Below are 59,008 nucleotides of genomic sequence, written 5' to 3' on the forward strand. Positions count from 1 at the left end.
ACATGGTCAAATCCTGTTATAAAGCATAATCGACCATCCCACTTAGACTGATAGATCAATATTGTCCAAGCAAGTGAATTTAAAATTGAATGATCAATCAACCCACATGATTGATCGATCATACATAACCTTGCCAGCCAAGGGCATAAAGTATGATTGATCATGGAAAGTTCATTGATCGATCATACTTGTAAGGCATTGCCAAAGGCAATTCTGATTGATCAATCATACCTTGGCAATGATTGATCAACTTAAAAATGTCACACCCAACAAGAAGATTTTGATCAATCATACTATTAGAAGATGGGCTTAAGCCCACACGTCCAAGAGGTGTCATCTTGGTAAATAAGAAAATTTCTCATAAAGATGGCAGGAAGATGTACTTACATGTCGATTTTTGTTTCTTTTTTTGTAAAGATTGTAGCCTTAATGGCATTGTAGCCATTGTAACATACACTCTAAAAACTATAATAGAGGCCCTTGGCTAAGAGGTAGAGCATTAAGCCTTCTCCTCTCTTCTCAAATTCGTCCAAGCTCTCCTCTCCCTTCTCTTGGTAGCTGAGCTCTAAACCCTCTCTCCTTTCTTTCTTGTTTCCTTCTTCCTCTTCTTCTTCTCTCCTTCCTTTGTTTGAGATCAATGTGATTGGGTCCTAAAATCTACGTGGTATTAGAGCATAGGATTTAGAATTCCCACATTGAAGTGATTCTTAAGTGCTTTTGAAGGTCTCATTCAAGTTACTCTTGAAGGAAGAAACTCAACCATGAAAGATAAGTGATTTCTGGTTATTTTTTCATGCTATGTACCTAGACTTTAATCTATATTACATCAAGAAAAAATTGGCTTTCATATGAGAAGTTGTGAAAGCTAATCCTTGGTGTTTATAGGATTATAACCTTCATTTTCTTCTAATCAAATATTACAAGTTTGATCAAGATCGGTTGCTTACAAGTTCTATAAAGATTTATTGATTATAAAATTAGTGTTTATATGATTGAAGAATAACATGAGAATTGCATGAGATTTAGCTTGACCTCTCATTATTAAAGACCAGTATTTTAGTTGATTTTTTGGATTAAATCAAGTTGCTTTATGGTTTATGATACTCAAATTCTCTGTGAAGAAATTGTTTGTGGGATTTTGTCGAGCTCAAAGACCAATTTGTTTTTGGTGATTTATGAATATTTGGAAGTTTCTAATCCCTTCTCCGATCCTTTAAGACTTATGAGCAATTCCATTGCCTAAAGGATTTTTGGAAATGAGTAACAAAAATGTGTTTTTTTACGTGATAAGAGGACACTCTTGTAAAGGATAATTAAGCCACGATTTTGGTTAAGATTCAGCCACGAGTTCTTGAGGTTTTTTTGAATTGGAATTGAATGAGGGGATAATTGATTCACTTAATCTGATGACCTAAGTAATGTGGGAGTAATTCATCTCACTTCATGTTGGACTAACCCCCCCTAATACCCAATGATGAGTTGAAGTTGAATCAATTCATTTAAGATGAATTGAATTCTTTACTTCATTTTAAGTTCATTGTGGACTAACCCACCCCCCCCCTTATGCATGATTTTTTGCTTCTTTGAAGCTAATTTGGTGGATAGGGATTTACCTTTATTTGAAAGTGGCTTGTTGGATGAGAAATTTGTTCAAATTTGATTAAGTGGATTATTTTCTTTCAAATTTGAATTATGGCTGTTTTCGGCAAGCATGAGCCTTCCAAGATTCTAACTTTCAGTTTTGAATTCAAGCTTGGATTGTTTTTTAATTCATAAAGGTTTTTCATTAACTAAAACTTGGATTGTAAGGAAAGTTACCTCACTCGAGTTACCCTTTCTTTTGGACAACATATCATTGATTTAATTGTTTCTCAAGCTTGACAAAGTGACCTTACTTCAGTCCAAATAAGTTCTTCAATATTGGATTATAGCAATTGTGCCAAGTTTAATTGAATTTTCAGTTTGATTCCTCATCATATCCCCTCCTTGTTTGTGCTTTGCTAATCTTATGTTTTAAGATGACTGAAGGAAATACTAGTAATAGTAACATACTCAAAATTACTACTATTCACTCTTTGGGTATTAACAAACGATTTTGGGTAAGTAAAACTGAATTTAAATTCACTTTCACTTTCCCTCTTTTTGCACCAACATACCCTTAGTATACAGATAAGGATGGACCTTTCCTCCCCCCCTTCCTTTCTCTTAGCAATGGACATCGGGTCACGTTAAGTGGAAAACCCGATTCGACTCGACCTAAATGACCCAACCCAATCCAACCTACCCCAACTTGACCAACCTAATCGAAAGACCTGGGTTTGGGTTTTCTTCCTCACCCTGTAGGGTGGAGACATGGCTGAAGAAAAAACACACTTGGGTTTAGGGTGGGGATAGGGGAAAGGTTTTACCAAACTTGACCCGACCTCATCCCAACTCTACCTAATTAACTAATTTATTATTTTAAAATTATAAATATTTTAAAATATAAAAATAGAACTTCTTTAATTGTTGTGGGAAATTTTAATTTTTTATTTATAGTATAGTTTCATTTTTATATAGATTATTATTTAAACTTTGATTATATATATATATGGTAGATTATGGGCCAAAGGGGGGAAGAGTAAGGATATGGGACAGGGTTGTGGGGGCGAAGAATAGGTTTGGGGTCAAGTTTTAGGGTTAAGGTTCAAGGTTAGGTTCAAGTTTTAAAAAATCCAAAAGACCTAACCTATACCCACTCTTACCTCCTCTTCCGTTTTCAAAGAGAATAAAGATACCCTTCATTCTTTTTACAACTAGGGGAGGGAGAAAAAGATGCCCATTTTCTTCCTCTCTAATAATTTTATTTGCTTTCTATTAGAACAAAAAATGTAAGCAATAATTACACATAATTTTGGATCAACTCTCAACATACTTTTCGATAAATATTAATTTAACCTAATAATATAGCAGGAAGTACTATAGGATTGGGATACTCAAAAATCCAATTATGCTTCAATTTCAAATGCATTAACAATTAGCCACTTGGGCCTTTCCCTTAGTTGCTGGTAGGGGTGGCATTGAGTCGAGCAAAGGTCAAACTTACATATGTTCTAGCTTGGCTTGATTTGAATATTTGGAACTCAAACTCATCCTTGAGCCTAAACTTGGAATTGATATCGACTCCAAAATTTTTAATCGAGTTTGAACTCAAACTTCAACCTACATTTAAAACTACAAAAATAAAAATTATAAATAAATTAAGAGAATATTGTGATGAACTTAGTATCATTGAATTGTAAGTTATCACATAGGAGTTCAATACTTTTCAATGGTGCATATACTAATGTATACTAATCAATTTAATAGACCTAAAAGAAAGAACAAACACCTTTATTAATAGTATTTTTCCATTGGTAAATAATAATATTAAATGTTGGGAGACCCAAAAGGGCCGAACGATCGATCGTCTTTGAGGTTTGAGATAAATAAGATCAACTATCAACCAACTGAAGAGGGACTGACGAGAACAATTAGAGTAAAAGGTATTTTTATAAAAAAAATTATGCTAACAAGTTGAACTTAAAAAATCTCAATCTTAACTTATTATACTTAATGAGCCTTATTTCAAGTTGAACTTGAATCACTTTTAAGTAAAAACTAAACTGAGTCACCCAGATGGCCCGGTGTCGGTGTAGTTAGTGGTACAAACTCAAGGTACGAATACGCGTGAGAAAGAAAAGTTACGAGGGCTGCTCTCGAACCGAAACGTTGCATTAGCTCACATTCCGACCGGTTCTTCACGGCATGCTGAACCAAGAAACGGGAACGTGGAAATTTAAGAGGAAGGAAGTGAACTGGACCCTACTTCAATGGCGGAAAACTTGAAAAAAGTAGACCCCACTTTCAACCCGGACGACCGGAAAGCAGCAGGGAGCGGAACCTGACCTGCCAAAAATCAAGCCCTCCTCCTCACATCTGTTGCCCCCTCAGAAACCTCTCCTCCGGCGACTCCCAAGGGGGTCTCTCTCCAAATTTTTTATTTCCCCCCTTTTTCTCTGCTTGCTGCCTTCATTGATCGATCAGGGACCAATTGAAAATGTCGGAGACGCCAGGGTCGGAGGCGGAGGGGCCGGAAGGTGTCCGCATGACGTGGAATGTTTGGCCCAGATCCAAAGTGGAGGCTAGCAAGTGTGTCATCCCAATTGCGGCCGCCGTCTCTCTGATCCGCCACTCTCCGGAGCTGACCGTCCTTCCTTATCCGGCCCTGCGTTGCAAGACTTGCGTTGCCGTTCTCAACCCCTATGCCCGGGTCGACTTTACTGTCAAAATATGGATCTGCCCGTTCTGTTTCCAGCGGAATCCTTTCCCGCAGCACTACGCAGCCATCTCCGAAACCAACGTCCCTGCAGAGCTTTGGCCACAATTTACCACCATTGAATACGCTATCCCCGTCGCCGATGCTGCCCCCCCGCCTGTCTTCCTTTTTGTCCTTGATCTCTGTGTTATACAGGAGGAATTAGAGTTCGTCAAATCGGCGCTCAAGCAGGCCGTGGATCTGTTGCCGGAGAAAGCCCTTGTTGGGTTCATCTCTTTTGGCACCCAGGTACATGTCCACGAGCTTGGCTTCTCTGATCTCTCTAAGGTTTATGTCTTCCGTGGGAGCAAGGAGTTGACGAAGGAGCAGATTTTGGATCAATTGGGATTGTCTGTGGGACAGAGAGGCCCTGTCAAAGCCATGCCGGGTGCTGTTGCCATGACCCACCACGGAATCGTGAATCGGTTTTTGTTGCCGGCTTCAGATTGCGAATATGCACGTACTTCGGTAGGGCTGTTTGTTAAATTATAAATTCGTACAATTTGGTATGTTTAGTGTCTGTTCATTTTTCTAACAAGTTTTGATATTGGTATTTTTTTCTCCAGTTATTGGATGAGTTACAGACAGATCAATGGCCCGTCCGACCTGAAAACAGGTCTTTGAGGTGCACCGGGGTTGCTTTAAGTGTTGCCGCGGGTTTGTTAGGTGCATGTGTTCCCGGAACTGGGGCTCGAATTATAGCTTTAGTGGGGGGACCATGCACAGAGGGTCCAGGCACGGTAAGAGAACTTTATTGCTTTCTTTGCTGTTCATACTTTCTAGTTGATACTATATCTTTAATCGGAGTCCATTTTTTGTTACATGTCGATTTGGATGATGGTTATTCTTGACATTTTGGACTTTTCTTTTGATTGATTTTGGTTTTATAGATTTATTTTATTTTCTAAGATTCAGGTTGCATATTAAAAATTTGAATCCTTATTCTTGTCTGATTAGGTTGTCTAATTGTACTTTGGTTGTGTTACTTATTACCGGCGGTCATATGCATTTCATATCATATGGTCTAGACGTAGATGTTAACTGTTCAATGTAGCCCTTGGAAATTTTTTCATGTATAACAGAAAGGTTAGCTAAAACTTTACTTGGGCACCTAGGGAATAGACCTGGTTTCCTTGCATTTAGCATTTGATTTGCAAACAATGAAGGTAACTTGCTTAGTGGAAGCTATGTTGATGTGTTGATATAAATGCAAGTTCGGGGTTACCTCCATCTTTCTGACTTCAATTTTGTCTCTTCCTTTTCCTTTTGTTGCCACTTTTCACAGCTCTAGTCTTTCTCTTCTGGTAATTAGATTTTTAGAACTGGAATATTGGTTGGTTTTGTTTGAAAGTTTCGTTTGTAGTTTTTTGTTTTTCTCTGGTCTAAGAATGTCTACAACGTGAGCTGGGAAATCCTGGATTGGTTTTCCAAGTAGATATTTGTTTTTCTTGGGTGAGGCATGTATGAAGAAGTGTATTTGTGTTGTTTGATCTGCTCATGTCTTATTTTCTTTGGCTCTATTCTGTCCAACTTTCTTGAAATTGGATTATATCCAACACTCTTTTACCTCTTTGTAGTTTCTGTACTGATTCTCGAATTTCAGATAAGAAGAAATACAAAAGCAGTTTGTGCTGGTTGTTGTTGAAGTCATTTGGTTTGTAAGCACTGTTAAAGCTGTTATGGGGTTTTTGCAACTATTAAAATTTTGCTTACCTAATGCTTGTTGATTTCTGCATTAGAGGCTTTTATTTATTTATTTTTGATATAAATTAATAGAATGACATGTCTTGAGGTTTAAAGATATTGTGAATGCTGAACATTTCTCTTGTCTGCAGATTGTGTCAAAAGATTTGTCTGAGCCTGCTCGCTCTCATAAAGATCTTGACAAGGATGCAGCACCGCATTTCAACAAAGCTGTTAAATTTTATGAAAATCTAGCCAAGCAATTAGTTGGTCAGGGTCATGTCTTAGATCTGTTTGCTTCTGCACTTGATCAGGTTTCCATTAGTCCTGTTAATTTATTGATTAATTTTCAGATCTTTTACAATTTTCATTTTCTTATAATAGATGCTGTTATATTTCATTAAACTCTTAGCTTATTTTTTCAAAAAGGAAGGTTTTTTGATTTTATGCCTATCCATGGCTTTGGGGATTTGAGCTCAATGCTGAATGTGATCCACGGACATGTGGTAAGTCAAATCAAAATTTCCATGAGTAAATACATGGGAAAGTGTAATCTGTGTAATGTAAAATATTTTGTGTTTCGAAGAAACATGGTTGTGAGTTATTTAGCTGTTTGTGGTTCTTTTTGTATCTCTGTTATGTCCTGCATTTAGCAATATATGGACAGAGAAAATGTTTCCTTTTTTAAGAGCAAGATATTTCATTAAGTTGTACCTTTTGCAAGTTCTCTTCTCAAATATATGTGTGTGGAGCCATACACTTAATGCTCTTACCAAGTACTGTAAAACTGAAAAAAATAGCACTTTTTCATGATGATCTGTAGCTTGATATTTTTATGATTTCTTTTATGAGTTTGTAATGAGAAATGTGCAAAGGAAGGAGTAGGAAGTAGTTTGGCGTGAGATAGGATGGAGAAGGAAGAGTGATTTGGTAGAAAAAAACTGGAGAGGCTTTTCAAGAGAGCCTTTTCTGGAGTGCCTAACATACACAGTAAGAAATACAAGACACAGAGTTAAACAAGGGTCTACCTTCTGAGGCCCCTTCTCCTTCTTTCCACATGTCTCTCTCTCTATATATATGTTGTAGAAAAGTAAAAAGTGGATTCCACTGTCCCTTCAAGTTCTTTCTCAAAGCAAATCTTCTCCCCTACTCTTTATAGCATATGCCGAAAATACTACCTCCCCTTCTCAAAGATCTAGTTATAGAAAACAGCTCGTTCACCCAAAAACAGATGTCTTCTCCCCTTCCTTTAACCTAACTTCACTAATGCCCTTTATCCTATGCGGAGGTCCCTTGATCAAAACTCCTTCTTTAAACCCTAACATTTTTAGCACTCTACCACCGTTTGGAGAACCTTTGTCCAGAACAGTTAATTCCCCATTAGGGGTTTCCAAGTGTGGGGCCATGGGTTAAAAAAAAGGACCAGTAAGGAAGGGACAATGGAACAAAAAATGATTAATTTTATCATCCTATCTGTTGCAGAGCTTACTAGTGGTACTGAGCGTGATCCTTTCTACTGAGTTGTTCAGCATTGAAGATTTTACCTTTTATAGTGCATTAAATGAACTGCATACCTCTCGAGGGTGCAAGGGTGTTCCAAGCAATTACCACTGCATGCAGACCGATTAGTTGTGACCACTTTGGTAAGCATACTGGGAGACAACAAGTGAGGGATCAAATAAGCTCCTTTTCCAAATAGAGGAGTTGCTTCCCAGGCCCCCTGGCATACAAGCCATCAAGAGAAGGTGACTTGCTCCAAATTCAGAGAGCGTTCTTCTCAACCTAGTTCTTAAGTCACAAGAAAGAAACTGAACTTTGGACTGAAATTTTGGGAATTGCAAATCAATCTGACATATAATGGGATTGGAAGCTGATAATGCAATTTTCATAGCCAGAATATTAGGCCAAAATTTTGCTTGATTTCCTCTAACATGAATTTTATACCTTTAATAATACTGGTTTTTGTATTACAGATTGATTTCCAGAGGCTGGCCACAATATTTTAGAACCATTTTGTTCACAATGCTGTTTAAAAACTTTATCCTGATTCCAGGGCTACCGTTATCATTTGGCATGTAAATCTCTTCCTTCTTTATCAGATGCTATATGAAATTGGAGGATCCCTTCCACAGAAACCTTCTTTCTATGACTCAATGTGACCAGAACACCAACTAGGTATAGCAATAAAGAGATAAAAAGTTTTGGTATGCTTGCTATTGTAGAGGGTCTATATAAAAACAGGGGGAGGCCAAGATAAGTGGGAAGGTGACAAGGTTTGCAGCCAAGGATAGGGGTGAGAAACAAGTACAAAGCTCTCTCTCTTTCTATATCTCTTGTGGATATTGCTGCACGTTCAATTCACTCCTTATGCTGGTTGGGTTTGTGAGGTGCACTGCATGGGTACTTATGGGATTGTTGTTTATTTAGGAGCTTTGAGATCCATTGAGCTGATATAATATCGTTTTTTGTTTCTGTTATTTTTCTAATAAAAATGGTGTCAGCAACCATTTCCTTGAAAAAGTGTTATAGAATGAAAGGACTAAAATGTTGCCATACTATTTGAACTCATGTTTTATCTTCTATTCTGCAATAATGATAGGTTGGAGTTGCTGAGATGAAAGTGTGTGTTGAGAGGACTGGTGGCCTTGTTGTCCTGGCTGAAAGTTTTGGACATCCCGTGTTCAAAGACTCTTTCAGGCGTATATTTGAGGACAGTGAACAGTCACTTGGCCTGTCATTCAAGTGAGTTATTGCTTTTCTCTTCCTTTCCTTCATCTCTCTGGTATGTAAATTTCAAATGTACTGTGGTATTATGTGTCTAATTTTGACATGAGAATGGAGAATGTCCTTTTCTCTTTGATTCCATAATATGAGCAAAGCCTATGTTGTTTAAGTTCTGTAGCATCTTTGTGCAATGGGCAGCTCAAATCTGCTGGTTGGCAGTACAACCTTCTTTAATTACATATATAAAACAACTTATTATTATTAACCCTATGTAATTACATATAGAAAACAACTCGTTATTGTTAACCCTCTGGTTAGCCTCACGATGTTGAAAATATAAACTTTGTTACCTTTTTTAAAAGCATATATACCTTTGTTACTTTGTATATGAAAGTATTTCTTGTATTCAATTAAAAAATTATTCCCTGCTGTGCGTTATATTGGACTGCAGAGAATCCTCATTGGTCAAGTGCTGCTTTTGAGACTGTTTTCTTCTTCTCTTTCTCCTTGACCTTCTGTTTCTTTTTCAGTCTCTCCCCACATGTTTCTTAATGTTCCTTGAAATTCAAGTCCATGTCTTTAACTTCTGTTGTTACTTCAGAACATATGATGATGGAAACATCAAAACAAAAATTCCATTTTTTTTTTTTTTTTTGAAATGAAGCTGAACTTCGGAGTTCTGATGGGATCCGGTGCATTAGTGCTGGTATGATCGCACCCAAAAATTCCATATTTATGAAGACTCAGTGCTGGGAGTTGCTGTTTTTTTATGTGATTTTTGAAGATTTCTTGTCCTCACACGCTCTGCTGCCCTTGGTATACTTCAACACTTAGAAGTGTTACTGTTGATAGTTGCTATCATTTGGTAATATTCAGAAGTTTCTTGTCCTCAACCACTGTGGTTCCCTTAGCATAGTTGATTCCTTGGAGTCTAAGCTTAGACCATTGCTACAGGACTTGATAGGATTTTTATGGAGAGTGTTTTTTTTTGTCTCCTTGAAGTTGGAGGGGAGGCCATTTTCATTATTAGCTGGTGCCAGAACAGTCTTGTCCTGCCATGGGGTTTATTATATATTCTTTTGCCTTGCTTTTGGGGTTTTAATTTCTTTTTAAGTCACATCATTACTGCCACACCCTATGTTCTGCCAATTATGTTAGGGACGCTCTTGGCAAAGGGGTTAGCACAGAGAGTCCAATTCTATTGATTTTATGTTTCTTGTAAAATGGGCTCATGGCTTCTGGTTTTGTCTTCTGCATCTATATTATTTGCCTGTTCTTATCTTCTTCACTGATCTAATCTAGTTACAACCTCGCCATTTAGTCTGTTATATGCAGTCCAATCTGGACTTATCCAGCCTGTCTTGCCTGACTTGCCTCACCGGGCAAGCGTATTCAGGGAGGTTTAAGAAATGATCAGCTTTTTTAGTTCTGTGCAATTCTCCAACTCTTTGGTTCCTTTGAATACAGTTTAATTGGCTGAAAGGCTGGATGTTTTACGTACGTCACTACAAATTTTATTCTAGTTAAGCAGAAGTTAAGTGGAACTCTTTGGTTTGAACAATTTTCTGATTATTTCTCCTGCACTTGAAAAAAATAATAATATTTTTCCTTTTGATTTGATCATGTAATGCTATATTCAAGTTTTCCTTCTCTGTTTCAGTGCTACGCTGGATATCTTTTGCTCGAAGGATATTAAAATTCAAGGAATAATTGGACCTTGCACATCCTTGGAGAAGGTGTGTTCCGTTAAAACTGGTGCATTTATCTTCCTCATTTGTTTACAGGGCCATGCTTTATTTATTTTTTTATTTTTTGAAAAAGATGTATTTATATTAACAAGAGAAAGGGCCATGCTTCATTGCGTTCATGTGAATTGAAGATTCTGATGCTATTATGTTGCTACTGATTCTGAGAAGTTTTGCAGAAAGGGCCTGCTTGTGCTGATACTGTTATTGGGCAAGGGAACACAACTTCCTGGAAGATGTGTGGTCTTGACAAGAGTACCTGTTTGACAGTTTTCTTTGATATTGCACCCAGTGACCGGTCGGCCTCACCTGCAATTCCAAGCCAGCAGTTGTATCTACAGTTTGTGACGAGGTTAATGGCAGATGCTATATACCCTTTTTCATTTCATATATCCTTGATCTTTTTGTTTTTGTGGGATTCACTATGTTTGCACGGACTGAATTTTTTAAAATTATTTTGCAGTTATCAGAACCCTGAAGGCCATATGAGGCTCCGTGTTACAACAATTACTAGAAGATGGGCAGATAGTTCTGCCAGTAACGAGGTAAGATGATTTACATTCTCAACAATGATGTTGCTTAGAACAGGAGCACCCCGCCCCCCTCCCTAGTTTTTACTCTTTCTAGTTTCTCCTTTCAATAAATTCACTCTCCATAAAAAAAAAAGAAAAAAGAAAGAAACAATGTTGTTGCTTAGTATAATACTTGTTAACATGGTGGTTGGTTAGTATGGTTCTGTTGATAGCCCAATGACGCAAATGTGATAGAGTTGATGAGCATTTAGAATTGTACTGCTTGGGTCCTGGAGCTATGACATGATTGACCCACATAGTTGGTGAATCCACAGGCCAAGCAGGGAGCCTCCTTTCAATCCCTTGTTGTTAGGGTTTTGCTCCCCTGCGTTTGTTTCTCGTTGTTTTCTCTCTTAATAAAATCAACTTTCATAAAAGAAAAAGGTTGGTGAATCCACAATATGCATTACTTTTTTTTATTAGAAATGTTGATGCTATTATCTTTTGTAAGTCATTTGGATCAATCATTTGTGCAAAGTTGAAGAAATCTGGTAAGAGGAATAGAGGAAATGGCAACAAGTATTAGGAGATGAGTTTGGCCCAAATTTTCTTTTATTAGGGAGTTAAGTGAGTTACGATGAAATAGATGAAAATGACTCTCTCCCTTATGACGTGAATGGACCGACGTATTTATGTATAATAAAAGCTAGAACTCTACCCCATTAACTCGTATTATGACTCTTAAGGGAGAGAGGGACAATTACATAGATATAGAATGTCTAAAGTACAGCTTAGGGGCAATAATTGCTATTAATTTGAAAGTTTTTGATTAAAATGTATCCATTTAATCATGCCATCTTAGCGAAATCGTATGGATTACTATTGGGGAAGATAAGAACAGATTAACACCTACTTCCTCATAGTGCATCTTTCAACAAATCACCCATGGAAAGAGAAAACATAATGATGAATCTTTTTTCACTTCCAACCAGTTATAAAATAGAAAATTTTCAGAATCCTTGAGAAGATAACTGAGTTCGTCCACCCTAAACATTCCTTACCACACCTGTAAACAAACATAAAAAATGGACCATAGACACACCTAAACATTCTGAACATGATAGTACTTTCACTAAAAGATACAAATCATGTAAAATAACCAAACTGCCCCTTATACTACATTTTAACAAAGTGTTTACTGAAAAAAAGTGAGAGCACTTTTAAAAAAAATCATTTTCGAAAAAAGAGTGAGAGAAACCTAAGAAGAAAAGAGTGAATTTGTGATTTTGTTTTTCTGAAAATAACTGTTGCAATTGTTTCTAGGGGAACTTGAGCAATGGCTCCGTGGTCTCGTGTGTGTGTGTGGGTGTGTGTGTGTGTGGGGGGGGGGGGGGAGGGGGGGGGGGGGGGGTTGGTATAATCCTTTGTAATGAATTAAAAAAAATTCTATCTAGGTTTAAGTCTTATTAGGCACGCGGGATTCGGGTATAATCCTTTGTAATGAATTAAAACAAATTCTATCTAGGTTTAAGTCTTCTTAGGCACGCGGGATTCGGGTATAATCCTTTGTAATGAATTAAAAAAAATTCTATCTAGGTTAGTCACCAATGGATATGCAAAAAAAAAAAAAAAGTGTAGGCAATGTTACTGGTTCTCAAGGTTGCCTCTTGGTTTGAAGGTTGGAAGTACAAATTTAATGTTTTGGGATGTTTTACTATACACCAACTTTAGTTGGTTTTGCTGGTACTTCTCTTTTTGCATAGAAGAAGTTAATCTAGTAATAATTTTCACTGCTTAGGGAGAAATCGAGTGGCCTCGCAATCTTTAAGGTTAGTGACCTGCAATTTGCTAGCTTCATGTGGTAGTAGAGATTGTGGTATTGTAATCTTTTAGGTCATTAGTGACTAGCAATTTGCTAGCTTCATGTGGGAGTAGAGATCACCAATTTTGATGAATAATCAAACAGAAACAGGGTGTCTATATCTGCGGCAACATTGAGACTTTTATAAATTTTCATGTGCTAAATTTCAAATTTTCAAAATTCTATTGTCAAGTATGCAAACGGAGATCTCCTCTTCTCTTTTGCGGGCCCCCTTGGAAACTCAGATTCCACAACAGCTGAACTTTCTGGACTACTAAACGGAATTAAATTTTTTTCAAATCGACTCTCGGGTCCACTTTGCATAGAAGGCGACTCAAAGGTGGTCATCAACTGGTGTGAAAAATTCATCTAGCCCCCGTGGCGTCACTAGGATATGTAATCGGAAATATTTAATTTAATTTCTCATTTGAATTGTAATTGGAAGCATATTTCTCGCTCTGCCAATAACTTGGCAGACACCCAGGCTAAGGCGGGCATTTTACTCCAACACCTTGTTGTGGAAGAAGGCCCTCCGACCTAGGTTTGTTTGTACTTGCTCTTCTCTTTTATAGTCTATTTACACATTTTTTCAAAAAAAAAAAGTATGTGTATTATATTTTTTCATGGTTTTGAGAATATGTTCTTTGCATATTATTAAAAAAAAAGAATATGTTCTTTGCATATTATTCAAAAAAAAAAAAGAATATGTTCTTTGCTTGGTGAACTGCAAATTCTATTGTAACTTATACCTCATGTTAAAATCTTTTGGATCTCCTTATGGATGCTTATGGTTTCATTTTACTATTAATTCCATTGGATTTAATTTATATGGTTAGACTTAAACAAGTGGAAAAAAATGGTAGAAAATAAATACACTTCTGGAATGTCAAAGAAAAACGAAGCACAGTGCTGGTGCGGCACCTCAGTTTTCTCCACAATTGTGTTGGAGGATAGTCTTGATTTGAGGTATTACTGCATTTGCAGGAATTAGTAGAAGGATTTGACCAGGAAACTGCTGCTGTTGTAATAGCTAGACTAACTTCTCTGAAGATGGAGATGGAGGTATGTCTGTCTAATTCTGCCTCTTTTCCTTTTAAGTTGGTATCATGTTAGATATCAAAGTTACTTTATTTGGTCATACTGCTTCCGGTCCTGTCAACTATATGGCATTTGTTTTGTATTTGTCTGACACTGACAAATAATTTTCGTTGGATATTCTGTAATTGACAGGGAGGCATGTTGTTAAAGGGAAAATAGTCGTTGTTTATTCTGATTTTACGATCTTTGTGAAACAACTATATATCCTGCAAAGTGACATCATTGCCTCAATGTATGAATGGTGAATGGCAATAAATTGAAGGATTTGGTTCCAAAATTTTACTTATGGTCATGCTCATTTATGTCATTCAAAATATAATAGATATGATTCCCATGTTGAAATTTTGTCATTCTTAAGGAAAATTTCATCCTTGTCTTTTCTTTATTTTTAGTTTTTACCTTCAATGTATTTCTTATTTTCTTAGTTTCCTTTTTTTGATCCTCTAATTACACACACACACACACACACACACACATGAAAATGGTGAGAATTTTGTTAAGAAGGGAGTACAAGAAGAAAACTGAACAAAAAAGGTCTGCAACAAAGTCCAGACAAAAAGCAAAATGCAATGAATAAGCCCATTAATGTTAGAGAGAAAAACGTGAAGGAAGGTACATGGAGAGTTGAAGAAAAGAAAGGATTATCTGAGATGCTAGTCTTGACCTCTCTATTGCTATTTATAATCTTTCATTAGATCTTAGTTACAACTTGCTTCTCAAGATCCTTGTTTAAGTGATATAAAATATAAGAATTTGACAAAGTATTCCCAAAATTAAATTCCCCATTTTCTCTTTGTCTGTAACACTTCTTTTCCTTTTACATAATATCCTCCAACAAGCCCAAATCAAGAAGCAAACATCCCACTGTAGGATGTGGGAGGGAGACCTTACTTCGAGCTAGAGAATCTTCCCTACAATTTGCACTCTGCACCACGTGAGACCATGACACTATTCTAGAATGACAAATCTCAAATTTAATTATAAAATGGAATTAACATCAAGGTGGGTTTATCCTATTAAAACCAACTTATGATTTAAATATGGATTTTTTTTTCTTTTTCCTTTTACCAGGAGGAGTTTGATGCAACAAGATGGCTAGATCGAGCCTTGATTCGTCTGTGTTCCAAGTTTGGTGATTATAGAAAAGATGATCCAGCATCCTTTACATTAAACCCAAACCTCTCCATATTCCCACAATTTATATTCAATTTGCGGCGGTCACAGTTTGTACAGGTAATTGGGAATGTATAAGATTCCTTTTTTTGTATAATAATGGTGGAAAAACCTAATTGGGACTGTTCTTGCTGCAGGTTTTTAACAACAGCCCTGATGAGACTGCTTATTTCCGTATGCTGTTGAACCGTGAAACCATCTCGAATTCTGTTGTAATGATACAGCCATCATTACTTTCATTTTCTTTTAGTTTGCCGCCAGCACCAGCATTGTTGGATGTGGCTTCCATTGCAGCAGATCGCACTCTTCTGCTTGATGCATTTTTTAGTGTTGTTATTTTTCATGGTATGACAATTGCACAATGGCGCAACATGGGTTATCAGAATCTGCCTGAGCATCAGGTAATATAATAATTTTACATAAATTATGCCATTGCTTCTGAACCCTCTATGTTTGTTATGTTGGTAGAATTAGTTGCTTGTTATGGATTTTAAAATTAAAATTAAATCATTGGTAGGAAAATGTTCATGCAACCTGGTTTCTCGTAGGATTTGCACCTATACGTGTCTTGTTGACGGTATTTTTCATTTGTCTGAATTAGTCTTTGCAAATTGTTTGGGGTGTTATTTCTAGTTGATCTTGATGTTGTTTTCCTAGTAAAGACTATGTTTTTAGTGAACCCAATTTGTAAATGCATATTCTAGTGAAATTTGTCTTTGAAAATTTTAACTGTTATGTCAGTGTATCAATGTTTACCTACATATTCGAGTAAATATCCTTATTGACATTACTTCTGGTGCTCATATTTGGTGGATAGAATTTACTCTTTGTTCTGGCATACCTAAAAGAATGAATCTCATTCTTCTTGTTTAGGACATATGTTTATCTAGTTGGCAACTGCTTCTTTTCTAGAAAAATAATGTTTCTTTTAGTTTCGTTAGGTCATGTTGCTTACTTGATTGACCATAGTTTGTAAGTCCTTGGTTGCATAAAAATATGTTGTGTCTACAATACGCAGAAACATTTGGTCTTATGCAATACTATCTCAGGTAAGAGTAGCCAATACCATTATTACAAACATTGCAGTTGATAATTCAAATAGGTGATTGCCTTGCAAACCTCTGTCAGTGGATGCAGTTGGAACTATTTTCGAGACTTATATTGCATTGCCTTTACATTTTAGTTCCACCATGGGAGAAGCTTGTGGCATGTTCTGAGCTTGAGCTGTGAAATTCAGAAGAGGAAATTATTTTGCTCATAAATATGACTCTAGAAGCATGAAATGTGTGGAGTTGCTTTCCATAAAAACTGAAATGTGTTGAGTGAAATGATTTTAATGTAATGCCTGACTATTGAGAGCTGCAAGCCCTAAACTAGGGTTAGGGTGACACACATAAAGGTATTGAAAAGAAAGAAGACAAAACAGATATGGAAAGTTGTCTATTTAAAGAAATATTTTACTTGACCCCAACACCCCTATTTTTTAAACTTAGTTGATGGATAGGATACTTAAGGCCTACTAGCTAGGCCCCATCTACTAACAAATATAAAAGCCCCAAAACAAATTAAATAGCCTACTAAAGAAATACACTTGTCTGTAGTTAGTTCCTCCTTTGGGTTTCTCTCAAGGAAAAAAAGTTTTTTGTTATGGGTCTAAAGCCATTTTTTTTTTTTTTTTTTGAAAATATGGGTCTAAAGCCATTTTAAGGTTTCTTAGATTTTTGAGTCTTTCTTTTTAGTGGATGAATCAATCAATTGCTCTTATTCTTGATTATCACCATTTGCATGGATTAAGGAGGTTCTGATTGACATAAGTTTTGAAACTAGGGTTTAAATTAGTATTAAGACTATCGGGTGTTTCCATTCGCCCAAACTGGAGGTTGATCGCTCATATGGCAAGCCCTTGCATGACTCCGCTTATGGCCATTTGGGATCCTCCCCTTTGCGACTACATTAAACTCAATTTTGATGGTAGTGCTATTGGTTGTCTTGGGCCGGCTGGAGCAGGTGTTATTTTCAGAGGCAACAATGGAGACCCTATTCTTTCTTATGCTGGGCCGGTGGGCATTGCCGATTCAAATACTGCTGAAGTAAGTGTTCTTCTATCCAGCTCCCGAATCTTCAAGGAACGTCTCCATGGCAAGCTAATTATTGAAGGAGACTCAAAGACTGTCATCAATTGGTGTTCAAAATATAGCTCCCCCCCTTGGCGCTACTGGCCTATCACCGATTGTATTGCTGACATTGTGTCTTCTATTCATTGTAATTGGAATTTCATTCCTAGATCAACCAACTTTTTGGTTGATAAATTGGCTAAATTCGGAACTTCCCAGCAATCTCTCATTGTTTGGGAAGGCTTCCCCCCTTTGTAAATTGCTCTCTTGAGCTTCTGTCTTACCCACCACTGCTTCAGCTTAACACCAATCGTGACTTATCTGTCTCTGACGCTTGGCGGAATGGCTCATGAAATCTTTGCCTTAGATGCGGCCTTACTGATGAGGAAGCCATTTCTGTTTGTGGCTTGATTGATAGTCTCGGTAGTGTTATGGTTCGCCCTCAGATGGCTGACGAATGATTTGGCTCCCTGATGATAGCGGCGATTCTTGATCTCCTCAGCCTACCGTTATCTTATGGGATGGACCCGGCCTCCCACCCCACATCCGACTACTCTTGCCTGGCGCCTCTCAGCCCCACCCAAGGTGAAGTTTTTCCTTTGGAGTGCCTGCCACAACTAGATCTTTACTACAAACAACCTTATTAGGCGTGAAAACACCACTCCTGATCCTCTTTGCCCCTTCTGCGGGATGGTGGCTGAAACTGTGAATCACCTCCTCCTCCATTGTGATTTCACTTAGAAGGTTTGGACCTACATGATTGACAACATGGGACTCAGCTTCTGCATCCCGCTTGACTTGAGCACCATGTGTCGTTTCTCTTCTGGAACTCGCTTGCCCAACCTGGGCAAGCTTTTGCTGGCTGCCTGCATTGCTTTCGTTCCTTGGTGCCTCTGGAAGGAAAGGAACTCCAGATGGTTTGACTGTACTTTTCGCTTCGCTGTTGAGGTTTCCTTCACAGCCACTGGGCTCATATCTACCTGGATCCACATCCGGAAAGAGTTTACTTGCCTCTCTTGTGTCCTGATCTGTACCAATTGGAAGATTATTGCTCAGATATCTGTTCCTACTGCCCCTTGCTGAGTTGCTGTTTGGAAGCCTCCTCCCTCTGGATATTATAAGCTAAACTTTGATGGTTGCTCCTTTGGGAACCCGGGTTTGGTGGGGTGATTTTTGATCCAGGGGTCACTGCCATCCTCTCTTACTCTAGCCCTCTCGGAATTGCTGACTTGACCACTGCTGAGCTCTCTGGTCTCCTTCATGGCTTGCAGATTTTTCGGAACTGCTTCAGTGGTCCCTTTATTGTGGAGGGAGACTCCAAAATTGTCATTGGATGGTGTTCCACCTCATCTTTCCTCCCATGGCATCATTGACAGATTTTTCTTGATATTTTGGACATTGTATCCACCACTTCTTATACTTGGTCTCATGTAGTTACATCAACCAATTTGGTTGTTGATTTGTGTACTAAATTACCCCCCCCCCCCCCAATCTCTTGTTGTTTGGGGAGGTCTTCCTTGATGTATCTTCTCTTTCTTTGAAATAAAATTATCAACATTTCAAAAAAAAAAGTATGTCATCATTGTTTATTAATTTGAAAGAATCTTCAATTGTTAAACATGGTACACTTGCTTATGGGTTCATGTCTTCTATTTAGGGAGTGGGCAATATTGCACCTACTCCATTCATGTCACTTAAATCTGTGTTGTTTGTTCCAAAATTTCTTCTTGATTTGTTGTCGGTTAGTCAATTTACTAAGACTATGAATTGTTCAATGACCTTATATTCGTCTCATTATGTGTTTCAGGATTTCACCATGAGGATGATGATTGGTTCCGCTCATTAATTAGGACTATATCATCTGGAAGGCTCTCCACAATTGTCTTTACCTGTCGTTCATGCTATAGTTTTACCCTTCTAGTGGCATTTACGATTAGGCTATCATTCTCCAACGAAGTTGGTCCAACTATTTTCTACTTTTCCTTCAAATCTGTCGTTTACATGTGAATCGTGTCAACCAGGCAAGCATCATCAAATTACATATCCTTTGAGTAAAAAAAAAAGTAGTAGTTTGTTTGAGATTGTTTTTTTTTTATGAAGGATGATTTTATTAAAAGAAACGGAGAAAAAAGGGGGGCTAACCCCTAACAACAAGAGATTGCAAGGAAGCTCCCTGCTTTGGCCAAACGATCGGCCACAGAATTTGTTGATCTTGGGATGTGAGACCAAAAACAATCAAACAGATTAACAATTTCTATTATTTCAAAAAAGGTGTCCCAATGACGCCACGGGGCGCTGAGGAATGTTTGCACCAGCAAGTCACCACCTTTGAGTCTCCCTCGATGTGAATGGGCCTAGCACAGTGTTCGCGGAAAACACGAAGCCCATTAAGAAGACTGTGTAGCTCAACCGTTGTAGAATCCACAATACCGAGAGGACCAACAAAAGAAACGATCTGGTTCCCAAAAGAATCATGAACCACTCTGCCAAGACCAGCTAGACTAGGGTTGTCGAGGGAGGAGCCATCAAAGTTTAATTTAAGGGCTCCAACAGGCGGTGGGGTCCACTTAGAAACAATTGGGGATTTAGAATTTGTATGGAACTGGGCAAGACAACCCCAATTGTTCTTGGTGGAAGATCCCGAGAAGGGGGAGAAAGCTTTATGAGAGTGAAGCCATGTAGTAATAGTACCTGAGATGGTTTCAATGATTCTTTCTTGGGAATTGAACTTGGCATTGAATCTCCTTTGATTGCGCTCTAGCCAGAGCCTCCAAGGAATGAAAGCTGAGCAAGCCGAGATCATTATTCTCCCAAGACCGGGGACGAAAGTCCTTGATAGCATCCGACAGGCTGCGGGAAGATCCGCAGGAAAGCAGAACTGTAACCCAATGTGGCTGATAATACGTCCAAATCTCCCGTGAGAAAGGGCATGAAAGGAGCAGGTGGCTGACAATTTCCTCAACTACATGACAAAATGGCAAATGGGGTCAACCCCAAGTTGGCCATTTTTTTTGAGATTGTCAGCAGAGAGAATTTTGTTGAGGCAAGCACTCCACATGAAGAACTTTATTTTTGGGGGGGCGATGAGGCGCTAGGTGAACTCTACCGCATGTCTAGAACTATGAGAGAGCCATCCATGTATAGCAAGATTGGTGGAGGACACCGATCAACTCTGCTAGCTTGTATCTTGGTCGACAGAATTGGTTCCAAAAGGCGACTCACATCCAGAGATTCTACGTCCGATAGACCCCATTGAGGGTGAATGTTTCATCCCCCATTACTGTCGACTTCAGCAACTGAGCTCCTCCTCAGTCTGGAAATTTGGAAGAGGTTCGGAAAAGAGTTCTGAAGAGGCATTTATCTTGACCACCAATCTGTCCAAAATTTAATTGATTGGCCATTACCCACAAAACCGGATTGACGAAGAGAAAATCGGGATAAGGAGGTAGAGAGATCTCTAGAAAGGGGGTAAACGCTTTCTATTTCCCCCCTCAATCCACCAGTTCGAGGAGAAGTCGAGCTTTGCTTGCACCATATCTTTCCAACGGTTTGGAATGGATGAGTTAAATATCTAAATCCATTTAAGGAGCAGGGCACGATTCATATCTTTGGTGAGACGAATCCCGAGGCCACCAAGAGATTTTGGAAGGCATACCTCCTCCCAACTGACCAAATGGTATTTGAAATCAGAGTTGAATCCCCTCCATAGAAAACGATTCTTCATCTTATCCAGCTATCGACATACAGAGGCAAGGTACGATAGAAAAGATAAATAGTAGTTTGGAATTCCTGCAATACATTTTTTCGGTTTGTTTGAGATTGTTCATTCTAATGTATGGTGAATTTTTCCTGTTTCTAGTGTCTTTGGATATAAGTATTTTGTTTCTTTCATTGATGACTTTAGTCTTACTACTTGGTTGTATCTCCTATTGGAGAGATAAAAAAGTATTTGATGTATTTAAAAATATATATAATGAAAACAAAACCCACTTTGATGCATCTCTTCGTATTTTTGGTACTAATAATGGATTGGAATTTGTGAATAAACAATGTCTTTTGTCAGAACCGTGACATAGTTCACCAGTTTTCATGTGTCTTCACTCTACAACAAAATGGAGTAGCTAAACGTAAAAATGGTTGTCTTCTAAAAGTTGTACGCACCTTGCTTATTTATATGCATGTTCCTAAGTCATATTGGGGTAATGCATTGGTTACTGCATGTTTTCAATAGGATGCCTTCTTTGGTCCTTAGAGTTCCAAAGATTGACTCCATCAGCTACTTTGTTTCCTCTATCCCCTTGCATTTTTAGTGTGTTTGTTTTGCCCATGTGTTTAATTCTTCTATGGGTAAATTGTCCCCTTGTGCAATCAAGTGTGTTTTTCTGGTGTACTCTCGGACACACAAGGGATACAAATATTTTTGCTCATCAACTAGAAAAATATTTGTATCCGTTGACGTGACATTTTTTGAAAATGTTCTTTTCTTCTATACCTTTGATATGGAGTGTCCTTCGTCCTTCTCAGATTTAAGTATATTTGATCCTACTCCTATATATTTGATATTGAGTTTCCTCCTTCTGATCCTACTACTGAAAAGCCCTTGTATCAACGACGACAAACTACTCAACAACGAGCCAAGTTTCCTTCTCTCTCACTTGATCTAGAACTCTCTTCGCCTATAGATCCTGAGGTAATTGATTTACATCTTCCTATTGCTATTCGTGAGAGTGTATATCCTCTCAACATCCATTGTCCAGTTATGTGTCTTTTGATTTGTTATCTACTTGGTAGAAACAGTTTGCTCTAACTTTGTCTTCTTGTACCATTCCTTCTTCTGTGTAGGATGCTCTCTTTTCTCCTCAATAGAAGCATGCTATGGATGTTGAGATGGAGACATTACATGATAGAGGTACATGGAGTTTATGTGATGTCTCTTCCGGCGCTATCGTTATGTGCTGTTGTTGGGTACACATTGCTAAATATAGAGTGGATGGTTCTATGGAAAAATACAAAGCTCATTTGGTTGCCAAAGGGTATATTCAGACCTACGATATTGATGTTTTTGAGACGTTTTCATCGGTCGCCAGGTTGACTTCTATCCATATTCTTGTTTCTGTCGTAGTTAACTAGGGTTGGCCCCTAATCCAATTAGACATTAAAATACTTTCTTATATGGCGACTTAGAAGAAGTGGTTTATATGAAGCAACCTACTGGGTATGCTGCTCAGGGGAAGACTCGAAAAGTGTGCAAGCTAAAGAAGGCAATTTATGGATTTAAACAGAGTCCTAGGGCATGGGTTAAGAAGTTCAACCACGTAATAATGTTTTTGGGTTCTTTCTGAGTCACTATGATTACTCTCTTTTTGTTTTGAAGCAATTGTTTGGAATTGTAGTACTACAGGTTTATATTGATGATTTTGTTTTGTCAAGGGGTGATATGAAAGGCATTGAGGATGTAAAGGAACACCTTGCTAAACATTTTTAGACCAAAGATTTGGGTTCCTTAAAATACTTCTTTGGAATAGAAGTTGTTAGAAGCAAGACATGAATTGTGTTAACATAGAGGAAGTATGTTATAGATATGCAATATGAGTATAGTTTTTTAGGCGCAAAACCTATAGAGACACCCATGGAAGTTTTTTTTTGATAATTTTTTTTTTTGGGATAAAATACACCCATGGAAGTTGACAATGATCTTCATGATGAAAGTAGTGATGAGTTCAAGGACAAACCAATGTATTGATGATTAGTTGAAAAACTTGTTTATGCTATAGTCACTTTGATATATCCTTTTCTATAAGTGTGGTAAGCCAATTCATGGAACATCCAACACAAGGTACATTAGACGCTGCTAAGAGGATATTGAGGTATTTTAAAGGGTCACTTCGAAAAGGGTTTTTTGAACCTCACAATCATGTGAAGATGGAAGCTTTTTTAGTTGCAGACTATGTTGGCTGTAAACTTGATAAAAAATCCACTATTGGCTATTGTGTGTTTGTACGGGAAAATTTACTGATTTGGAAGAGTAAAAAACAAATCTGGTGGCTTGTTTTAGTGCAGAAGTCGAGTATAGAGTTATAACTTATACTATAAGTGAGTTTTTTTCGTTTAAAAAAATAAGTGAGCTTTTTTTTTTTGTTGAGAAAAAGGTGTGAATATATTGCAAAGAAAAGAGAGAGAATACAATACCTAGCTAGAAAGGTTTTCCTCCACAACAAGCTGTTGGAGGGAAACACTCTTTTTAGCTTGAATCTCGACTAAATTATTAGCCGATCTTGGAACGTGATTCCACTTACATTGAATTTGAGAAATTAAAGTACAAACATCTTCAAATAACTCCCAATGACGCGAAGGAGGTTTGGAAGGCTTCGTGCACCAACTGATAATAACTTTTGAATCACCTTCAACAAAGAGGACTCCCTCTAGCTTTTGCTTGAAAAGTTTCAGCTCGTTGTACAACCCATATAACTCAGCACTTGTTGAGTCTGATATCCCAATTGGACCCGCATATGAGAATAGAAGATTTCCATTTTCATCATGAATTACTCCCTTCAACAAAGAGGACTCCCTCTAGCTTTTGCTTGAAAAGTTTCAGCTCGTTGTACAACCCATATAACTCAGCACTTGTTGAGTTTGATATCCCAATTGGACCCGCATATGAGAATAGAAGATTTCCATTTTCATCATGAATTACTCCACCATATCCAGTTGGACCTGGACATCCTAACGCACTTCCATCGAAGTTTAATTTGAAGTGACCAGCTGGAGGTCTAGACATTTACCATTTCAGGAGTTTTAGCCGGAGAAGACATTTTTGCAATAATTCGCTAGCTTCCGCGCAAGTTTGATCCTTGTAAGTTGCAAAATTCCTTTCGTAAGAAAACCCAAGAGGATACTTGCCCAATGATTCTGTCACATAGAATTTTCCATGGAAGAGATTTTTGATTAAATTTTTTGTTGTTTCTCTCTTTCCATAAATTTCAGACCATGTACCCAACACAACAAGATATTAATATTTTCCCCAATTTTGGATGACGAGCGCTTATTGTAGTGAAAATTGTGTCGTGTAGGTATTGCGATGGGCAATATTGTAATCCTATTTTGTTCATCAGTTTGGTCCAGACTAAATGGGCATATTCGCAATGCAATAGGGTGTGATCAGCAGTTTCAGGAGATAAATTACAGAATGGGCACAATGGGTTAGGAACACTATTTCCACGTCGTAATAAAGTGTCCGAGGTTAAGATTTTCTTACGGCAAACGGTCCAAATGAAAAACCTTGCGCGAGGAGGAATATGTAAAGACCATGGAAAGGCAGCTAGATGCGCTGATTGATGTATTTGTGGGGAGATCATGTGGTGATAGGCGAAAGCAGTAGAGAACATACCTTGCCTGCACGGTGTCCAGATTACTGTGTCGGATGAGTTTTTTATCTTTACTGAAGAAAGCTTATTGACCTGATCTGCTGCTTCCAAAGCTTCGGAAACGCTCGCCTGAGATTTAAGTTCCAATCACCCGAGGTCAACCGTTGCTCAGAAACCATCGCATCCTGAGTTCTTGACAGTTGATAAATGCATCCATGGTTATCCTTGAGGAAGCTTGAACCAACCCACTAGTCAGTCCAGAACTTAGTTTCACTTCCAGAACCAATAAAGCATTTGACCGCATATTTAAAAATAGGAAGGAATTGGGCGATTTTCTTCCATACAGGGGATAACTTGTTAAGTCTCCCGCCGTCAATCCACCACCTAGTGTCTTTCCCAGATTTAGCTTCTACCATTTTCCGCCGTAACAGATTGGGTTGCATATTATATTTCCATATCCACTTCAATAGTAAGGCCTTGTTTGTTGTAGCAATATCCCGAATCCCAAGACCCCCCATAATGATCAGTTTACAAACATCATCCCATTTTACAAGACAATACTTTCTTTCCCCATTTGGCCCATCCCATAAAAATCTCCTTTTTAGGAGCTCTATTCTATTTCGAACAGAGGCAGGACAATGGTATAACGACAGAAAATAAGTCAAGAGTTAAACTAGCGGGTTACTGAACCTTTGACCATGTATTATGTTAACCAGGTAGTTAGTTTTAGTGCATGCAATCCAGTGTTTCATGAGAGGACCAAACATATAGAAGTTGATTGTCATTTCATTCGAGATGCAATAATGTGGAAGGAAGTTGTTACCCTGTCTATTCAATCTTGTGATCAAGTTGGTGATGTTTTTATTAAACCCTTGAGTCGATGTGAATTTAGGGTATTTTGTAACAAATTGGGCTTCTAGACATATATGCTCCTGATAAATAATAAGGAAATATTGGGAGTTTTGGAGAGAGAATGAGGGAGAGAGGAAAGAGGGCTTGAGAGAAACTACTCTGGATGGGGGTCAAGCATGACCTTATTCACTCAAGTGTTAGACAGTTACAAAAACTTGACCCCACTTCTTATTCACTCAAGTGTTAGACAGTTACAAAAACTATCCCTATTTAGTTTCATTGTACATAAACCCTTGTATCTCCCAATAGACTTACCAAAATTATATGAAATTTGTACTACAAAGAAATTTAAACATGCTGAACAATATAATATCTTATCCAGAAATTACAGCTAAGGTAAAATGACCAAAATGTCCTTTTGTTGATTTTCTAACACTCCCCCTCAAGTTGGAGCATATATATCCATGAGACACAACTTACCATAAAAAAATCAAATTCACGTCTTCCAAAAAAGAGATTTAGTAAATATATCTACCACTTGATCACTGGATCTAACATATGGAGTGACGATTTCCTTCTTCATCTCAACATCCCGAATAAAGTGACAATCCACTTCAATGTGCTTAATTCTTTCATGAAACACCGGATTTTTAACAATAAATATGGTTGTCTGGTTATTACAGTACATGATCAAAGGTTCTTCTTTTCGTAGGTTAAACACCTGACCACAGATATGGCCCACTTCAATTCACTGACCGTATGAGCCATAGCTCTATACTTAACTTCAACACTTGACTTGACTACTACATTTTGCTTTTTACTTTTCTAGCTAACAAGATTACCTCCTAGGAATACACAGTAGCCTGTGGTAGATTTACTATCAAGTTTTCACCCTGCATAATCAGCATCAAAGAAAACTTCTATTTTCAGGTGATTTTGAGATTTAAAGAACATTCCTTTACCAGGTGAGCCTTTCAAGTACCTCAATATTCTCTTTGTGGCCTCCAGATGAACCTCTTGTGGGCATTCCATAAACTGGCTAACAACACTTAGGATAAATGATCTTTTAAAAAAAAAAAACACTTAGGACAAATGAGATGTTGGGATGTGATACTGTAGCATAGATGAGCTTACCAACTAAGCGACGATAAACTGTCTTGTCCATAAGTTCTTCATTTAGTTCATTATGGTGATCATGCCCAACTTCCATAAGAGTTTCTCTTGGTTTAGCACCCAACAAGCCATGTTCTTGTAGTATGTCTGTGACATACTTTCTTTGAGTTAGTACCAAAGTAGCTTTGCTTTTGGCCACTTCAATACCTAGAAAATACTTCCAAGTTTCCTAGATCTTTTGTTTGAAAATGTTTGACCAAATGCATTTTAACCTCCTCAATGCCTTTCTACCAGACAAGATAGTATCATCAACATATATAAGCAAGATCACAATTCTAGTCTGTCGCTTCACGATGAAAAGAGAATGGTGACAATGCCTTCGAGAGAAGCCAATAGACATAACTTTTTGACTGAATTTTTCAAACCATGCCTTAGGACTTTGTTTTAGACTATATATAGCCTTCTTGAACTTGCATACTTTACTGATCTCCCCCTGAGCAACTTACCCAGGAGGTTGCTCTATATACATCTCTTAATGTAGGTCTCCATACAAGAAGGCATTTTTTTATGTCTAACTGGGATAATGACCATCCTTGATTTACAACCACAAAAATTAAAATTCGTACAGTGGACAATCTAACAATTAAGGAAAAAATTTCAAACACGTCAACACCATATGTTTGTGTGTACCCCTTTGTAACCAACCTTGCCTTGTACCTCTCTATGGAGTCATTTGTTTTGAACTTAACCGTGTACACCCAACGACATCCGACCACTGTAGCACAAGACGACAAATTACATAGAACCCATGTGCCTCTATCTAGAAGTACATCCATTTTAACATCCATGGATTTCTTCCACTGAGGAGATAATAGAGCATCCTAAATTGGAGTAGTGCAAGAGAACTGAGAGAATAAAGTGTTTTTAATGATCAGAAAAGGAATCAAAAGAAACAAAGTGAGACAATGGATACCTTGTACCTTTACAGACACATTTTCGGAGAACAATAGAAAGGTGCAAGTCACTTACCTCAGGATTAGCCGGCAAGGAGGATTCAGGAGCCGAAGTGAGAGGAGGATCTGAGATCTTATGTGTAGGCATGCGTGGTCTCTGATATACTTGTAACGGTTTTCCTGTAGTAGCAGCAGAAGGAGGGATAAGAACATCCTCAACCACAATAGGTACAACAGTATCTGAAGTTGCAAGTCTTGGAGGTTCATTTGTAGAGACTGACGAGTAGAATGGAGTGTTCTGTAAGAATGTGACATCAACGGATATAAATGTCTTTCTAGTAGAGGGACAAAAGCTTTTATACCCCTTTTGAGTACGAGAATATCCTAAGAAATACACTTTACTGTATAGGGAGACAATCTATCCTTAGAAGGACCAAAAACATGTGCAAGCCACACATTTAAATACTCGAGGAGACAAGGAAAACAAGGTGTCAAATGGCATCAATACCTGTAAAGGGATTTTCCTCCCAGAAAAGAGGAAGACATTCTGTTTATGATAAAGCAGGCAGTAGTAAGAACCGTGTCTCCCTAATAAGATTTTGGAATATTCTTGTAAAACATCATAGTGCGTGCCACTTCCAACAGATGACGGTTCTTATGCTCAGTCACTCCATTCTGTTTTGGAGTAAAAACACATGAGGACTGATGTACAATCCTTTGACACTTACAAAATATCAAACTTTTGGTTCATAAATTCCAAACCATTGGTGATGCGAAGTATGCGAAGAGAAGTATCAAATTGTCTTTATTTCATTAAAGAAAAGTTGAAACATATCAAATACTTTAGATTTCTCCAGTAGGAGATATACCCAAGTACATCGACTAAAGTCATCAATGAAAGACCAAAAATATTTAAAAACCAAAAATACTATAGTACAAGGACCCTAAACATCAGAATGCATGATGTCAAATAAACGACTGCTTCTAGATTGGCTGAGAGGAAAATGTGTCCAGTGATGATTGCCCAATTGATTTGACTCGGACTAAAATGAAATGCTAGAAGGAAATGCAGGAAAAAGCTGAACTAATTTTGTAGGGGAGGGATGACCTAACCTTAGATGCTACTGTAAAGGTGTGTCGTAGAATGTAATGCCTGTAATGAGTGCCATGGGTGGCTCTCTGAGTATTACAATCCATCTCTCTCACATGCAGAACCATTCGTCCCCCTCGTCACGAGATCCTAGAAAACACAATAAGAAGGATGAAAAATGATGCAAAAGTTCATAGACTTGGTTAGTTGACTAATAGACAGTAAGTTTAAATGAAATTTGGGAACAAACAATATAGACTGGGGTGACAAAAAAGATGACGGAACTAATGTACCCATTCCTTGAATTGATGATATGGATCCATTAGCTAAGGTGACATGCTTAATCGTAGGAGACACTTGTAGCTCAAAGAAAAATAAAGACATATTTGACATGTGAATATTGGCACTTGAGTCAAGAATCCAGTTAGAGGAAGGACGCACATGTAGAGTTGTCGTTCCTGAGCTAGCCAAGGCAGTTGTAGGAGTAGAAGTCTGAGCCACGAATGTCGAAGTAGAAGCAGTAGTCAACTATGCCATACACCGAACTAGTTGTTGCATCTCATATAATGTTGTAGGTACAATGCGCACTGTGGGCCCAGTATGCTCTGCAGTCTCATGAATAAGAAAATCCACTCCTGTAGGTTTGTCAAATTAGGCCCAACACTTGTTAGAAAAATGGTTGGTATGTCCACAATGGGTATATTTCTTGTCTTGCCTATTATCACCACGACCTAGACCTCTTCCTCTGCCTTCATTGTCTCTTTCTCTGCCCTTTTTTCCACAACCTTTACCTTTAAAAACTTGTGTGGATCCAAAAGTATTCAATGCAGACATAGGTACACCTGTAATATCTTTGCCCCCCTGTGATACAATGACAAATTCTACACATAAAACTCTGCTATATGTAGTAGAGAGAGACTGAACATCCTTGGAAGCTAGAAGTTGTGCTCGGACAACATCAAATTCTGGTCCTAATCCATCCAGAAATTTGGCAATGTGTATCTGTCCATGCAGCTTTTTAGTTTCCCTCTCATCAGTTGTGAAGGGATGAAAAGCATAAATCTCCTGCAGTATGCCAATTAACTCACTGTAATACTTTGTGACAAATTATTGACATCATTTGAGGCTGAACATTTTTGCATATAACTCATATACCTTCGAGAGATTACTCTCTTGAGCATAAATGGACTAAGGAGACCCACATCTCCTTGGCTGTGTCGCAGGTTATAATTTGATTCCTGATTTTGGAATCAATACTATTCAATAGCCAAGTCATCACTTAACTATCCTCAGCTTCCCAGTCATCATTCAGTGGGATTGGAGGATTATCTCTAATAAACTTAGTATTTTTCTTAGCTTTCAGGAATATCCGAACAACTTTTGTACAAGCAAGATGTTATGGTCCTGGGTTAAGTACTTGGCTGTCCACTACCTACTAGGCCGGTCTTTTGGGTAGTATTAGCTAGGTGCTTAACATTTGGTATCAAAGCCACTACTTACGTTGCGAGTTCGAATCCCGGAGGGGCAACCTAGCGGTGTCACTAGAGTGGACCACCATGGACGTAGGCTCGTAAGAGCTTGAAGGCAAGCTCTTTCTCCAAGGGGTGTGTGATGTTATGGTCTTCGGTTAAGTACTTGGTTTTCCACTATCTACCATGCCGGTCTTTGGGGTAATATTTGCTAGGTGCTTAACACAAGATAATTCTGACCAATTAATCTTTCAAAATTAATTATAATTGTTCCTTTCCCACAGAATTATTAGATTCTCTGGAGGGAGTAATAACTTCACCATATTCTGCCATATCCATCACTAAACAATCACAATCAACCAAATAAAGCTTCAATCACAAGATAGGTGCACAGGGTAGGTGGGCCCCACTTCTTAAAAAAATAGGGTTTGCAGGTATACTTGCACAAAACACTCAATTTTTTTTCCAAAAAACAACTAGAATATATGATTTAAATCAACAACTATTCTAGATATAATGTTCAAGTGTGAAAATTCAAAATGCAGATCTTTTAACTTGAAGTTTTTTATTTTAACTACCAGCCTTTTGATGATGTGTGTTACAGTGAAAAATGATATATTCTTTTGTGATACTATTATTTTTCTTATTTTTTTAAGGTTATTTTCTTGGTTTTATAATATATTTTTGTTCTTTGTTGGTCCTTCAGTTGCATATTATGCCAAGGTTAGGCTTTGTATCCAATTGCTTTCTGTGACTGGGAAGTATTATTAGCTTCAGAGCAATAGAGAATAAATGTTGTCAGCATTTCAGCTAGAAACAGTGTCAATCCCGGCTGTAGCTAATGAGCATGCTCTGAAATCATGCATTTCTTCAGATAAGAAAGCGTTATTCTCAGAAGAAGTACAGTTTCTAATTGCAAGTTATCATCTCTATTAATTTCTGAACTCCTGATTTATTTCTCTGACTATATTAGAGAAAAATTATTTTCCATTGTCCTAAGGAAGTTTGTCTTTGGAACTGTGTAGTTATATGTTTGAAATTACCTCGACCATCATTAGTTGATTTCTACCTTGCATAGCATTTTGAGCTGGTTTTCTTGTGCTACTTGTTACTGAAATACTGTGGGAAAAGAAGCAAATAAATAAAAACCCTGATTTATTACAGAGATCCTTTTTTGTTTTTTTGCTTATTTTATCACTTATTTACCTTTTCGTAGGCATTCAAACAATTGTTGCAAGCTCCTCATGATGAGGCTCAGATGATAATCAGCTCCCGATTTCCTGTCCCTAGATTGGTGGTTTGTGATCAGTATGGCTCCCAGGTTTGTAATATTTTATCAACCCTTACCTTGGACTGCCGTTTTAGTGTTCTATATTATTTTGTTGGCTTGGAAGATCTTCTTTTGTGCAGATCTAAGTGTGGATTATGAAAATCTAGAAAATAGTCTACCACTCAAAATTATTGTAGAGCATATCAACATCAATCGTTGATGACACAAATGCTTTTTGCTTAGAATTTTTATCTTCTTGTAGAGTTACAAAAGATAGTTTACATCTAAAATTATCCATTTGTAGAGTCACAAAAGAGGGCCTACATGTGAGAAAGAGTGTTAAGGAATAGTTTCACATGGATTAGTGAGTACAAAGATCTTTAGTTTATAGTTAGGAAAAAAATTTCTTAAGTTGGTTAGTCATTTTGGGATGAACTTAGACTTAAAATAATAATTTAAAGTGTAAATGGTTGAATCAACTCTCCATTGTCGGTGCAGACACTTCCTCTTACAAAAACAAGTTGCATGATGTAGAGTATTTTTTTTCCTCTGATTATTTGTCTTAACAACGTGCAGGCGAGATTTCTGTTGGCAAAATTAAATCCATCAGCTACATACAATTCTGCTCACGAGGTAACACCGGGCTCAGATGTGATCTTCACAGATGACGTGAGTCTCCAAGTTTTCTTTGAACATCTCCTAAGGCTGGCTGTTCAGTCTTAGTATCTGTCTGGGATGAGTTTTTTCTCTTGGCCTCTCATGGGTTTTTGTTGTGAGTGAGGCTTCCCCATTTCTCTCTCTTTTTAGTTCTTTAACATATTTTAAATAAGTAGCGTGTATATCATTCTTTATGTTACCGAGAAGGGATATAAAGGCTCTCTCCTCACGACACTATAATAGAAAAGGCAACCCAAGCTAGGTTCTCAACCCACCTCAAGGTTCTCAACTCTCTATATTTGTCTTTGCTTATGAGAATAAATAGACTTCATATTGAATTAAAATATCATTCTAATTCAATAAAACTTCCCTCTTTCTTTCTGTTCGTGGATTAGGTTCCTAGACAGAAAACGGAAAATGGGTCTTTTGGCTGACGAAAAGAGCTTGACGATCCAAACCGCAGGTTGTGGTAGTTCACTGCAAATCTGATCCGACGGCTTAAACCAAGCCGCGCTTCCCTCTCGAACCCGAGACTTGAGATCTCACCGTCCGCCTTACCTTCTCCGCACAAGATTTCCACGTTGTCGATACCCACCCTCCCCGCGCTTCTTCTCACGAGCTATTGAAACTTGTACTATCACTTATTCGAATCAACGGTGGGGATCGCTTCGCCTAGTGAGTGTCGCACGGTGTTTAACGACGGTGCTGACTTGTCCCTTTCACGAGGCGAGGCGTTTCTGGAATCTGGAGACTGGATAGGGAAGAATAATTACGGCGCTAAATTTTATTTTGACCTGCTTCTCTGTTTTTGTTTTTGTTTTTGTTTTGTGTGACGTGGAAAGAAGCACTATACTGAGCCGAGAATTCGCGCGGTCCGTCCCGGGCTTTTCCGATCAGGGAGAGGGAGGTGGCGGCAAAATCCGCCGAGACTGGCCACTGAGCCTGGCGCGCTACCATGATGCTGTCGCTGCAGAGCGATGCGCAGCAACAGCAGCTGCATCATCATCATCATCATCAGTTTTTCGCTTCGACCGGTTGTGCTGGAGGATTTTCTAGGGTTGCTTTTAATGCGCCGGATCGTGATGATGCGTTCCTTTTGCAGTCGGATCTCAAGCCCGCTCAGGCGGCTGATTCACGTGAAGTTTTTTTTTTGGTTATTTGACAATTTGTTGAATTGTCTGTATGTATTTTTTTTTCTTGTTATACTTCATTCTTGTGTTGAGAGATATTTAATTGATTTTTTTCAACTGGAAACTGATGTGATGTCCAAAATTATAGTTGCTGAAGAATAGGTTTTTCTTTTTTGGGTCTGTTCTATTTTTCTCTTTTTTTGAGTTCAGCCACTCGGTTAAAAATCACTGTCTACATGTCGAAATGTATTTTTGGCGATGCGATTTGCTTGAGAAATTTGAATTTCTGGTCAAACTGTTTTAATATAAAAGTAACTAATGAGCCTCTGGATTTCATTTTTTTGAAAAGAGAACCTCTGTGAATATATTGTATTTTTTTATTGGTGTGTGTGTGTGTTTGTTGCTATCGCTCCTTTATTCATGAACTTGGTGAGTGTCTGAAATGGAACGAAGTTTTTACGAAGCCGTCCTGTTATGTTGAAGACAATTCCCGAAGTTTTGCCAATCTTTAGCAGTCTCTATTCTTCCAAAATTTTGGGACATGATTTTTTAGTTGTATCTTTATCCTGCGTCTTTTATGAACCCAGCTTGGAAAGCTTGTGACCTTTTGGGTCTTTGCGAATGGTTTTGCATCCGATTTTGCTTTACAAATTCTTACTGTACGGCTCCAGTTTAAATTATTTGGGCAAATGTTGGACACCGGGCTTCTTGCTCCTTGAAAGTTGAGATAATGAGCGATATTGGTTAATGTAAACTTGCTTGTTGCTTCTTGAAAGTTGAAATAATCTTTAAGTGATATTGATTTCTGATTTTATACCGTTGGGCTTTGAATGCTAGATGTATACTCACTTCTCTTCCAAATTGGTTTAAACTCTCTTGGCTAATTATGAAGTTTGTCTTCATTGGCTCTTATGTCCATCCTTCTCCATGTTAATTGTAGTTTTTTTTTTTTTTTAAATCAGATCTTAAAATCAAGCCTTCCTTGCTCTTTTTGAAGTCTGTTGTAGCAAATTGCTCGTCTGTTTTAAGTTATTTTTCTCCCTCATGCAGGAGCTGTAACCTTGGTTGTGAACGTTGAATATTCAGTCATATCTCATTATGGCCTTTAAGCATTTAGTTATTTAGCAATTTGGTGCTTTTTTTATATGTTTCTTTATGACCTGTTTTTCATTGATTCAGTTGATGAGGATGCACTGTTGACTCTTGCTCATAAAAAGTACAAATCTGGGCATTATAAGCAAGCTTTGGAGCACAGCAATGCTGTTTATGAGAAAAACCCTCGTCGAACTGATAATCTTCTCCTTCTTGGCGCTATCCACTATCAGGTGAATTTATCTATATTTCATGTCACCAGAATGGGTGCTTAGTTTGCTCTGTCTTCTAACTGTAATATGAATAGTTTCTTCCTTAGCTTCATAAATCGAGAATGTGCTTTAATTTGCACTATACTTCTCCTATAGTTACATGATTTTGATATGTGCATCACAAAGAATGAAGATGCTCTTCAACTTGAGCCACATTTTGCAGAGTGCTATGGAAACATGGCAAACGCTTGGAAGGTAAATCATGTCCAGTATCAGTTTCTGGTTACAGAAAAATTTTAAGTTGCTGTTGAATGAATATTAACTGAAATTGCTTCTTGATATATCTTTGAACAGGAGAAAGGCAACATTGATCTTGCTATTCGCTATTATTTGATTGCTATTGAGGTTTGTATTATTGCCTTTGATGTTTCTTGACTGGAAGTTCCAAGAATGTTCTCATAGGAACCAAACACTCTCTATGTCTCTGTCATTCTCTTTCTCTATATATACATATACTTAGACGCACACATATCTGTATCTTGTAGTAGTGTTTGGTCTATTAAAAGCAAGTTGGCGTGTCTGTTATCGGAGACCAATAAATTATTTTATTGTTCGGCTGAAATTGGTATACCATTTTGTACCCTTTTTTACCTGGAGATTTTATTGACTGCCGATTACCCTTATATATTTATATGTGTGTGTGTGTGTGTGTGTGTGTACATGCGGCTGATCCAATACAAAAAGATTGGACGGCTGAGATAGCGTTTCACATGTTTTGCACTCTCTCTCTCTCTCTCTCTCTTTATATATATATATATATATATATATATTCTGATGGGGCTGAAGCAGTGAACTTTAGACTGTGATTAAAGTTTGGCTGTTGACTTCGTAGTTGAAGCGAGCCAACAATGAAGATATGAAGAAAACACATTAGCTTAGTCTGTTTGGTGGTGTTATAAAAAATGAAAGCTGTTTGATGGTTTTCATAAGACATTGATTCTATGGAATCCATTGTGAACACAGCCTTTGAGCACGAAGAGACAAAAGAATGAATTGCGAACAAAAAGTCAGATTTGATATCAGGTTGGAAGGTGAATTGGACACCAATGATTCTCATGTATGGTAGTTTCAAATTGAAAAAAAATAAAAAATTGGAGGATTCAAGTTAAGGTGACCACATCAGTTGGAAAGATTATCCAGTAAGTCGTAAAGTATAGGTTCACTACTTGTTCATACTTTTTTTTTAATAAATAAAGAAATAAAGACACAAATTGTAGGTTATGAGCTGCTGATGAAAACTCTTCTGCGACTAAGAACTTTTTTTTCTTTGTTGCTTGTGACTGTTTTCTGACTGTGAAGCGCTGAATATACTTTTGACTGATGGTGACCAATATATTCTTACTGGGAAAGCACATAATATTTTTGAGGCATGCTGCCATGTTTACATGGCATTGAGACTTTGAAATTTTTTTTATCTAGGAAGCATATCTATATCCAGTTTTGTCTGGAGATGTTTGGTTGTCTTTTTGCATATCTATAATCTGTTCATGTATTTACTATTCTGGTAGTACCTATGGTGCACTTTGATGCTAGAAATCTGACACAGCTGACCTATGTTGGAATCGACAAACACCTTGTTTTGGGATGAATAATCAATGTTTGAGATAGTTTGATACGGTTATTACTGAAGGATAAAATTTACAGTGTGCAACATAGGCAGCTGTAGGAGGTCTAGCCAGTGGAATTGTATTCGAGCTAAGATATTTGTCAAATGGTGATACCTTGTCTAATTTTTTTTTTTTTTTTTTCAAATGTTTGTGCCCATTATCAATGTCTAGGAAGCATTTTTTGGGGTTCTTCTCAAGGAAGCTCTTCTTGATGTGTGGGAGCAACGTAGAAAATCTCATAGCTGTTGTTAGTGGATGTTGTTCTAATAGTTGGTTATCAGAATTCAGCTCATATGTTAGACTTCAGCTCCTTAATATTGGATGGGCAAACAAGAGTCCCATAAAATAGTGGATTTCTTGTTTTTTGGTATATTTGCTATCCTCCTTCTCAAGAAAAAAAAAAGAAAAAAAAGAAAAGAAAAGAAAAAGAGAAAGGAGGACTGGCTATTCTGGTTATAAAGCAGATGCCCTTATGATGCTTTCCACTTTTTTCAAGTATTTCAGTATTAAATTTTGATGGAGTTTTGTTATGTATTGGTGACACAAAACTGCAACTTGTCACAAAAATAATATTTACTTAAAAGAAGTTCTGAAAGCAACTCTGGATTCTTATTTTAGCCATATTCTTTTCTGTTCAACGGTTTTTTTTTTTTTTTTTTTTTGTTACCTTGATGCCCTCATGTTTGATGGACCACTTTGTATTCTTTGTTTCCTAAAGCAAATCCTTATAATTTTTGTTTCCTTTTTTAAAATTTTTTTTGGGTATTCTATTTATTCTTTGCTCCCAAATCTGCATCTTTAATTTTAGACATGTTGTTCTTGTGCAATTATTTTGTATTTGATTTTTCTGGCTTATAATTATTTTATAATAGCGTTTATTTTCTTTTAGTTTATTTTAAGATAGGTTCATTTTTTGGCGGGTGGCTATGCTTATGATGTTCAAGATAAGAATTTGGTTATATTTTAGGGGCAGTTTTCTGTAGCTTCTCATAGTAATGTGATTATAAATCTTTGTGCATGGCAGTTACTTCTTGTCCTAGTTTACCTCTCATTTGTTTTCATTTTAAGGCAACTATACTTCTATGATTCTGTGAGTTTTATAGTAATGTATTGGACATGAATTGCTTGGGAAGCTTCTTTTTCCTGGTTATAATTTATCTCTTCTAGGTTTCAGTTTCTGTATGATTTGGGGTCCTTTCTTGTTGAGTTCGCCAGTCAAATTTTTAAATATTGGTTGCTGAGTAGTGGCCTATCTGCATTTATATTTTTTTCTGGACTTTCTCACAATTTTATATGGTTTTTGCTATTTCAAAAATGAATGGCTCAGGTTATTGAACTTTGCATCCTCTACCTATTGTGATTTGCAGCTTCGCCCCAACTTTTGTGATGCATGGTCAAATTTAGCTAGTGCTTACATGAGAAAAGGAAGGCTTAATGAAGCAGCCCAGTGTTGTCGTCAAGCACTGGCATTAAATCCACGATTGGTGAATCTTAGTTTTATATTATTTTTGTTATTCTATTATTCTGGCTTGTTTCACTTTTTGGAAATTATTTGTTATTATTTGATCGGCAGGTGGATGCCCATAGCAACCTCGGAAATCTGATGAAAGCACAGGGGCTAGTGCAAGAGGTAAATGTCATATTGAAGTCTAGCAATAGTTATCATATTTCTTCAAAAAAAAATAAAAAATTATCATATTTCTATGTGAAAGTTGAAAACTGTACTTGAGACCAGACATTATGTGTGGGTTCTCAAATTTTGAATGCTGCCATCTTTTAATTCTATGGTTAATACTTTTTTTGAAGTGTTTTAAATTTGTCCAGTAGCCGTTCATTCTTATGTGGTTAATACGGATATTGTTAACTGTCTGAAGAAATATGATATCAATAATGTATTGCAATAATGATAATTCTTGTCTTGGATTAGTGAATGGAAGGATACATACTGATTGGGGTAGGTGATATTTGCTCACAGTTGCAATAAGCTGTTCTTCCTTTTAATGTTATTTTGTCTTATGTGGGGTTCTATAATGGTGCTCTTTGCTTCTGGTATCTGTAACAGGCATATGACTGCTATGTTGAGGCTTTAAGGATACAACCATCTTTTGCAATCGCTTGGTCCAATTTAGCCGGCCTTTTCATGGAGACAGGGGATCTCAACAGAGCCTTAGCCTACTACAAGGTAAGCCATTTATGACTTTGATCATGTAGTTTTGTTTTTATGCACAACTTTTGAAATGAGACCATTACTTTATTGCTTTCTTTTCAAATGAAAAAAATCCTTTCTTCTATATATAAATTCATTATTTTCTTCAGTGCTGATGGTTGTATGCATCCATGCAGCTTATGTGCAATTGATTGTTTGACCTAACATATGCGTAATGAGCCAAGTGTTGACTGCTAGTGGTTATACCTATACATACAGCTGATGTTGAAATAGATTGTTTAACCTATACATGTGATGGGGCCCATACCAGTTGCTGAGATTTTATTGCAGGAGCTATCTATTGCTTTTTTTTTCTGGTATTTGTTTATATTTTTTTTTTTTTCAGGAAGCAGTAAAACTCAAACCAACATTTGCTGATGCCTACCTGAATCTGGGAAATGTCTACAAGGTAAGAAGTCATCATGATGTATTCTGCGTATAGGGTCAGGATAGCAGCCAAATGCCAGGGACTTGTTTCTGGAGAAAAAACAGATGTTACTTTTGCCCTTTTCCAGGCCTTGGGAATGCCTCAAGAGGCAATCTTGTGCTACCAGCGAGCTCTTCAGGCCCGACCAGATTATTCTATGGCATATGGTGAGTGGGACTAGATTTTTAATTAATATGCATGTAGGTTGCCATTTGTGTGGTTTGAATATTAACACGTGACTTTCTGGTGCAGGCAATTTAGCCAGTGTCTATTATGAGCAAGGCCAACTGGACATGGCTATTATCCATTACAAGCAAGCAATTGCTTGTGATTCAGCATTCTTGGAGGCATACAACAATCTGGTTTGTTCTATCTTATTTTCATTACCTTGAGCAACCTGTAAAAATTAGGGTTTTTTCTCTTTGGTGGCAAAATCTTGTTTGTACTAATATAATTTGTTGCAACTGTTTTCCAATGAAAAGGGAAATGCCTTGAAAGATGCTGGTAGAGTGGAGGAAGCAATCAATTGCTACCGGGTTGGTTTCTAATTCTTTCCATACTTCCTTGTTTTTTAATTGAAGTAAATGGTTTTCAGGTACTTCTTTTTTGTGTCCTTTTCTTTATATGGGATCCTGATCTTCTTTTTGTCAATGGATGAAGTCCTGCCTAGCATTCCAGCCTAACCACCCCGAGGCTCTTACTAACCTCGGGAATATATACATGGAAAGGTAGCTTAGCGATGTCCTTTGGAGATTATAGTTTTTTATAGATCCTTTTGCATTTGGAATTATCTTACTAGTTTGAACTGCATCTAACTTCTAAGATCTCTATTCTGTTCCTGAAGGAACTTGATTAGTGCTGCTGCCACATATTATAAGGCAACACTGGCTGTAACATCCGGATTGTCTGCTCCTTTCAGCAATTTAGCTATTATATATAAACAACAGGTAGTGGCAGTCATACATTTCCTTGGTTTAATTTCATTTGCAGCTATCTTATCCTCAGTTTGTGACTGTGAGAAATAGAGTCTTTTTTGGTCTCTGTTATTCACCATTTTCACAAGATGTTGAGATATTCATCCTTTTGAAAAAGCTTTGTCAAGCTGACATATTTCAGAAATTGACACACAAACATTCACACTCTCTTTTTCTCTTCTCTTCTCTCCCTTTCCCTCTCTCTCTCATGCTTTTTCTTGTTCCCTTGTTCGTGGCCTGGAAAATTAAAGAAATTGTGGAGAGAGAGAGAGAGAGACTATGAGGAGCTCAAAAGGAGGGATATGCAAATGGAAGTATAAATGCAAACAAAGAGAAATAAATTTGTGGGGTGCACACATTTATTAGGAATATTAGTAACTTCAGACTGATACTAACATCAAATATAATTGATGTTGGTATCTGGTTGCCTACATTTTCTTTGGGTTTTGTATTAGGTCCATGAGAAAGAATATCTCTATTCTGTATTATTGGACTAAATCTGCCTTTACATGTTACTTGTCACTGACAGGGAAATTATGCAGAAGCAATATCTTGCTATAATGAAGTACTTCGCATTGATCCTTTGGCAGCTGATGGACTTGTTAACAGGGGCAATACATTTAAGGAAATTGGCAGGGTTAATGAAGCAATTCAGGACTATTTACGAGCTGTTGCCATCAGACCTACTATGGCTGAAGCTCATGCAAACCTGGCTTCAGCATACAAGGACAGGTCTAGATTTCTGTTTTTTGTATTGCATTACATATTATAAATTTGCAAACTGTCATATTCCTTGCTTTCAGAAACATTGTGTTTATCTAGCAATCTCCAGTGTCTTATTTCCAAAATTGTGCTTCTGGTGATGGTTAGTATGGTTCTTTCATATGTTATGCAATTTGAAGGAATTTCAATAGAAGATATTCCTGATGAAGAAATATCGTGGACATTCCGTGTCTGTAAAGCAAAGTCTTTGGTTGAATTTATTTCTAGAGATTAGAATTGCTACTAGCTGTGATATGATTGTGACATTTTTCTTTGAGCACTAAAATTAACTAATTATCTTTTTTCACCTGCTATTCCTTCACATTAAGAGTTTTGTAGCCCTTGCCTCATGTCTTCAAGTTTGTCTCTTGTTGTTGTTCTACTTCTTTTACAAAATTGGTTAAGCTCTTCTTCTTGAATACAAAATTTATCGTTATTTAAAAAAATAGTCTTGAAATGTATTTGAACTCCCATTTAAACTCCTGATTAAGTTAAGTTAAAAAATAACTCCTGATTAAATTTACTTCTATTGTTGAAATTCTTTGGGTGGGTAAAATTTGCAGTGGACTTGTTGAAGTAGCAATAAAGAGTTATACCCAAGCATTGTTACTGCGTCCTGACTTTCCAGAGGCCACTTGTAACCTGCTACACACTTTACAGGTAAAACCTTACATTTGCATGTTGATACAACCTAGGACTGTTTCCAGCAGCTTCCTCTGAGATAGATAGGTGTGTCATGTCATTCTTTCTTTACAAGAAGCATAAATTGGGATGTCCTTTAGTTGAAATGTATGTTTGGCATTTTATGTCTCTTTGTTTCAAGAAGCATAAATTGAGATGTCCCTCTGTTGCTATGTTATAAATTCTTTGTAAAAGGACTTGTATTTAGAAAAATACTATCCCTTTCATGTAAGGGCATTGCTACCTGTAGTAGTGGTCTTTTGTGGTTCCTTTTGATTAAATTTTACTGTTCTAGTTCATTGATACCAGCTGTGCCTTTTCATTGTCTTGTTGATCTATTTTCAGAAATTGAAGATTTGTTTGCTTTGTGACCTGAAAATGAGGTGCTGTTTCTAAAAGTTGTCTGTCTTTTTTGTTGCTGCACGCATCCACCTCTTTCTCTGGATGACCAACTATCAAATTGATGTGTTGTTGACCAAATAAAACAGGAAGGTGACGAGTTGGTGAAAGAGCAAGCAGCCATAGTGAAACACCTCAATTCCTATTGTTAGTTTGTGTTCAGGTTCCCATGGTTGCCCTTAATATATACCTTGAATCCCTGGCCTAATGCCATACTACGACTATGTTTGTTCTTTTCCCCATTTAATTGGTGAATCTATCGTTTTCTTATTTTAGTAAGAAATGAATAGGTTTTATATAGCAATTTTGCAAATGCTGGTTCTTCGATAGTTTGTGGTGCATGTGGAAGGTAAAAATTAATGTAAAGATATTCCTGAAAAGCTATTGTGCTTCATTAAGAGCTAAATAACTGGGGTTAGCACATTTTCTCATGTTCTATATGATGCTTGGATTAACCTGGTCAAACCTGTTTGTTCACCGTCCATAAATATAGGTTTCATCTGTGTCTGCTCTTTGTTATTGCTGTTTATGCAGTGTGTCTGCAATTGGGATGATCGTGAAAGCAAATTTTCTGAAGTTGAAGGCATTATAAGGAGGCAAATAAAGGTATATACTATTTTGTGAGTGGCTGAAGATTCTTCTTTGTGTTACTAATTGATCTTACCTGGTGGAGGTTATATACTCTTAAGAGTAATTTTGCTTCATTCTCAGATGTCAGTTCTTCCAAGTGTTCAGCCATTCCATGCTATTGCTTACCCACTTGATCCCCTGTTAGCTTTGGAAATCAGGTAAAATATTTTGAATATCAGTCTCAACATTGATATTGTCAGTTTTACAAAACAGCTTTTAATTCCTTTTATCTTTCATTACAGTCGAAAGTATGCAGCACACTGTTCTCTTATAGCTTCTCGTTATAGTCTTCCTCCATTCAGTCACCCCCCTTGCTTTCCTGTTAAAAGTGACAAAGGAAGTGGAAGACTGAGAGTGGGGTAAGATTAACATTTGATGTTGGCAGAGCTATTGTTTCTACCAGGTATTATTATCTGACATCTTGTGGATTTCTCTCCAGATATGTGAGCAGTGACTTTGGTAATCACCCGCTTTCCCATCTCATGGGTTCTGTGTTTGGCTTGCACAACAGAGAAAATGTTGAGGTTTGTGAAGATCCTAATTTTCAGTTACATTTACAATCCCATCTTGCACAGCTTGTTTCTAGACCTGGTATTGTAGTTCAAGGAGTTGTCAATATGACATGCAGGTTTTTTGTGATGCACTAAGCCAAAATGATGGTATTGAGTGGTGGCAGTGAATCCAGTCTGAAGCAGAGCATTTTATAGATATCTTCCTTGTCTTCTGACCTGATTGCTGCAACATGACATGTTATGCAGGTTTTTTGTTATGCACTAAGCCAAAATGATGGTACTGAGTGGCGGCAACGAATCCAGTCTGAAGCAGAGCATTTTATAGATGTGTCTTCCATGTCTTCTGACCTGATTGCTCGGATGATTAATGAGGATAGGATACAGATACTGGTCAACCTCAATGGATACACCAAGGTTTTCTCTATATGCCTCACTTTAATTTAAGCTCTGATCTTTGTGGAATAAGCTTATGCATGTTTCTTGTAATGACAGGCCTTCTGCAATTTCATGGTGACCTTAATTAAGAAGAAATTTCCCTTTTTTGGTTTCTGAATGATTCTTTTTTCATTATGAACTCTAAGATCAAATTCTGTATATAGAATGCAAATTCTGTAACTGTTCTGGCTGTTATCTTGCAATTGTTCAGTATGAAGGCTAGGGAGTGGTAGTATTATATTTTGACATTGAGATTCGTTGATTTTTTTTTTCTCTGTGGTTGTATTCTTCTTTACTAATGGTTTTGGATTACATTCTATAGGGTGCTAGGAATGAAATATTTGCAATGCAGCCAGCACCTATTCAGGTGTCATATATGGGGTTTCCAGGGACCACGGGTGCCACTTATATTGACTATCTGATTACTGATGAGGTATGGGATCAGTTGCTGAAGATTTTGTTTTCTAGTTCCAGTTCTTGACTTTACAAACTGAATTTCTGTTTAAATTGCAGTTTGTTTCACCCCTCAGGCTCGCACATATTTACTCGGAGAAGCTTGTGCATCTCCCTCATTGTTATTTTGTGAATGACTATAAACAGGTAAGCACTTGATCTGAGGTTTGTAAAAGTCACGTATCTTTGAGCAGCAAAACTGAATGCTTGTGTATCTGTGTTTTCCTAGAAAAATCGTGATGTTTTAGAACCAGTCTTTCGACACAAGCGTTCTGATTATGGATTGCCAGAGGATAAATTTATATTTGCCTGCTTTAATCAGCTTTACAAAATGGACCCTGAGATCTTCAACACTTGGTAACACTATTTGGATTGCTTGGGTGGTAAATGTATTTATGTTTTATATTTCTTCTTGCCCTGGGTTAAATTTGTGTATTGTTGTTTAATTGTTGTTTCAGGTGCAATATTCTGATGCGTGTACCTAATAGTGCTCTTTGGCTTCTGAAGTTTCCTGCTGCAGGGGAGATGAGGTTGCGTGCATGTAAGTTTATCGAACCTGTGTAGGTTCTTTGTGCGTCTCTGTTGTATTTATACAATTTTCTAGGACTGGTTGGTTGTTTCAGATTTGCTCAAAAACAAAAACCTTACGGTTATTTTGGCCGGACTGTACTGGTTCAGAATCAGCCTGCATTCAGCTGAATCAAAGAGTTAAATAGCTATGTTTTGCAAAATTTTGACCACGAGTTCAAGTGGTTGTGTGTCTATTCATATTCTTCACTTTTGTCTCTTTCAGATGCTGCTGCTCAAGGGGTGCACTCAGATCAGATTATTTTTACCGATGTAGCTGCAAAAAATGAACATATCAGAAGAAGTGCTTTAGCTGATCTGTTTCTTGACACGTAAGTAAATTATTTGTTATCCAAATGGCACCTCAATCTCATCAAAATATGATATTTGGAAACATCTGCTGATTCTTTTCTTTGCTTAACTATTGTATTTGTTGTTCAGGCCTCTGTGCAATGCACATACTACCGGAACAGATGTGCTTTGGGCTGGGTTGCCTATGGTGACCTTGCCACTAGAGAAGATGGCAACAAGAGTTGCTGGTTCTTTGTGTCTGGCCACCGGATTTGGAGAGGAAATGATTGTCAATAGGTAATTTCTGATCGTGGACGCTTCTTATAATCAATTGTATTATAGGCAGTGGGACTAGTGTAAGCTTGTGTATCAGATGGGTGTTTTTGATTATTGTGGTGGATGTGTAAAAAATTTTAAAAATACAAGAACTTTAAAAATCAATGATAAAATATTACAAATATGTTTGAGATGGAACCAATTACTCAGGTTATAATTTGGTTAGACCAGAACCAGGCTTGTTTATGAATATTATGAATATGTTCATCTCCCCGAATTGGTGGCTAGTGTGGGATTTATAATTTTGTATTTTTACCTTGCCTGCATTTAATTTTGATTCTTTATTGTGGTGTACTTCTTTTGTTGGAAACTAATCCTAATTTACTTTATGGTTTTGTACTTGATAGCATGAAAGAGTATGAAGATAAGGCTGTTGAACTGGCTGAAAATCGTCCCAAACTCCAGGCACTTACTAACAAGGTTAAGGCAGCTCGGCTGACATGCCCATTATTCGACGCAACACGTTGGGTAAGTTATCGTGGGAGAACATCGTATCTCTTAGGGTGTAATCATCTCGTCTTTTATGGACTAATGTTTTCTGTGCAGGTAAAAAATTTGGAAAGAGGATATTTCAAGATGTGGAATCTGTGTTGTTCTGGTGCACAACCCCAGCATTTTAAAGTGGCTGAAAATGATTTAGAGTTTCCATACGACTGCTAGATTTTTGGTGAGAAAACAGGAGTTGTAGATAGATTAAAGAGCTGTATGTGTCAACTTAGTACACAGGGGGGCTGAAAATTGGTTTTCCGGGTACGGTGCCTGAGACAACCATTATTCAGTAGTGTTGGGGCCCCCGAGTCACACCGAGTTGGAGACCCCCCCCCCCCACCCACCCACCCACCAAATTCTGATGTTTTATATCATTCTTTCTGACCCGCTTTTCGTTGGAGTGCACATGTGGCACAGCAGGTTTCTTTTTCCAATGAGTTCACTGGTTTTATGGGGAGCTTCATATACAGGCAAAATTTCCAGTGTGAGACGACTATTGTCTTGCTTTGATATATTGATGTGTCTTCGGTAGTAAAAGAAAATCTTCATGAAGAGCGATGTAGATGTGTTCCTTACGAAAATGAATTTTACCCGATTAAAGTTTTCGTCTTAAACGTCCATATGATGTGGAATAGAAATGCTTACACATTTAATAATTTTTGTAAGTTTACCCATCTTCCTGTTTTCTGTCTAATAAACTAAACAGTTAGCCAATACAATCTAACAATTTAATCTGTTAGGTACGGAAAGTTACCGCCTACAAGAAAGGATGAAATTATTTTGATGTTTACCTTGCCTATTCTTGACCATTTTTCACTGGATTTGAACGCGGAATGCGGAATGTGGTGTGTCTAGTTTTGATATTATGACAACGGTTAACAAAGATACCTAAGAGACCGATCTGTTAGGTGTAAAAAGTTATCACTTATAAGAGTAGACGAAAGTATTTTGATATCCACCTTACCCATTCTCTATTGCCTCTCACGGGATTCGAATGTGGGACGTGGCGTGCCAATTTTGATACCATGACAGTAGTTAGTTAATACAACTTATAGTTAGTTAATACAACTTAATAGACTAATATGTTAGGTGCGAAAAATTATTGCCTACAAGAGTGGACAAAACCACTGATAACAATAATATATGTTTTATACTTGGTTACCTGATTACTTGGTGATCAGTGGTGGCGTTTTTAAAATTTATACACATTCCATGACTTTCAATTGTAAACTGGGTCAAAGGGTTTCTTCTCCTACCTCTTTAGGTCTAGAAACTTCTTATCTCCTTATTCTCGTGTTAATTAGAAAAGAAACTTGTTGCCCATTTCTATGGTGAAAGAATTTTTTTTTTTTTTTTATATCTGTTTTTGCCATGCTCTTTCCTTTACAAGGTTGTAGAAAACAGTAACAATGGAGTTTTCTACCTTCTCAAATTCATATCTCTCTGGGATTGTATGTGACCTTTCTTCTTCTCCAAAGTTTTCCTTCTCTCAATTAGATTTTATTTTCCCTAAAAAAAAAATTCTTTCTTCTCCAAAGTTTTCCTTCTCTAACTTAGATTTTATGCTCCCTAAAAAAAATTTCTTCTTCTCCAAAGTTTTCCTTCTCTCACTTAGATTTTATGTTCCCTAAAAAAAATTTCTTTTCTCTCTCTTCATATTTTCTCCCTTGTTTTCTTGGCATCTCTAAATTTATTGAAGATGCTACAATTAGAGGCTTTCTCTTTAGATAAGTGTTAGAATCTAGAGTTTCAAGCTTTAAAAGGTTCAAGTAGGAGAGAAGAAGGAGAAGAGAAAACAAAGGAAAAAGAGGAAGAAGGAGAAGAGTATGGAGTTCATGAGTTTGGGAGAGGAGCAAGAATGGTTGTTGGGGAGAAGAGAGGAGAAAGAATCCCATGACAAGGTCCTCAACCAAGGTGGGTGAGAGAGGAGACGGAAGGAAGAGGAAGAAAGAAAAAGAGAGGTAAAGGCAAGAGATGGCTATAGAGATAGAGAGTAGGGGTGGCATCGAACTGAGCCGAGCTTGAGCTCGAGCTCAAGCCTAATAATTTTAACCGAGTTTGAGCCGAGCTCGAGCATCAACATTCATTTAAAATTTTTCAAAAAATATAAGTCTTGAGTTCGCACTCCAACGTACATTTAAAACTTTTCAAAAAATACATGTCAAATAAATTGTATAAAATTATACATATATTTACATAAAATTGGGAATGACCTCTACTTAAAATTAGGCATAAGGGTGACATCAAATCTAGCTGAGTCTGAACCTTGATCAAGTCAACCTTGATTTAAATATTTTGAATTTGAGCTCGACTGAACCTAGCTTCAAACCTAAAATTGTAATCGAACTCGAGCCTAATAATTTTAACCGAGTTTGAGCCTGAGCTCTAGCTGAGCTCGAGTTTAACCTACATTTAATACTCTATATAAAATATATGTCAAATAAATTATATATAAAATTATGCATACATTTAAAAAAAGAATGATAGGGGAGGTTCAGGATTGAATTTCAATAATAGATTAGAACGCACCAATATTAATATTTTTTTACTCCAAATGTGTCTAGCTTACTTTGTAATTTTTGAATTTGGCCATAAATTTACTATGGCATCGTTAGTGCCCATAGTTGAAAATTTATATTCTAAGAAAAACTAGAAATGTTTTTCCTGTGATACATATTTCCAAAAAAACCTTTAAATAAAATCTTATTACTATTAGGGACTTATTGGAAAATTACAAGCAATATTATAAAATTTTCTTAGAAAAGTTAAATGGACCTCTTATTGCCTCTTCTAAGGAAATAAATAAAAATTAATAATCAATCTAATATATTACTATACTTCTCGATAAATTTTTAATCAAATAAAATGTCAAACACAAAATTGCTATAACAATTGCCTCATGCTAAAAGTATTACAGCATCAACTGTCAAATACTTATTCAAAAAATTTCTTTATGGTTTTCTAGCCCATCTTGGTAGGAAAATCTTACTTAGAAAATTATATGATTTTTTTAATAAAAATTTTCAATTAGAAAAATATTTACAAAAACCATGAGACACTAATAGTCCATAGAACCAGTAGCGCCAAGACGAGGAACAAAGCCGAGGGAACCAGCAGCGCCGGCAAGGAACTTTCGTCGGGGATAACGGTTGTGACAACGAAAACAAAAGCAACGGCAGACGAGGGGGAAGAAATCGAGCGTCGGCAACAAAATTAGTGGCGATGAAAAGGCAAAAGGCGGCGACAGAGGCGGCCACAGTAGTGGCCGGAGGGGCTCGACGGTGACAAGGGGAGGAAGAATTTTTCCCCCTTTGCTCTTCGCTCCCTCTTCGCTCGGCACTCCAGTCCAGACTCCCCCAAATCTTGCACCGACTCGTTAAATGAACGAGCCGGCTCGCAGGCTTTTGAGCTAAACCACGATTCAATCGAGCTGGACTCGTTATTTTAAACAAGCCAATCCTGGATCTCGAACTCAGCTCAAGATTCGGTTATAACGAATCGAGCCGAGCTTGAGCCGGCTTGGTTCAAAGCCACCCCTAATAGAGAGAGAGAGAGAGAGAGAGAGAGAGAGAGAGAGAGAGAGAGAGAGAGAGAGAGAGAGAGAGAGAGAGAGAGAGAGAGAGAGAGAGAGAGAGAGAGAGAGAGAGAAGAGACTTAATGATCTACCCCACGCCTTGAGCCTCCATTTATAGCTGTGTAAGAAGGTTCATAGTGACTAAAATTCCCTTAGGGCTACAAGCTTTGAAAAAAAAAAATATAAATAGACATGCATCATATTCCTTAATTACACCGTTGTGTTATCCTTATGAGAAGATCTTTTAATACCTCCATTGCCTTCTCTTTGACATGGGAGATGTATTTACATTGATGCTTCTTCGAGATGTCTTCCAACACTCCCCCTCTAGCTGGGGGAGAGAAGACATTGTAGATACCAAGTTTGCCATATATAATGGTTAAAATCTTGAAAATGACTGGTTTCATAAAAAATGTCTACCACCTTGTGGTGAAACATGTCTGAGAGATAAGATACCAGGTTGAAATTTCTCTCATATAAAGTGGTAGTTTACCTCAATATATTATATCCTCTCGTGGAAGACCATATTTGAAGTGATATGAATAGCTACTTGGTTGTTGCAATATAATTCTATATAAGCTCTTTTATAGAAACCTAATTTAGTAAGAAGGGATCTGATCCATAACAATTCACTGACTGTATGGGCCATAACTTTGTACTCTGCTTTTGTACTAGATCTCGCAACAACATTTTATTTTTTGCTTCTCCATGTAACCAGTTTACCTCCAACTATATGATATATCAAGTGATCCAACCGAATCTGCATCGAAAAAAACCTTCTATGTTGAAGTGCCCATGATTCTTGTAGAGAAGTCTTTTCCTTGGATCCCCTTTTAAATATTTCAGTATCCTCTCCAAGGCTTGCCAATGGGTAAGTTGTGGTTTGTGCATTTACTGACTCACCATACTTACAACATATGATATATCTGGTCTAGTCACCATGAGGTAAATAAGCTTTCTCATAAGCCTCTAATATTTACCCATATCAACATCTTATCCATAGCTTGCACATAGCTTTGTATTGGCATCTATAGGAGTGTCCATTGGTCAACTCCCCATCATCCCTGTGTCCTCAAGTAGATCCAAAATACACTTATTTCAAGATAATACAATCCCTTGTTTTGACTAAAATACCTCAATACCTAGAAAATATTTTAGAAGTCCAAGATCCTTTATTTTAAATTTTTTCATATATACTCTTTCACTTCTTTTATGTTGCTTGCATCACTGTCAGTTAAGATGGTGTCATCCACATAAACTGCTAGTAATATTTTTCCCTTTAAGGTATTTTTTACAAAGACAAAATGATCTACGGAGCACAGACTGAATTCAAACCGCAACATTGCTTGGTTAAATTTGTCAAACCAAGCCCTAGGAGACTGTTTAAGCCTATATAAAAACTTCCTCAATCTGCATACCGACTCCCCCACAACTACAAAACCTAGTGGTTGATATATATCTTCTTTAATGTCACCATTCAAAAAGACATTTTTTACATCCAATTGATATATCGGCCAAGAAGAATTAGCAATAAGAGATAATAGATATGTACCGAGTTTAATTTAGTCACTGGGGAAAATGTTTCCTCATAATCCACTCCATAACACCGAGTGTACCATATTGCAACAAATTAGGCTTTGAGGCGAGTAACTGAATCATCCAGATAATGCTTGATACTGAAAACTCATTTACAACCCACATATTTCTTGCCATGAGGTAGAAAAACTTGTTGGAAGATGGGTCCAAGCCCACACGACCAAGGAAGGCCCATATATCCAAGAGTGTTGGAAGATGGGCCCAAGCCCATAAGACCAAGGAAGACATACATCCAAGAGATATAGAAGATGGGCTTAAGGCCTATAGATCAAGGAGAAGACCCACATGCCCATACAATGATGGTAATATGGTAAATAAAAAGTCATCTCATAGAGATAACATTAATGTAATTAGGTTAAAGTTCCAGGGTTAAAACCCTAAACCCTAAGTTCAGGGGTATTATTATAATAATATAGTTTGATTAATCTATAAATTGAGCTTCAGGAGAAGGGTTAGGATCATCAAGTCCATAACATCTTCTTCCTTTGGTTTTCTCCCAATGAGTCCTTTTTTTTCTCCATGAGCTAAATCCATAAAGTCCTAAAAATCAACAAGGTATCAGAGCATTGATTTTCGAGACTCACATCTATGGTTTTTCAGGATTAAAAAAATCCCTATTTTTTCCTTTGTTCGTATTGTTGTTTAGTTGTTTTTTTTTTGTCATACAATAGTTAGTTTTCTTGGTTCTAATTGAAACCATGTCTAAAGTCAATTTACGACTGATTTGAGCCTTCGAACCACCATCTAACTGCCCATCATCATCGCATCTTCATGCTGCTGATTTATTGTCTTCTCTGTTGCTACCTTGCTGTTATGTTGAGGTTGTGTTTCTATCGAGGTTCTGTTTCTATCGAGGTTCTGTTTTTTGTCGAAGATGACATAGTTGTTGCCTGAGAAGAAGACTCTGCTATTTAATCTCGAAAGTTCTTGGTATGTCATTTGTCGTCGATCTCTGATATCTCTCCCGTGAATAACTGCTGTGTTGCAGTTTCTGGAGACTCGACAATCACTCAGTTACTCGATATCCCGCGTGGTATTCGACTGGGAAGTTGTCATCCAAAGTTGATGACTCGGCTACTCCGCTGCTGTTTTTCTAGTGACATTTCTTATTCAGGAAAGTTGTTCTTCTCGGGATCCAGTGAACTATATTATTCTGGAAGTTAGTTCTGGGGAAGATATCTATTGGAATATTTGTTTGTATCGACTAGGCCAGTCCTTGTATAAGATCCGTGCGGTTGCTTTCCTAACAGGTTTGAGCCTTTTAGCGCACTAGTTTCAACAATATCCATTATTATCCAGCACTGCTCTCTACCTGCGGACGTTTCGTCGTCATTCCGCACTATTTAAGAAATCCTTATCTGTTGGAGCTTGTTGTCATCTTGCCGCTTGATACAGACTCCTATAGCCTCGTCGGCATCTTCCCTATTTTTGGAAGTTTATCTTTCGAAAACAGCAATACCGAATAGAGCATGTCGGCCATAGAAATAGATTTTGGAAATTTCCTATTTGGAAAGCTTTTCTTTTCCGTCTTCAAGAACTCTACACTGATTTATTGCTGCTTGACTTCTGGAATGTTGATCTTGAACTTTCTGTTGCTTTTCCGGAAACTTCTCTAAATACATCTTTGGTTTTCTGCTGAAAGTATAGAATTCATATCTTCCAAAGAGCTTTGGTTTTCCACTCTGTCCTCGTCGAGAGAAAGAAGAAGGCACAATTGCCTTATTGATGTTTCCTAAGTTAGGAAACTTATTAAATCCGGGTCTGAGGTTTTGTTTCTGCTCGGCCAGATATTGCTGGCTGACAGAAGTTCTCTCTTCCGCAGGTTGGCTCTGTTCGAAAGTGCGGGGAAACGATGAATAAATTCCTTTGCCAACTTTGGTGATGCAGCAATTATATTCTGTCGAGCGACCCAAGTTGGGTCTGTTTTGTTCCGCCGGGTTAACCCAAACTGTTCAGTTCGGGTTAACCATGCTAGTTGGGTCAACTCAGACCGAGTCAACCTGATCTAGGTCAACTCAAGTCCAGGTCAATCTGACTTGGGCCACTTGTATTCTACATCGGTTATACGGTTTTGGGTCCCAATGTTTATACATATTTTTGCTGCGATTCAGCTATATTGGTCTACTATTTGACTTTGGTGCGACTTGGTATTTTTTCTCTGGCTGGATTTTTATTTTGAAGTATTCATAGCTTATTCCTTGGTCAACATATTATTCAGTACATATACTTTCATTGGATTATTTCATGGGTCATTTTACAAGGTTTATTATTTTGGTTCGTGTTATATGTGTTGGAAAATGGTCATGTTATATTCAACTGCAACTAGGGGTGGCTTCGAACCGAGCCGGCTTGCGAGCGGCTCGAGTTCGGCTCGGTGTCGGCTCAGTTCGATTCGGTATCTCTCAAGCTCGAAATTCGAAATCGGCTCGTTTATATTAACGACTCGAGTTCGACCAAAGCCATATTTGATTCGACGGCTAGTGAGCCGGCTTGTTAATTTAAAGAACAGCGGATTCGGGGCGATTTGGGAAATTTTTGGCGGTCTGCCATTTCCCATGCTGCTCTCTCTCCTGCTCTCTCGCTCTCTTGTCCTCCTTCCCTTCTCTCTTCTTCCTTAGAAATTGTTTTCTCCCTCTCTAGATCTCCATCTCCCTTCTCCCTCTCGTCGTCGGTGCCCCTTCCGCACCTAATCCTTCCCCCCGCGCATCAATTTATTTGCCTCTCATCACCGTCGACTCCCGTAGCGTCGCCCTCGCCTCGTTGTACCCCAGCTAGAGCAGCTGCTCTGAACCCTCACCCATCGTCGTCACCCCCTACTACCGCCTGTTGCCGCTGTCAGATCAGCCGGCCACCTCTCTCGCCGGAACGGCACAGAACACCCCCCCCCCTGATATCTAAGTTGAGGGGGGAAGGAAAATAATTTCCCCCCTTGACGCTCTGTCCTGCACAACGTTCGAACTCGCACAAGCATTTCACACATGCGAGTTTCGCACGTGCAATTTTTTAATGAAAAAAAAAACTTGCTAATCCTATTCTCAGCCTGTTTTTCCTCTAGACGATGCAATTTTGTTAGCCCTAACCGCTGCTTTTCCTCCGGACGATGCAACAATACGTAAAAATATAGTGTGTTAAAGTTAGCATTTGATCAAAATTTCTTGTTTATTTTTTTTAATTAATCATGTGCATAGTTAATTGGCTCACGTAATTATTGTATTAATGTACAATAAACTGTAATCATTGAATAATATAATATCTAATTTAATTTATTTTAATTATACATTAAATTACTTATTGGTGTTGTAATCATGTTTGTTTTACCTAATTTGGGATTTAAGTATTATTTTTTAATTAAGTATACTATTATAAGTTATTCATTTTCTTGTGTTTTATATTTTTCTCATTTTGAGACACTAACACTGGAAACTGTTTTCCAGCGTACATGAACTCGTCCACACTAATACCAAGTTTGAAATTGAATTTCATGTAGATGAATGAAATGAATTTGAAGCAGGAGATGAAGATGAACTTCAAATTTTAAATTTGTTGACTAATCCCCACCACCACCACCCCCCCCCCCCCCCCCCCCCCCCCCCCCCCCCCGCCATAATTCTCATATCCACAGTAGTTTCAAAGTCTACATTTAGTAATAGACTCATATCGTTCTTCATTGGCACCAAATACAGTTCAAGCTTTGATTTATAGCAGTGATTGGGTTCGGGCTCTTCACGATGTAAAGAAAAATCAAAAGGTGAATTTATTTGATTAATTATTTATTATGATATTTTTTAGTATTTTTTAGTTTTATCTATTAAAATTTTGTTTTATGATTACAGCCTGAGAAGAAGAGTGTAGAGATAATGCTACCAGCTAAATGATTTTTCATGTTTTTCTCATCATGGTAATTTTAATATTTTTAACGACATTAAGTGACTAGTAGTGGAGAGTATTTTTTTATCTGGCAATAACTAATTTTATTTTATTTTTTTATGTCATAGGTGGAGATTTTGGTCATGCAGGGACGTATATTATTTTCTAGCATGAAGAGAAACAACTATAGTTTATAAATTTATAATGGATTTATAGTTTTTACTTTTGTTTGTAAATTGATAGTGATATTTCATTTAATTTTGTTGTGTTTGATTATTGTATAGAGTTTATTCATAATGTTATGCAGTGTATGGAGTGTTTAGACTATTTTATGGAGTGTATAAACAATTTTATAGAGTGTTTATGAAATGTATAGACAATTTTATGGTGTGTTTATGGAGTGTTTATGCAAGTATTATGTATATAAATTATGCCCAATTTTAAGTAGAGGTCATGCCGAATTTTATATAGGTATTATATACATAGATTATGCGCAATTTTAAGTAGAAGTCATGCCCAATCTTATACATGTATTATATATGTAGGTTATGCCCAATTTTATTTAGAGGCCATGCCCAATTTTATGTAAAATGTAAGCATAATTTTATATACAATTTATTTGATATATATTTTTTGAAAAGTTTTAAATGTATGTTGAAGCTCGAGCTTGACTCGAACTCGGTTAAAATTTTTGGGCTCGAGCTCAATAACAATTTTAGGCTCGAGACGAGGCTTGGCTCGAAGCTCGGATTGAAATATTTAAATCAAGCTCGGCTCGAACATAGGCAGGTTTGGGCTCAACTCGGCTCGATGCCACCCCTAGCTGCAACTATTATGTCTCTTTGGATGAGACATTATTATTGAAGAAGAGGAGACCTCCGTATCAATGGACCCACTATCCCTTGAATTGGCATTTATTACTCCTACCACTTGAGAGTCGTTGTCCTGTGGAGGGACACGGTGATGGAGGAGTTATTTTTTTTTTATTACACTTCTGAACAATGTATAGACCCACTACTTACATTAATAGGAGTGGTACTACTTACAGAAGATAGGAGTGTGTTGAACATCCAGTATGAGTTATTTGACCAGATTATGGAGCAATGTCATACGACTTGAAGTGATTTTACTCTCACTTATCTTATACCAATTGGGCCTCATGAACGAGAGCATTAGTGTGAGGGAAAGTGTTGGAAAATAAGGAGGACTGCCATTTTATATAAAAAAAAAATTATACAATATTTGAAGCAACCTGGGAGTTCATGATGTTCTCTCACCCCCAGCTTGAGGGGGAGTGTTGGAAGATGGGCCCAAGCCCATACGACCAAGGAAAGCCCATATATCCAAGTGTGTTGGAAGATGGGCCCAAGCCCATAAGATCAAGGAAGACACAAACATCCAAGAGATGTAGAAGACGGGTTCAAGGCCCATAGATCAAGGAGAAGGCTCACAAGCCCATATAATGATGGCAGGTTGGTAAATAAAGAGTCATCTCATAGAGATGACATTGATGTAATTAGTTAAAGTTTCAGGGTTAAAGCCCCAAAACCCTAAGTTCAGGGGTATTATTATAATAATGTAGTTTGATTATTTTATAAATTAAGCTTCAGGGGAAGGGTTAGGATCATCAAGTCCATAACCTCTTCTTCTTCTGGTTTTCTCCCAATGAGTCCCTTTCTTTTTTTCTCCATGAGCTAAATCCATGGAGTTTTGAAAATCATCATAACCCTAAGTCCCCCTGATACAACTGTGGAACAAAGAAGGAAGAAATATATGCAAGAAATTGATAGCATGAAGAAGACAATCGATGGTGAGAAGAAAAATTGGATATAGGATGAGAAGTGGAGGGTTTAGTGCAAGTCTTAGGCTCCTTCCGAAGAGCAATGAGTCAAGTATCAAATTGTAGGTGAAATTCAACAGGGGAAGACGGGCTTTGTAAACTCCACTAGTGTGGTATCGATCAATGCTTCAGGGGGTTGAAGTAGATCCACATCAAGTGGCACAACGAGCTTCAGAGATGCATGAATTGATGAAAGACCCGGAGGAGCATTTTTAGAGGAATAAAAAGATGTCTTAAAAAAATGTGACATCCTATAAACAATTAACTTTTGAAGAAAAGGATTATAATAGACATAACTTTTTTGGGCATGAGAGTAATCCAAAAAAATACACTTAAGAAACTTAGGGTCCAGCTTACTCTTTTAAGGGGATGTGACAGGAACAAAATATGTGCAACCAAAGACCTTCAAGGAAAGTGAGTAGGGGTCTTCATCCAGAAATAACAAATGACATTGTATATGAAGATTTGTCCCTTTCAAGAACAGATACTACAACCCATAAATCATCATTTTATATTTCCTTAGTTGTCACTCACATCCAAGATCAAAGTCTTAAAATATAAATCTATGTGACTTCCGAATGAAGCGTGCGCAGAGTCCTGATTGGTCAGGATCAAGAAAATGCCATCAGAATAAAGTAGACATCTAAAAATACCTAACAAGTAAGACAAACAAAAGAACCAACTTTAAGTGTTCCATTATCCAAATGAGCCAACAATGACCAACATTTAAGTTTCTAAAGATATAACCCAACTAAGATTGCAATGGACCGCACTCAAATTAGAAACAAATTCCATTATGTTGGTTTTTTAATAAAAAAATTGTGAGAATTTTATCAAGAAGAAAGGAAGAAGAAGAAATTATAAGTCAACAAAAAGAAAAATCCAACAATACAAAAAGCCACCTATTCAGAAACAAAATAACTAAAAATAAATAAACAGATGCCCACTAGTCATGGTAATCAACCAACAAAGAAGCCTTGATTTATGTGCAAGAGGATAACTTCTATGGAAAGAGAGAGAGAGAGAGAGAGAGAGAGAGAGAGAGAGCTAGAGACTTTATCAGCTCAGAGAACCAATGAGTCAATTTATAGACGGAAGGGGTTGAACACCTAGGGCTCTCATACCCTTTGCCAATCTAGCTTAAGCTTTATTCATCTTACAAGAGATATGATCCCAAGATATAAAGAAGAGCTAGTGCCAAATTTCTCATAATAAATCTAATCTTCATAGAGCAGTCATTACCAAATGCACCAATTGAATGACATTTCAAGAATTCCCTTCAAGGATTACAAGAATATGCCCTCAGCCTTTTCAAAATACTCAGCTCAGCCAAAGTGGCATATCAAATTTTGAGAGGATCATGCATGCAATTGTGGGTCCATACTCCTAATAGATTTGGAAATTTAAGTAACAACTATGATATACATATCTAATACCAGGAATTTAGCATTCACATATGATTACAATGTTTATCTATTTTGTCACTGGAGCTTAAATAAAGACAGAAGATGAAGACATGTGGTCTTCTGTGTTAACAAAGCTAGGAGCCTCCTGTCAATGTCCAGGTCTACAGAAGTACATGAAAAGTGCATGCATAGGACCTAATTTTTGCACAACAAAAAACTTTTTTCCAATAAAGATTAAAGAACATGAGAACAAGTTTTCAAAGTTTGAAAAAAAGGAAAAAGAGAAGTTTAGAGTTGTTGCATTAATAATCTTGAGTTCACATATGAGATCAGATGCCATATCTATTTGAATATGCTCTTTACCTTCACAATTTGAATTTTTTCTTCCTGTAGAACAAATTCATGCCAACGTACCTTAAAAATGAGAAGAACCTAGTGACTTTCTTCAAATCTCTATATTCAACAAGTGACTAATAACTAGGCTCATACTCCCAATTCCATCCGTGGGGAAGCTGCTCAAAGACACTACCAAAGTTTCTAAACCCTCTAATGGAAAACTCCCCAACAAGAGGGTTTAAAGTGTATCATCTAACATCATTTTCCTAGTTTCCAATTTACTAACAATGTCCTTCATCTTGTTAATGTGTTCAGTAATAGAGTCATTGTCCTTTGTACTTCAAGTTGACATGTTTTCTTATGAGAAAAACTTTATTTTTAGTCATCTTTTTCTCATACAAATCGGTTTACTTATTCCATAATGATTACACTGAGGTTTTATTTGAGACATGATAAAAATACTACATACGCCCATTGCCAAATGTGCCCTACAACTCTTTTGTCTAATTTTTTCCATTCATCATTTGAAAATTTAGGTTATCCTCACTTTTTCAGGTTTAGGTTAGATAACTTGGTTTGCTATTGTTTTCCTATGTAAAAGTGAGTTATTGTGAATTTGGCTATTGTGGTAAATTGAGAGGTATAATTCCCTTGTGACCAAAATTATGATTGGTCTTAGAAATAATTTAGTGCAAGTGTTATCAAGCAACCCAAACATAGTGAATTAACTCCTAAGTTGAAAGCATATTAGAAATTGAGACATTGTCAGGTTGTGAACTACTATATATTGTTGTGCATTTTTTGTGTGATTATATGAATGTTTTTACTTGAATTTTGGTTTTAATTTTTGTATTGCACAATTGGATTGTATGATTGTGAACTTACTTAAGGGTTAAATAGAAGAAAATGAAAATTATTAAATTTTGAAATAAATTTAACAAACCTATTCACCGTTCCCTCTTTCGCCTAGGTTTGCTCTTCACTCGACCTTAAAACGAAGGCGAGAGAAAAGAGAAAAAAGATTATTCAAATATAAAATCATAAAAAGTTCTTTACCAATTCATTGCACTAGTGATCTGATTAATACTAATCCAAACTCAATTTAGTCAAAT

General features: G+C 37.3%; 2 protein-coding genes across 2 annotated transcripts; both read left to right on the forward strand.

Annotated features, from left to right (window-relative positions):
- Window positions 1–3,878: 3,878 nt before the first annotated feature.
- On the forward strand, window positions 3,879–32,331 carry LOC137962005 (protein transport protein SEC23 E-like). The gene is made up of 12 exons (XM_068808692.1): window positions 3,879–4,804; window positions 4,903–5,076; window positions 6,172–6,333; window positions 8,619–8,761; window positions 10,404–10,479; window positions 10,668–10,840; window positions 10,952–11,033; window positions 13,846–13,923; window positions 15,031–15,192; window positions 15,270–15,533; window positions 31,304–31,408; window positions 31,934–32,331. The coding sequence occupies exons 1-12, from the start codon at window positions 4,079–4,081 to the stop codon at window positions 32,078–32,080; spliced, it is 2,292 nt and encodes a 763-aa protein (XP_068664793.1). The 5' UTR covers window positions 3,879–4,078; the 3' UTR covers window positions 32,081–32,331.
- A 407-nt stretch (window positions 32,332–32,738) lies between these two features.
- Window positions 32,739–45,867, forward strand: LOC137962036 (probable UDP-N-acetylglucosamine--peptide N-acetylglucosaminyltransferase SEC). Its single transcript, XM_068808747.1, has 28 exons — window positions 32,739–33,150; window positions 34,324–34,469; window positions 34,605–34,703; window positions 34,803–34,853; window positions 37,483–37,599; window positions 37,689–37,745; window positions 38,178–38,297; window positions 38,668–38,730; window positions 38,837–38,915; window positions 39,001–39,110; window positions 39,231–39,284; window positions 39,409–39,476; window positions 39,593–39,695; window positions 40,252–40,454; window positions 41,048–41,144; window positions 42,099–42,170; window positions 42,276–42,352; window positions 42,437–42,553; window positions 42,634–42,718; window positions 42,953–43,120; window positions 43,464–43,574; window positions 43,655–43,741; window positions 43,824–43,951; window positions 44,053–44,135; window positions 44,388–44,493; window positions 44,603–44,749; window positions 45,136–45,256; window positions 45,335–45,867. The coding sequence occupies exons 1-28, from the start codon at window positions 32,970–32,972 to the stop codon at window positions 45,446–45,448; spliced, it is 2,964 nt and encodes a 987-aa protein (XP_068664848.1). The 5' UTR covers window positions 32,739–32,969; the 3' UTR covers window positions 45,449–45,867.
- Window positions 45,868–59,008: the final 13,141 nt, after the last annotated feature.

This window comes from Aristolochia californica, unplaced genomic scaffold (genome assembly GCF_029961685.1).
Source record: "Aristolochia californica isolate CCGP_79_NKW_82.1479 unplaced genomic scaffold, dmAriCali1.0.hap1 SCAF_4, whole genome shotgun sequence".
Lineage (NCBI taxonomy): Eukaryota > Viridiplantae > Streptophyta > Magnoliopsida > Piperales > Aristolochiaceae > Aristolochia > Aristolochia californica.

Coding starts and splice junctions, on each gene's coding strand:
- LOC137962005 (XM_068808692.1), top strand. CDS start 4,079: ATGTCGGAGACGCCAGGGTCGGAGGCGGAGGGGCCGGAAGGTGTCCGC. Junction 10,480..10,667: donor CTTGCACATCCTTGGAGAAG/GTGTGTTCCGTT, acceptor GAAGTTTTGCAG/AAAGGGCCTGCTTGTGCTGA. Junction 11,034..13,845: donor ATAGTTCTGCCAGTAACGAG/GTAAGATGATTT, acceptor CTGCATTTGCAG/GAATTAGTAGAAGGATTTGA.
- LOC137962036 (XM_068808747.1), top strand. CDS start 32,970: ATGATGCTGTCGCTGCAGAGCGATGCGCAGCAACAGCAGCTGCATCAT. Junction 44,136..44,387: donor GGAGATGAGGTTGCGTGCAT/GTAAGTTTATCG, acceptor TGTCTCTTTCAG/ATGCTGCTGCTCAAGGGGTG. Junction 45,257..45,334: donor TATTCGACGCAACACGTTGG/GTAAGTTATCGT, acceptor TTTTCTGTGCAG/GTAAAAAATTTGGAAAGAGG.